Source organism: Cupressus sempervirens, chromosome 5 (genome assembly GCF_028749045.1).
Source record: "Cupressus sempervirens isolate cs-2001-9-10 chromosome 5, ASM2874904v1, whole genome shotgun sequence".
In the NCBI taxonomy this organism is placed as follows: Eukaryota; Viridiplantae; Streptophyta; class Pinopsida; order Cupressales; family Cupressaceae; genus Cupressus; species Cupressus sempervirens.
In genome coordinates, this window is record NC_143122.1 from 443,174,863 (window position 1) to 443,246,951 (window position 72,089).

The window sequence follows — 72,089 nt, forward strand, 5'->3', positions numbered from 1 at the left end:
CCTTCATAAATTTCAAGTGCCTCTCAACCATCCACATTGATCTAGCTTGCACAGGTCCACACAATTCATTCTCCTCAACTTGATGTATGAGGTAGTGTTCTTGAGAATTGAAAAATGTTGGAGGTAAACACTTTTGCATTTCACACATAAGTTGTGGAATTTTTCTCTTCCAATATTTTATATCTTTTTTATCAATTTCTTTAGATGATAACCACCTAAAAGAGATTCAACATGCAAAAACACATAAAAGAGATTTTAAATAAAATTATACAATAGATTTCAGATAAAAAGCTACAAATCTAAGAAAAAACACTTCTAACCTCATGTATTTTTCAAGATCATATATAACTTGTTTAATACTGTTGTGGAAGGGATAGAGGTAGGACGAACTGCAATTATTAAAAAATGATCATTTCAATATATTATTAAATAATGCAATTGGTACTACATTCAATCTTAAAAATATACTATAAATAGAGAACATGACTTACCTTGAGGAAGGTATGCCAATCATGTGTTTTCAACCCTTGCCCAAAATCATCTTTCTTTCGATAGAAGAGTGCTTATATTTGCAGCAAATCTTGTTGGAAATTTTTCTTTTTTTGACTTCTTTTAATGCATCACTTTGTTGCTCTACTCTATTAATAACCAAGGAAGGGCACTTGTATTTATGCAGTCTCCATTGCTATTTGATTCAATGAAAAATTTTAGTGCATGATTAGATTCATGAATGTCGGTACAAATTTTGGCAATTTGTTCTTTATCACGCCTTCCATCCAACATTTTCCATAGTGTCTCTGTTACATTCTTTCCAATATGCATAGCATCAAACAAATGCGCGATTGGGAGATCCTTGTAGTATGGTAACCTACTAAATTGAGTAGGATAACTTTTCATTCCTCTAGGAAGTTGGTCATTGATGCCTTGATGACCTTCACAAGCATCAATTATAGCATTAGTAAATATAAGACAATATCAAAATACAAATTTTAAACTTTGGACGACAAATTGGACATTACCTCGACGATTCAGTTGATCGTATTCCAACTTCCATAAATGAGGTGTCATTCTTTGTGGCCTTGATGATGTCTCTTCTTTCCTAATGAAAAGATGTTTTTTGGCAATTTGATACCTGTGATTATTGTGGAGAAAGTGTCTAAACTCATCAAACACCTGCTTTCCTAAACTTCTCAAATGACGACATTTCATCTTTGGACCACAAATTGGAAATGCAAATTTTTTCTTTGTGGGAAAACCTAAAAGATCATGTATAATTGGATCATGTACAATTATCATGTGCAACTTAAGCATTAAATAGTAATGTGTAAGCACTATAACAGGCCAAAAATATGTGATCTTAACAATATAACATACCGCAAAAATGAGTTAGCCCAGGGGCATCATGTATTGTCCATACAAGCATTGCATGTAATTGAAATTGTCGATGTCCTATCGGTCTAGAGATGTCATACATAGTGATGCCATTCCATAACTTCAACAACTCGTCAATTAGGGGCTCAATATACATGTTCATATCTTTAACTTGGTATTTACCTAGCAATTGAATGAACATAAACATTACATAATTATTATAAGCATTTTCATGCACTATTTATAAATTAATTTAGATAACTATAATATAAAATAAAAATACCTGGCACAATCATTGACAACATTATGTGCTCCCTCCTTATGGACATCCAAGGAGGAATGTTATTGTTAATAACAAAAATAGGCCACACTAAGTAAATAGATCTCATATCTCCATATGGATTGACACTGTCAGCCGCCAATGAAAGCTTCAGATTATGAGGTTCTTCTTTAAAGTGTGACCATGTTTTATCTATCTCTTTAAATGTAGAACCATCGGCAGGCATTCGCATAATGTCATCTTGACTTCTATTGTGTGCATGGTAATCCATAAATTGTGCCAAGCTAGCACACCTAAATAACCGTTGAAGACGTGGAATAATGGGAATGTACCGAAGAACCTTGTGAGGCACTTTTTGTTATTTGATCTAACCGATATCTACTAATATGACAATTAGGGCATTCTGTTGCAAATTCATGTTGTTTATGATATAGAAAGTGATCATTGGGACATGCATGTATTGTCTAATACCTCATTCCAATCTGATCCATAATGGTAGATAATTCTCGGTACAAATGAGGCAAAATGTTTGATGGTGGTAACAAAAACTCACTAATAAACCTATAATAACAAATATGCATTGTTAATATAATGAATAGTAATTGTATGCTAACACTAAAGATGAAAAAAATTACATACCTTAGCATACATGAAATTGCTACATTGGATATACCATTCATAACCTTTAAGTTCACCAACAACACTATAGTCGAGAGTAGAGTTGTTTGGAAGCCTTCGTATAAGGGCTCGTGTGCCTTCTCAAGTAAAGGTATATCAAGACCATCTTCATTGTCATTATCAGATTCGCTAGTACCATCATTGTGAGCCTCTTCATCACCTACCCCAATACCATCTTTTTCAATTGTGTCCTCTAGCACATTATCATCTTCTTCCATGGGAGTGTTATCCTCAGCTTGGATATTCACACCTCCATGTTCCTCCAGTAGGAAATCCACATTCAGTAATGGACGAAAATCATGGCCCCCTTCAACATGAACATATTGCCTACAATGACTCTGGGTTGTTATGATTAGAATTCTTCGATTCTTTAAGCCCTTACACTTTTTGCAAGGACAATAACATTTATTAGGTTTTCTTCGAAACTGAGCCCACAATGCAACCATTGTCTCATTATTTTGTTCTGGATTCATATTGTCAGGCATGGTCTTTCTTCACGAGAAAATATACCCGCAAATAAATTAGACATGTTGTAGTTAATGTTTATATCTGCACATATGGAAATTGTTGATTAATGTTTTCAAATGTGACTAAAATGATCCTATAATTTCTAAAAGGCCTAGATGTTTGCAAAATGTGGATTTATAGACAATGTATCTTAGTTATTTGCAAAATGCCTCAAAGAGATGTCACAAGGTGAAAGTTACTTAGGTGCTAATAGCAACATGCCATGACTAATCCTAATAGCAATGACTAATGTGATTAATGCATCAACTAATGAAGATGAATAAAAGATTGAAGCATATTAATGCAATCTTCAATCAAGAACATGTGAGCTCAAAACATGGGTAAATCTCAAAAACTCATGAGCCTAAGATCATTACAATTTCAGCCATGAAATAATTGCAATTGAAATTTGTTGAGAAATAGGCCTAAGTGGGTTGGCCTAAGGGTCAAAATAAGAAATAGGATTTCACTTAATTAAAATTCAATTAACTTATGCAAGTTTGGCCTCATGGTGGTTGTATAATTTAAAAAAACTTAATCCTTAGACCATTTGGGCCTAACATCAAGGGACATGAATTTAGGACTCAAACATCTATAAAGGTTGAATGTTGAAATTCTTTGGAACATCCAAAACAATTCCATAAGCATATAAGAAGAGCAGATTGGTGAGTTCCACCTTGGAGGATGATTTTGGAAAATAAATTAGAGATCAAGATATCTAAACTCAAATGGATTCAGTGTTTAACTTAGAGTTCATAAAGGAATATTATATTTGGAGGGTTCAAATGCTTGTAGATCTGAGTTTAGAAATGCAACATTTTGTTACAAGCAACAAGGTAAGTGTTGATAAATATTTTGTGGGAATCATAGGTCTAGAGTTTCCATCTGAAGGAGGATTATATTTTATGACAAGGAAGGTCATGTTAGGGCTATATGAAGGTGTTGGATCCATTGGAAGGATCAGGAAATGTTTGGAAAGGTGAGTTTGGTAAAACCCTTGGTTTAGGCACCTAAGAAGGAGGGTTTGTTGGTTGGGTGTGTAAAAATTGATAGAATCTCCTATGAATTTGAAAATCCTTTGTTTTGGATGACAAGACAACTCTGTTTGAGGTCATTTGGTTTGTGAGATGAGATATGTTAGTGGTTGCTTTGTAACAGAAGGGCTAAAAGAGGGTTAATTGTGGGGCAACAGTGTTGGTTTGGGAATTTGGTCCAAGGGAGTAGCATGAGCATTTGAAGTATGTTGTGTAGAATCCAAAATAGTATCTAGATATGGTCTTAGTTTTCTAAGAGTTTTGGGAAAAGTGAGAGAAAAGTGTGAAAAATCGATTAGGCAGGGCTAATTGGGAAATAGGCCTAGTGAAGGGCTTGTAGTGGGTTTTTGGTATCAGATAATTAGATGAGAATTTGGTAACCTTGGAAATAGGTTAGTTGAAGTTTTTTGAGATGTGTGAAGGTGACAAAAACACCTAGTTGAAGTGAAGACAAGATTGGAGCCTATTGAGGCATTGTGGGCATTTGATGGTTGTTGAACAAGATTGCTTGGTGAATCCATTTGAGGGACATGGGATGATTTCTAAGATGTAGAGCCTATGGTGGCACAAGAGAATGGTATGTGAACTTTGATAAGGTTTGGAGTTGATTGGATCAAGGAGAGTGATCCTATGAAGAAGCTTGATTGTGTTATGAGAACACTAGGAAAGTCCCTCTTATTGTGAATAATTGAAAGTCCACCCAGGTCTCTGCATCAATGTCGAGAGCTAAAGGTGGAATGATTTCAAGGAAGGAAAGCAGGCTCCAATAATTCCTCTTTAGAATTATAGCTAGAGTCCTAAGCATTCTAATCCAAATGATTGTGTATCAATAAGATTTAACACAAAATAATCCTAAGAACATTAAGTAAGTTAAGTTGAAACATATAAGAAAATGAATGAGAGAAATTTTGTTACCTGTTACATGAAAATAAAACCAGTTGAGGAGGCAAGGTGATGTAGGGGCATCATATGCTCATCATAAGTACCTTGAGGGTCTAGGTCATCACAGAGGACATGGAGAATCTCATGGTATCAATTGGTCCATTTTGCAATCGATCATGGCCTTTGAAAGCATAAAGAGTCATAATATTGTATAATGTCTTGAAAGACTTTCATATTGAAAAGTTGTAATTGGGCATGGAATAGGATCTAGAGGTTGTCTATGGTAGAGAAGTCATGTGATAGGATCTAGTATGATGTCATAATAATCTCAAGTCCTTAAATAAGTTAAAACATTCAATAAGTCCCTTAAAAACATAGTTTATTGCTTTAGAAAATTCAAACCTTGAATGTAACGGCTAGATGGGCATTTTGGAGGGAAACTCCATAGTTTAAATTTTATGAAGGAATACGAAGTGAAAGGAGTTGGAGTCAGTTAAAGGGGTTGTTAACTATCTCTTGAAACTATAAATATATGATTGTACGGACTGTCTCAGAAAAAAAATTAATAAAAGTGCTTGGTTTTAACATCAGGTTGCAAGATTTTCAAGTTTCTTGCACATCTTTTGAATTGGAATGCATTGTGTTATATTCTCAGACATTTCTTGATGTCTTAAACCAAGATTTGAATCCAAATTTGTAAGTCATTTGTTCAAATTCATAGATTTCTGGCTATAGCAAGTAGTTTGTTAACAATTTTAAAGTTTTTTTCAAATAATCAAGGTCATTCCATGAAATGTTGTCTGATTCTTCATGGAATGGTAGGTTTCTAACTTGTATGAATGCTTCTAACTCTGTAATGAACCACTAACTTAAGTATTTGGTGGCCACCATACACAAAATGGGTGAAAATAAGGGTTATTTGGAGGGGATAGTCATATGGAGAGAGATTTTCCTTAAGGAGGGTAGGGTTTGAGAGTTGATGCATGTTTATGGTGATAAAACATAGATTTATGTAGTTTGAATTAGTCCAAGAAACCTTGGCACGTGGGAGATTGGTGATACCCTAAAAATAAGGGTTTTGAATAGATGAATTGGGGCTTTTGGGGTTAGGAAAACCATAGAGTGGAATTGAGTATGGATTTGTATAATTAAAGACATTTTAGAAACATATGCAAGTTTTGAAGTCCATACATTGAGTACTTCTATAAGTTGCTTTGTAAATGCACTATTGCTTCATTGTTGAAACAAGGTCATTGTGAAGAATCTTTGATACTTGCCAAAGGAAGCCCATCCAAGCTTTACATATGTTTTGAATGAAGATAAAGGTTGTTTGAAACTATGTCATTTGTGAAAACCAAAAGATATCCACCATTTTGTCTTGCTGTTGTTACAGAAGTTGCAATTTTACATTGACAACATTTAGGTGAGTTATGCATTTTGGCTTGTAGGGTATGGAAACTGAAAGCTGTTGATGGGAACATGTTATATAAACTATAAAAACCCTGTTGAGACCCTAAAACATCCTAGATTTGACTGGTTGTGGAACTTGCCTATCAGGACCTAGAAGGGTCACTAGAACACTCCTACAATCTTGCTCATTTTGGGTTTTTACTTGGGTCCATCACCCTATCCTCTACATCACAAGGGTGCATGAGTTGTCAAAACTTCATGTGCTTCTCAATCAGTTTCTGTGGATAACAATCAAAGTCTTCATATACCCTCATACATTTTAATATTGAAACACAATCAATATTTTGTTAATAGGGAATGTTTAGTAAAATGAAGCAGAGAAAAAGAAACATAGTTGCAGTAGAAAAATAAGGTTAAATGTAGTAGTGATCATTGCAAAAATGCCAACAAGATCACCATGAACCATCTGAGAATCAAAAAGATCAGACATAGAGGCAGCCTAATGTGCCATCATGCTCTTACAATCTTATCTTGATTTTCTTCCTATATCTAGATAACCACATTTTCTCACTGCAATGCTGACATTCTAATCTGATACAAGCCACAAGAAATTGGAATTTTTTTAGTGTTTTCATTTGGGAATATTTTTAAGGTAGATATATGGTAAAGGTGATGATGAAGCTAGAATGATAAGAATTCCATTAGTTTCCTAATTTCCTTTCTTATTCATGTGCACTATGTTGTAATGTTATTATATTATCTAATCTACTATCCCCCAGTTCTTTATTGTATTCATCTCTAGCTGGTCAAATCTCTTGGACTGTTATATCCATTACATATTTCCCTCTTTAAATTTTAATAAACCTTCATCCTATATAAATGCAACTATATTTTCTAGGTTTTTGTCACAAAACATCCAGCTGCTCTGTGGTGATTTGCTAGTTTACAAAAATTGGTTTTGCCAGTATGGCAAAACAATCCCAAAATCAGTCTAGTTGGGTTCGTTGTACAATATAATATATAATTTGATATTCCTAAATATATTTATATATAACAATTTATATGTAAATACAATAATGAATAAACTAATAGGAAGATATATATTTCACATCCCTCTTGTATATCTTTATAGGATTACAAGAATATTGTATTAATTAATCAATTTACTGATTTATATATAAATTTGTTATATAACATGATTTTGGGTTGCACATATTACGCACATGTCATTGGCTATCCAACGGGGAGTGTAGATTATCCAAAACATCCAATGCTATTGCAGTCAACTCCATGAAAAATTCCTCTACTTCAGGTCTATCCTACCAAACTCTAGCCTACTTGAAGCATTCAAACATGGTTGTTAAGCCTTGGAGAACCTTCCATAAAATTTTAAACAATGGGCACTTAGAATTTTTTTATTAACAACATTTTGAGCTTCTAGACCTACAACATTTTCTCCTTCACACTCTCCATGCTTTCTTTTCTACAGATGCAAACAAATTTGTACTGGTCTTGCAACAACAACACCAAAAAAATCTCAAATGCTTCGAATGTATGAGGATCACACAGATGCAATGAGTGCTAGGTGGACTATTTGTAATCACAAGAGATGAGCTCTTGTAAACCACTACTCTTGCAATTGTTTCAAGATCGGTACTAATTAAACATCACATAATTTGACATGACGAAAAATACCACCTAGTTGTTAATGAAGGAACTAAGCAGATTTATGATCAATGGTTCATAGGGCACATAACTTGTTGAAGGTTTTGCAAATGGCATGGCAAGCTAAGAAGGCTTAATTTGTGTCAAATGCCAATGCCCTTTTTATGCCCAAAATATGGCTTTATGTAGTCTATAATTATTATCAAAAAATAATTTTTTTTTATTTTTCTATATTTCATGATGATGTATGTAGCCATGTGATCAAGAAATGTACAGATCTGATATCAAGGCTTTAAAAGGATTTAAATAGTTTTAAGATAGCAAAACCAACAAAATAGATGTTTCCTTCTTTGTTGTTTGCAATGTAGGTAAGGAGTAAATTATGTCCACAAAAGATGTTCTACAAAACTGCCAAAAATTAGAATTGATGCTTCTAGGAATGAAGTCCAAACCTGATATATAAAAGAGATTAATTTTAACTTTTGACATTGGGAAACTAGCATAGAAGAGAATGTTGTTCCAAGTCATGCAAAGTCCATTAAGGATTGTTCGGAGGGAGGCATATTCTCAAGCATGAAATATCATAGAATTTGTTGAGGAGAGGGCATCACCGGCCAAGCAATACCATACGAGAAAAGTGAAGAATGGGTCCCTTGCACTTGCTACCAAGTTCAAAAGATAAGAAAGAACAAGGGAAAAAAATGCCCATCAAAGAAAGAACAAGGAAAAAATGACCGTCAAACCGATGGAAGAGAATTGGATGTAATGATTCCTTGGATTGAAAAGAAGTAGCCATGTACAAGTTATACAATTGCATTGAATACAATCATGGAACAAATGATAATGAAGAGATGAAAGAATAAGAAATCACTTTTGGCAGATGTAAAGGCAACGAATCTAAAGAGAAAATAATTGAAACTCTACCTTATGCATTTGGCCTTGCTGTTTCCAAATCTAAACTTCCAAAAGACCGATCACCTCCTTTTCAAAATATCGAGTTTCCAACTCCAACCGTGAGCAAGCTAGGGCTGAACTAGGGCATCCATTTTTTGGTCTGGTGATGGCGCATCAAGTATCCAACTCTACCAAAACATCCCATGCACGCGAAAAACAATAAACAACAAAACATCCCATGCGCGCGAAAAACAACAAACATGAAATATTTTTATTTTTTACATCTAAGCCCCCCATTTCGACCAACACGGGGCTTAGTTTTTTAAAAAAACAAATTTTTGCCTTCTACATTCCGACCAAACTAAACTTTTTTAGTTGATGGTCAAAAATTTTGGTAGAAAAATGATGTCAAATGTAGTAGTGGCCCCAAGCTCCTAGTGTGCACTCTCGTAGGTGTGCACCTATAAAGTTGTGCACCCTTGGAGGGTGCACACATGAGTAGGTGTGCATGTGCACATCCCCAGTGTGGGTTGCAGTGCACACTTGCACAATGAGCGCACATGTGCAAGTGCACACTAACAACACATTAGGGCCCAAAACATGATTTTTTGATCTTCTCGATTACCCAAATCTTCCCAGTTTGAGACTGGGGTTTGACCCAAATCTAGGATAGGGTCCAAACTCACCAGGACTTTGGACTAGGAGCCTAGTAGAGAAAAAATTAACTAGGGGGTTCCCCATTTCTACTAGAAATGGGGTGTGCATTGTGAAACCACAAATGCACCTATGATGATATAGAGAATGGAATTTCATGAAATAAATTGATACATGGTTTCATTAAATCTAAATGTATACACAAAATCGAGAACATTATACTTCAAATTGCACCAGCACAAGGCAAGACTCCTTTAGGGGTAATCAAAGACAAGTATGTTGGAGAAATAAATTTTTCGATGTTATTCTTTGGTAACCCCTGAGAGATAGACATTACAAACAAGTTTTTGTATCAAAGAATTTTAAAATGAGACTTATTACATTTAAATAGAAAATTTGCTTACTACACCATGAATCTATTTTTCAAGATTATCAAAATAATCATAGAACAAGCCATTTCTATGATTTGGGTGAGGTTGCACAAAGGTCAGCTAAAAGGCATAAAGTTGCTTGTAAAGGATGTTAAGCACAAATTGACCTAGAGACACTACTCAAATTTGACATTGGCTATGTCAACTTCAAGAGGATAAGAATATCTCCAACTTACTGCATCTATTAAAAAATATCTCTGTAATGATATGACAACTTGGGCCACCTACTTTCTCTGTTACATTTACAAGCCCATAACACTATTGTGAATTTCTAACAATAACACTTCAATAGTTACATGAATCCTATAAAAAAACTACAATTGATCAATAATTCAACACTAGAAATACAAATAAAAAATGTATTTGATACAAAAAGATCTGGTAACATGTGCATATTATTATACGCATGGAATTAATGTAGTAAATAAATTGCCTCTAACAAATAATTTATTCTTAGGAGATATTTCAAACCACTTTTCCATTATTTAATTTCAAAATCATGGAAATGGACATGACCACATCTTCTTATGGATAAAAGATGCACTAGTATATGGAAGTGGAAGAAAAACAAGCATCAAACAATTTGTACACAAGTATATTACCCACAAAATATAACAATTACTACTAGAATTAGCTATGGTAAATAGACATCACCACACAAAACAATGTAGAAAATTAAGAAAGAAAAAAATTCAGCAAACTTTTCATTTCCACCATTGAAAAAAAAAATTCTCAAGCCTCCTAAAGACAATGATGACAATACAATTGTCATAGCAAAAAATATGCTTTTGACTTTATAGGAAAATAAATATGACAATGCATTCTTATTTGAAATGTTCCTAGAAGAAATGCACGTTATTGAAAATGAATACACCAATGCAATTATATACATAATCACTAGACCTACACGATTTTTGTGAAGGAAACCTTGCAATATTTGGAACAATAATTTTGGTATAACAATATTGGAAATATGGAAAGCAAACATAGATGCACAATTTGCTTTAAATGCATACACTAAAACAATGTATTGTAGCTCACACATGACAAAAGTGGATAGGTCAATGACATTTGTATTCATAATAATTCATAAAGACTATAAAACAAATATAATTGATGCAATAAAAATGATAACTAAACTTGGCAATTCACTTTTCAACCAACAACAAATATCCTCACAATAAGATACTCATATTTCTCTATCAATTTCATTAAATTGAAGCTCAAGGAAGTGTGTATTCATTGATACAAGAGTAGCTAAGATGATAGGACCTTTGTTTTGAAACCAAAAAAACTATTGGAAAAGGAAGTAGATGAATCAAAAAAGTAATTATGAAGGCGTTAATAGATTACTATCTACAAGACCAAGCATAATTTTTCGTATTTTTCTTGCACGATTCGCCTATGAACATAGAAAAGATGGTAAGTATTACATCCGTAGAAGTTTGGTGTTATATGCTTCATAAACTTCTACAAACATATAGAGTTAGAGAATCAATCTAGAGTATAATTTTTCCTCTACTACCTATTCACATTGAGTGAAAAAATGCTCCTCAATGATTTCAAAATATGGAATGATGCTTATTTACATCATGAAATAATAATTAAAATGCACCATAACAAATATAATTACAGTGTCAATCATTTGTGGGGAAGTCTAGATGATGCTATCAACAAACTTGAAACCAAAATAAATGAAATAGAGAATCAACACTCTATGCAAAATGGTGAGCACCCAAAAGCTCATTATAACTTGCAATCAAATACAATTGAAACAATCATGATAAACAAGAAGAAAATAACTACTCAAAATGTATTTGAAATTTTAAAACACCCTCACAATACTGATAATATAGAGTATTATGAGATGAGAACAATGTTAAACAAAGACCAATAAGTGATTGTAAAATATGTTGTGTTGGAGAAAAAAAGAAATCCAAGAGCACCATTGCACCTTTTCTTAATAGGAGGAGCTGAGAAAAGCAAACTGCTTACTGCAAAGATCATTTATGAAAATCTTATAAACAACTACAACAATTGATATTAATAACAATCCAAAAGAGCCAAAAGGCCTAATCCTTGCTTACATAGGGAAAATAATGAAATACAAGACATTAACTCTAAAATTTTAAATAGACATCAAACACACATTGACAACAAAATAGCATCTTGAAAAATATTGCAGGTTAAGGGAACTCTAAAGGGAACAAATGCATTGTCCAATCCCTTCCATGAATTCTATCCAAAATGAAACTACAAGTTTTACACTTATGGCACACTTGAGAGAAAAAATGCATTGTGCTAGATGTGAAGAAGAATTTGCTTATGTTGAATCCTCATAATTGAGAACTAATGCAAGAGCACCCTAGGAAAGTTCACAATCTTGTATACAAGGGCTTAAGCTCAGATTTGTGGAGTTATGGTTCACACAGTTGGGGATGTGTTCAAGGAATATTGGGAAACCTTGTCCTAAGTGTGCATGATGATTGGAGTTATTGTCTTAGAGTTAGAGTCATTTTGGTGACTATTGGTCATGTGTTCCTAATTTACTGGTAGACTTTGGAGATTATTTCTATGAGCTTTGATTTGAGGGAGTTGGCGTGTACACTCTTGGACTTGGACCGTTCGGTGGCACATGGACCTATGTCTAAATGAGTGTATTCTTATGTGGTCCTTGAGTTGGTAATGTATTGTAAACTTGGGGCATATCTTAAGTATTTAATTATTTCTTGTATTTAAAGTTTGTAGTCAAGCTGACTTGTGGCTTGAGGGTGTATTTAATATGAGTATTTATTTAATATTTATTATGCTAGGCTAACTTGTGGTTTGGTTTAGTATAAGTAGAGGGTCTTGTGGAGTTTAGAGGGGTCATTATTCAACATGGAAAAGATGAAGTAGCTGAGAAGAGAAAATTTTGAGTAGAGCTAGTAGCTAAGTGTGAGCTTGGGAAACAAGAAGGTTGCTTGGTGGCTTACAAGATCAAGTTGAGATTCTTCTTGAAGTTATCTACTAGATTGTGGATCTTGACTAGCTAGTGGTTGGATCACGTGAGGTATTGTAGAACTATTATTGTAATTGTTCATGTATTTGGTTGTAACCTAGAAGGCCTTACAACTAGGCATGTTGAATGAAAATCTTATGATTCTATTATGAGAATTGGCATTGTTGTGGATCTAAATCTATGTGTTATTATTTTATTCCACCATGTGATTATTTGTTGGGGGCTAGGACATATCCTTTGGGGATTCTCCTACCTTGCACTACATCAAGTGGTACCTGAGTGAAGGTTAGATCTAGTTAATCTTGTGGATTTGTTGCTTTGGGTTTGTGAAGATCTTGGAAGATACCTTTGAGAAGATTGAACCTTAGGACGATTGATGATATTTATGATATTGTGGAGACTAGGATTTCAAAGAAGGTTAAAGTAGATTTTAGATCCAAAATGGAGTTGATGAAGATTAAGATCATGAGAGCTATCATTGGTGTACCAAGAAATGTGGGTACTAAAGATGGTTATGAGGAAGCTTATGAATAGTTAGAATTTGTTGGATCTAGTGGTGAAGACATACCTATTTGAATGGAGAGACCTATGGAAGATAGGGTTGTTCAATTGGAAAGATCTTGATCTCAGTTTAAGTTAAAGCATAAGATGGATGTTTCTAATTTCTCAGGTACTTTGCATCTTGAAGACCTGATTGATTGGATTGGTTAATTAGAATACTACTTTTAGTTAAAGGATATTGGAGATTTGCTCAGAGTGAAGTTGGCACAGACTAAGTTGAAAGGACATGTTGCTTTATGGTGGACATACTTATAGAGAGATAGAGAAGAGGAAGGTCAAATGAAGATCACTAGGTGGAGATTAATGGTGACAAAATTGAAGGCTAAGTTCATTCCTATTGATTATGAACTTGAATTGTTTAAATGATTGTAAAATCTGAAACATAAGCATATGATTGTGAAGGATTATACTAAGGACTTCTATAAGTTGATTATTCAGTCTGGACATAGAGAGTTATCTAAGGAAAAGGTGATAAGATATATAAATAGCCTAGGATTTAATATTCATGATGATATTGGTATGTTGAATATTGCTTCAGTTGAGGATGCTTATCAGTATGCTCTAAGGGTAGAAGAGAAGACATCAAGGTAATTCTTGAGGGAAAGAGAAGAAGGAACATTCTAAGAAGAATAAACAAATTACTGAAGATGAACGAAAACTTGTTGAATAGAGGAAGAGAACAAACAAAGGTGCATTTAAGGGTACTTGTTACAAGATGTGGTGAAGGACACAAATAATTTGAATATTCACAAAAGGCTAGTGATAGAAGAACCATTGTGGTGAATGAGGTTGACCATTCAATGAATGATCCTAAGGTGGATGGGGATAGTTTGTTGATTCAAAGAGTGTTTCTTGGAAAGAAGATGTTGTAACATTGTCAAAGGAGGAATTTGGTCAAGACTCATTGTAAGTCTAGAGGTAAATGTTGGAATGTAATTGTTGATGGTGGTAGTACTCATAACCTAGTTGTTGAGGAGGTGGTTCAGAAACTTGGTTTGAAGAGAATGAGACATCCTTGTCCTTATAAGATCAGTTGGTTACAAGATGAGCATGCTTTGGAAGTAAGGGAGCAATGTCTTGTTAATTTTCAGTTGGGTAGTATGTTGATCAAGTGTTATGTGATATTGTGGACATGAGTTCTTGTCACATATTACTTGGTAGTATGATTGCAAGGTTGTGCATGATTGTGTCAAGAGTATGTTTATTGTTGAGAAGGGTGACATGAAGCATTCCCCAATTCCTTTGCATAATGCATAACTTGGTAGGAGGAACCTGAGTTTTTGTTGTTGAGTTGAGTTGCAAAGTACATTGATCGAAGATAGTTGTGAAGATGAGTGTTGGAGGAAAAGATTTGCAGAAATGGAACAAAGGCAAGAGTGTAAAAGTTGATATGGTAGAGGACATGTATGTGAAGAACCAATTCAAGGTTTATGTGTTGAACCTTGAAAGATGTTCTTCTAGCTATTGAGAACATCTTTCTTTTCACATGGGGTGTATGATGTAGGAGCATCCTAGAGAAGCATGCAATCCTATATGCAGGGGATTAGAGCTCAAATTTGTGGAGTTATGGTTTACACGATTGGAGATGTGTTCGAGGCATATTGGGCAACCTTTATCCTAAGTGTGCATAATAAATGGAGTTTTCATCTTGGAGTTAGAGCCATTTTGGTGATTGATAGTCATGTGTTCCTAATTTACTAATAAACTTTGGAGATTGTTTATGAGAGCTTCGATTTGAGGGAGTTGGCATACGCTCTTAGATTTGGATTGTTGGATGGGACGTAGACCTATGTCTAAATGCACATATCTTAATGTGGTCTTTTGAGTTAGTTATGCATTATAAACTTGGGGCCTGTCTTAAGTATTTAATTATTTCTTGTTTATAATGTTTCTAGCCAAGCCAACTTGTGGCTTGCATGTGTATTCAACATGAGTGTTTGTTTTAAGTCTATTATGCTAGGCCAACTTGTGGCTTAGTTTAATATAAGCATAGGGTCTTGTGGAGTCTAGAGGGGTCATAATTTGGCATAGAGAAGATGGAGTAATTGAGAGGAGCGAAGTTTGAGCAGAGCTAGTAGTTAAGTGTGAGCTTGGGAAACAAGAAGGTTGCTTGGTGCCTTGCGAGCCCAAGTTTAGATTCTTCTTGGAGTTCTCTACCATATTGTGGATCTGGACTAGCTAGTGGTTGGATATTGTGAGGTCTTGCAGAACAATTATTGTAATTGTTGATGTATTTGGTCATAACTCAAAAGGCCTTACAACAGGGCATGCTAAATAAAAATATTATGATTCTATTATGAGAATGGCATTGTTGTGGATCTAAATCTTTATGTTATTATTATATTCCACTGTGTGATTATTTACTGGGAGCTAGGACATCTCCTTTGGCGATTCTCTTGCCTTGCACCACGTCAAGAACCGTACTAGTAGCTAACAACAAACAAACCATACATTGTTCACTTAATACACCAATGATTCAGGTACTATTGCCTGATCCATATAATATTACATATGAGGACTATGTTGAAGTGCTTTACAATAAAACCAAACAATGTTGTTGTCACTATCATTCTGAATTAGCAATAACCATAAATTGATAAGTAGGAGATAATTTCCACAAGAAGTCAAATTGTGATATTGTTATCAAGATTTTAAATATGTGAGTTTGAGTCAAACTCATTGACCCATCTTTCATGAGTAGTGATTCAACATGAATCCATCTCTCATGAGAATAAATGGAACACTTAGCACTCATTGGATCTAGGTGATGCTCATAGGGGTGACCTCCCGAGAAGTCCTGATGCTTCACCCATGTGAGCATCACCTAGATCCAATGAGTGCTAAGTGTTCCATTTATTCTCATGAGAGGTGGATTCATGTTGAATCAGTACTCATGAAACATGGGTCAATGAATTTGACTCAAAATCACACAGTTAAAATCCTAATGGCAATATTACAATAACCATAGAATCAAGCAAGAAGGTATATGTTGATTTTTGTATAGCTCTAGATAATTGCTTAAATGTTTATGGTTCTTTTAGTTGTGAACAAATACCATTAATGCTAAATGAAAACTAATCAAGTATAAAATATGCAAGTTGCAAGAGGAGCATAAAAAACTATGGATCTTTGCAACCTCAATTAGTAGAATAACTACTTATATAACACAAGCATATTTTCTAATCATATCTTTTGACAAACTGCTAGGTGTGCATAGGTGCTACTATTATTCATGATAACTACTACAAACATATTAGATTTAGATACTGGTTTGCATATGTCAAATGTAATTATATTTCAATATACATAATTGTCATATGACTATGTACTTATGTAACATTAGCATGTCATAGCATTTGACAAAATGCTAGATGTGTACATTATGCTATTATTATTTATTGAAAACTAATGCAGACTTATTAGATTTAGATATTGAATTGTGTATGTCAAATTTAATTGTATTTCAATACACATAAAGATGCATCTGATTAAAACATTTCAACATAAGTGTTTATTATGTTATTATAATTAGACATTACTTAGATATCACAATAGACCATTGCATATGCTATAACAAAAGAAACAATCAATTACATTAGGAGCACAAACATGATGCATCTTAGTCATCTTGTTATATATACACAATTTTGTTAAAAATTTATAGATCAATCATTATAAACACAAAAATGTTAAAAATTATTATGCTAAGTCCGTTTGGTTGCTAGAATAGGAATATAAATTTTGGAATATGTTTTCTATTCTCCATTTGGTCCGTCAAATGGAATAGGGAATAGGAATTCATATTCCTATTTTACCTCAAAATGAGCTTATACCCATTCCAAAAAAATAAAAAATAAAAAAAGTTGTTATTGGAACAGTCATTCCTATTAACATTAGGGCCCATTTGCTTGCACGCATAGGAATGGAGAATAGAAATGCAATATTGGGAATATGAATGGTTATTCCAATATCAACTATTTTTTGGAATGGGTATAAGTTCTTTTTAGAGGCAAAATGGGAATACGTATTCCTATTCCCTATTCCAATTGACGAACCAAATGGAAAATAGAAAACGTATTCCAAATTTTCTATTCCTATCCAACAACCAAACGGACCCTTATTGCATCCCTATTCTCCATTCCTATGCCTGCAACCAAATGAGCCTTAAAGGATTAGGTAGTAAGATTCTGGTGTCCCTTAGAGCAAGGCCTCATGCAACTGCTAGGCTTAATTTGGCTAGTAGCCATTGCTTAGTATTTTTAGAAATATTTTGGGTAGTTTATGGTCCCATGCAGTCGCTAATATTGCTGATAATCATTTTAATATTAATTTTTAAAAAATAAAAATTGGATAAAAAATTTAGTGTTTAAAAAAGTAAAAATAAAATTTAGAAACAAAAAATGGAGGGAAGTAAATTTATCATGACAAATGAAGCTTTTTCAATAAGCATCCATGTTTATTTTAAGCTCCCCTTTTTCTGCCAATGGCTAACTAGCCGACCGAATGGTGTTTATTATATATATTTTTATTAAATAAAAAATCAGAAACAATTGTATAATCATATTAAAATTAATTATTAAATTATGAAAAATAAAATAATCGATAAATTTAGTCAGCTGCATAGACGCTGCCCCTTTTTCTTCATAGCTTATTGTCATTCTCTAAATAGTAGCTGCTCCATAAAAATAAAAAAAGTTTCAATATTATCCTTTTTCCACAATCTTAATTCTTCATAGGAACACTCTAATGCTTAAATTTAAGCCGAGTAAGCAGGACATAGTGTTACTATTGAAAATCCATTAATATCACCCAACAGGTCAGTCGCTAACAACCAGCAGACCCTAAAACATAAGAAAAATGATGTCGGTGCAATTTGCAGTGCCGAAATGATTCTCTGATAACAACACGGCAGCGCAAACAAGGACAAACAAGGAAGAGAGCACAGAGAGACAGAAAAGGTTAGGCGCAAGTTGGTTCGAGTCTTTTTTTTCTCCTCTGTTTCAATCTTTCGGTTTTTCATTGAAGCTATAACTAGGACATGTATCCAGGGATTTGAAACTTGAACGCGGACGCCATGAGGAAGCTTAAATTTCATGAGAAGAAGCTTCTGAAGAAGGTGAATTTTCTGGAATGGAAGAGAGAAGGAGGGCAAAGAGAGGCTAGTGTCATGCGCCGCTACCATGTCACAGGACGAGATGATTACAAGAAGTATGTTACAGTCTTGTCTCGATAAAAAAACCTTATAAAATCTTGCTTTCTCATGCAATATCACGGGCCAGGTTATGGGCTATCTAATGTGATATCGAGTAATTGGATTTCGTGTAACTGGTCATTTCATTTACATTCTTAAGATTGTAATCTTGGGTCACACTGAATGTCCTTATTAAATCTGTGTTAGGGTAATAATTCCGTTACCTTGCGACATGACTGCTGGGTTAGCACCATCTTTTGCAATGAGGACTTTGCCTTCATTTTCATTTTCGAGTCTTGGGAATGCTTATGTTTTTTGAAGTTCTTCAGCAACATGGTAAATTCGTCTTTCGTGTCATTTGGACGTACAATCTTTTGTGGTCGGAGGAATGGATGCTATTTCCCTAACAGGTTTCATGGAAACATTGTATGCTATTATAGAAAAATAATCTGTTGTAATAGTAAAATGCGTAGGTAAAGGGGAAATTGATATCTATCATATCGTTTGCATTTTTTCAAAAATGAATTGGATTCTGAAAGATTCATCAGGTAGCAGTTTGCTCCATTCACAATGTGTCTTATAACTCTTGCTGGTAAAAGCTTTAATCTCTTGTATGGCTGTGATGCAAAGACTTGCCAAATATAGATTCTATTGTATTCAAGGAGTTCATGATTTTTCCAGCAACATGCTCTTTTTTTGGTTCAATAATTACTCCTAAAGTTGCATGCTACTGGTATACTTGGTTCAAAACCTTGGATTCAGAATCGGCTCTGCAGCCCAAAATTTTGACTTTAACTTGGCACTTGTGAAAAAATTGGCATAGACTTGGGAAAAAGAAAATCATATTATCACACAATTTTCTTATTTAATGCATTTAGAGAACATAAAAGTCTATTTTGACTATCAATTAATCAGAATTGAAACTTGCTCATATCATATGACCCAAAAACTCTCATGAGTTGAAATTTCAGTCACTGTGTCTGTTATTCTCAGGCAGCAGAAGAGTTTGAGCTTAGGATTCGAGAGTCTGAGTCTAAGACTTGGGAGTCTAGGAGTAGGACTCGGCCATGTACTCTCCAAGACTTGGCTAGACTTGGCTCGGCCAATCTCAAAATTTGAGAATTCAGTCACTATGTTATGTTCGGGTGTTTGAAGAGTTCAAACTTAGGACTTGAGAGTCCAAGCCTAAAACTGGGGAGTCTTGGAGCAGGACTCAAAGTCTTGGGAGTTTGGTGAGTCTTGCAAAGTACTCACAGAGTCTTCAAATTACGTTGGTATCACTATCGTGGTGCCAGGTAGGTAGTAGTATAAGGCCTCGGCACATTGGTTTCCTGGTTTGCGGTCTAGTCTGCTTGTACAGATATAGTTGCATATTTTAGATTCAATAAAAATGATCTTACTATTTCTTTTCACTCAGTGAAAATATTATATGTTAATATTTTATTAGTGCTTATATAACTTGTAATAACATATTTATATTTACTGTGTATGTCAGCCTGCAGGCCACTTTCTCACCGTAGAACATACTTAAATTGGACTTTTATCATCTACACACCAAGACCATGCAGTATCCACCCTTCCCTTATATCCCATACAGCCCTGGAAAAAATGGCAGCTCTATACAGAATCAAACCAGAAAACCGTCTTTCCAACCCCTGCCTTATTAAAATTGGCTATTATCGGCCTTTTTTTACATACATTGATTTACAGAAACACCATGCAACTGGCTGAAATCCATCTTTTCCTACATATTAACACAAAAGTTTAATGAGAACTTTATAAAATAGGCATCCAGCCTAGTGAATAAATTTAACAAGAACTTTTCAAAATGGGCATTCAGCCCAGTGAATATGGTGTAATGTCCCCATCTTTCTAGCAACTTAGTGGAGTTCTTAGCCTTTACGTTCTCCAAAGGCTAAGTGGAGAAATAAGAAATTGATTAAATTTTTTCTTATAAAGTCATTAAATAAATTAAAATTAAAAGGTGACTTTATATTTAATTAATTAAATTAATTATTGTATTGCAAGGAGAAGCTTCTAGATAGTGCATTAATTATTGGAAAGGGGGAAGCCTCTAGTGATTTAATTTTCTAGAAGCACAATTAATTATTGTATTGCAAGGGAGGAGTTTCTAGAGAGTGCATTAATTATTGGAAGGGGGAAGCTTCTAGTAAATGCAATTAATTAATATTTTATTTCCTTATAGAAGGGTGAAGGAAAAGTATAAATAGAGGTGGGAACTTCATTGTTTAGCATCGGATTATTGTGAATTGCATTTGATAAGAGCTTGGAGGTGTGAGTTATAGATTTCTTCTTGGCATTAGAGGACGTCCATCCTCTCTTGTGACATTCTAGACATCATTTCCTTGGGATTTGGCCTTTGGAATTCATTGCTATGTAATTGATTTTATTAGTTTGAGAACTAATATTATTTCAACAGTGGTACAATCTTCAATTTGCATAAATTCCTTCTTGTTCATGTTATGTGGTTTTAAATCTATGCAAAGACATTAAAATCTATTTCAGTAGTTGGTTCAATTCTTGGGCATTTCTAGGGTGCCCATTACAGTGGTATTAGAGCTTGCTTGCAAAGTGTTTCACGAAGTTATTATCGGTAGGTGCCCATTATAGTGGTATCGGAGCCTATTCTAGTGGTATCAGAGCTATAAGTCCTGCCATCCTGTGGAGGTCTTATAGGGAATTTGGGACAGCCGGATAGAGAGAAAAGTGTTTGACAAAATGCTTAGACGGTTATTGGGTACATTAGAGGAGGGGCAGCGTATGCAACAGGAGCATAATAGGTGAATGGATATGATGTTGCAGCTTATGGCTAGACAGATGGGCATCAATATCAATCCAAATGATGCCAACAATGGAAACAATAACAATGGAGGAAACGACAACAATAGGGGCAATAATAATGGGACCGAGGCACATATAGAGCCACCCAACTATGATGTTGGTGATGTGAGTGTTTCAGCGGAGTCAGTAGATGTGGGTTTACGCTCTAGTATTATTGATTCACAATCTGGTGTTGAGTCATGTGTGGAGAGTCGGGAGTCCACATATGAGGCTTTGTCAGGGAATGGCAATGCAGCAATAGTGGGATTAGGAGAATGAGAGGATATTGTCATATCAGTAGCCACTTCTGTGTCAGTTGAACCATCCAACGAGGAGTTTAGCAGTATGCATGTAGTTGTTGATGTGTGTTCTAATAATGGTGCACATGTTGATGATTATGAGTTTTCATCAACTACAGATTTGGTTCAGTTTTTTGCTACGACAGTTAGTTTTGTTCCTGTGTCCATATATTTTGATGTGGCTACACCTATTGTTGATACAGTTGGCATGAGTGCATATGGTTCGCCTATAGCTACATGTTTTTCAATGCATGTTGGTGATGATCTAGATTGCAGTCCAATATCTATTATGTGGGTGGATACAGGGAAGAAGAGTTTTCATAGGTCTTCTACGGAGTTGCCTTCTGGTGACATTCTGACTTCTACATCATCAACACAAGTTTTGGGTGCTAGGCTGCAGGACATGTGGTTGGTTCTGATGATGCTGGTTTGCAGTTGGTTTAATGTCCACAGGGATGTCACATACTACTTCGTTTGGGATCCAGATGGAGATTGGAGTTCATTGTGTTGTTGGATTGCTTGAGGTCAAGCAATTTCAAGGAGGGTGGACAGTAACGCCCCCATCTTTCTAGCAACTTAGTGGAGTTCTCAGCCTTGACGTTCTCCAAAGGCTAAGTGGAGAAATAAGAAATTGATTATTCATTTCTTATAAAGTCATTAAATAAATTAAAATTAAAAGAGGATTTTATATTTAATTAATTCAATTAATTATTGTATTGCAAAGGGAAGCTTCTAGATAGTGCATTAATTATTGGAAAGGGGGAAGCCTCTAGTAATTTAATTTTCTAGAAGCACAATTAATTATTGTATTCTAAGGGAGGAGTTCTAGAGAGTGCATTAATTATTGGAAGGGGGAAGCTTCTAGTAAATGCAATTAATTAATATTTTATTTCCTTCTAGAAGGGTGAAGGAAAAGTATAAATAGAGGTGGGGCCTTCATTGTTTAGCATCGGATTATTGTGAATTGCATTTGATAAGAGCTTGGAGGTGTGAGTTATAGATTTGTTCTTGGCATTAGAGGACGTCTATCCTCTCTTGTGACATTCTAGACTTCATTTCCTTGGGATTTGGCCTTTGAAATTCATTGCTATGTAATTGATTTATTAGTTTGAGAACTAATATTATTTCAGCAGTGGTAGTACAATCTTCAGTTTGCATAAATTCCTTCTTGTTCATGTTATGTGGTTTTAAATCTACGCAAAGACATTAAAATCTATTTCAGCAGTTGGTTCAGCTCTTGGGCATTTCCAGGGTGCCCATTATAGTGGTATTAGAGCTTGCTTGCAAAGTGTTTCACGAAGTTATAATCGGTAGGTGCCCATTACATATGGCACCTTTCTTTTGCCATCCTCCACCTTTGCATGCACAGGGCTATTTACCTAGAGATCACTTGGCTCAAAGGTTGGAGTCGAAGACCCCATCCTCTTTTTGGCCTCCCTTTCTGCATGTGCCAGTGCTTCTCACTCCTGCTAATATCCCAGCAGGTTTTTACAGTCTACTCCACCTCCGATCTTCAATCATCTGGAGACCCTTTGTTACTCCATATGACGAAAGGCTTAAGCCCATCATCCCTAGTTTCATCATCCCTAGTTTTGACAGTACACCAGAAACTATTTTCATCTTTAATTCTTTTTCCTGGCACTACAGCGTCCAGTAACTTCCAAGCCAACTACCCATTCTTCTTCAATGCATTCACCCATATTTTCACCTCAGCCTTTTTCCCAAATTCCACTAAAGACATCCATGATATGGGAATTGATTCAATGCCTATGCTCTGACTTAAAAAATTCATCACTCAAGATGAAATCCAGAATCTGCAAGATTTTGGGCTCATGATTATTGAAAATGACCTTCAATCTTTTCTCTGAGATTTCTCCTGAAAAGGCAAACTGCTATATTTCTGTCTACTACAAAATTTGCCTCCACTATGCACCTATACCCTACTTTTACCACACCAACGCCAGAAACTATGAGGAAACAATGCCATTGGAAGAGAGAACTTTTGGAATATGAGTCCCACAATAAGTGTCCCCTAAGCAAATTGTCACATCTGCCTTCTTCGATACAAGGAAATCATGAGCGATCACGTAGGTGGCATACCGCAGCTAGTTTCCTCCCATGCCAAATCATCAAATTGATCCCAACTCAAATTTGCATTGTTACTGTATCCATAGATATGAGATATATTGAAATCTTCTAAGGACATTTCTAATGTATAATTAGCATGGATGAATTTATTAATGGTCCTTGTTAAAGCCTTACCTTGCTTGAGGGATTTACTATCACCAATGGCTACCTTCCAGGTTGATCCTTTTCACTCCCAGCTTCTTCTTCCAATACAACAGCTTCATATGCTGCCTGTTTCTCTGCCACATTGTGTAATGTCCCCAAGTAAGTCCATCTAATTAGGCATAAATGAATCTATGTTTACTGTATTTGAATAAACTTAATTTATACCATAAAGATAACGACTGTAGGTAAATTAGTAATAAGCTATCTTTGTAAATTGAGAAGACCATGCTATCATGGTTATTATTCCCGTTTATAAGAATGCTGAAATGCAATAGGTTTCATGGTTATTATTCCCGTTTATAAGAATGCTGAAATGCAATAGGTTTCTTAGACACCAAACTCAACGGGTTCCCTCAAGGTTTTATAGATAGAAGCCCTTAAGCCTTTCTTGGACATGTCCGCAAGGCGCTTAGGGTTGCTGATCTTTATCCTCTTGGGACTAATCGATTGGCTGGATTTACACAGGTTTCTTTCTTATTGTATTTATGATCTTCTTCTCAGACTTGGAAATAGTAACTAGACTTGAGCATGCATGTTTAAAATAGTGCTCTGATATTTCTTAATTTTTTTATTTAAATAGGTAAACTGTTCATTCCAGTCACATAGATGCATAAATCCCTGACTTATCAAACTCGAACCTTGTGACGGAGGCTATAATATGCACAATTGTAACATTCCCCTTATGCTTATTGGCGTCCATATGACTCTTGCGAAATTCAATTCAGGTTACACTAAATGTTTTTACAAATACTAAAAGTAAGGGCAAACAAAACACAAGAAGGGAAAAATGCACAAACATATGGCAAGTACCTGTAGTCCTTTTTTGTAGTCTATTTGGTCCAAACAATTTCTTGGGAATGTTTTTAGGAAAAGTTTCTTTTTAGTTTGGGAAGATGTCTCTAGGTTGCTGCTAAGTCAAAAAGCTCGAATTGGTCAAAATTCTGGGCACTAGAAAAGAAACGAAAAAGGGAAATATATTTCACTATCATGTTGAGTTTCCTTGCTTGACCCTTGTTTTACGTTTAGGAAGTTTAAGGTTTCTTTTCTGTGGTGTTGTATGGGATAGACCCTCCTTTGGTGGTGTAGGAGCAGCAACTGGTAGTTACAGGGAGCAACCATGGTGGAGGAGGAGGAGAAGTGTTGCTTGGGAATTGGAGAGGCTACAAACACCCATGACTGTCATCCATGTTGTTGACCATGTATGCTTCACATTGTTAAGCATTATGGGCCTTTTAAGGGGTATTCTTGTCATATTTGCATGACAAAAATACATAAATGGTCCCTAGCCTTCATGTTGTAACTTGTAAGGGTGAAAAGTTTATTGAAAAGAAGGGAGTTATTCATAAAGAAATGTCTAAGAATCAACTCTTAAAGTTACTAAGGATGCCTTTAGATGCTTAGAGGGGAAGGACGCTAATGATATCAGATTCATTGCTATTGCTACACCTTAAGAATCAAGAATACCACTAAGAGTCACATGCTCTTTTGCACGTAATGGTTAGCCGATAGGAGCTTTGCATGGCATTTCTGCAAATTTTTTGGAGCAATGATCAGTGTGTGATCACCTTTGTTGTGGAAATTTGTAAAAAGCTAGTAAGCAAAAATAACTTAATAAGTCATCAGCAAAAGCTTGCCTTTGTGGCTTTAGCATCGTTAAAAGGCTATCGCTTGTTCTTTGTTTCTGCCAAATATTTCATTCCTGCAAGAAGCAAACTTGTCTTTGTCACTTTCGAAATGTTCAAAGTAGGCGTAAGAAATGAAAGAATCTGAGTTCATTCCTACAATTTTCCCAAATAAACCAACAATGCCTCTATTGAATTATATAGCACAAGCCCTATTGAGGCATAGAAAACTTGGCCTTCATCATAGGCTATTCAATCATAAAATCAAATTTGTAGAAGTAGAGAGCGTACTGAATAAACCAACTCAGTTCCCCACATTAAAAAACTGGCAATCCAGGAAACTCCTATTGGTAAAATAATGAATGTGTTATTAAACAAAGATCACAGATGATGCATATATACAAGTATACATATACGCAAAAATGTTTCTATAATGAACAAAGAGAGAGAAATAGAAACATTGTGAAGAGAGAACGAGAAAGTTCTCTTATTTGAACAAAGAGAATATGGAAACATAGAAGAGTGAGAGAGGGAGTTTCCATATTAGAACAGAGAGAGAATATGGAAACATAGAAGAAGAGTGATCATTAGAAATATAAATAAATTTAGGAAAGAGAGAAACAAATAGAGAGATTTAACTTTGATACCCTTCCTTAATGGTCAATCTAACCTTAAAACAAAAAATTGCAAGGGAATCCTCAAAAGGCTTAGCCGGATAATTTTATCCGTTGAATCTTTGATTACCTTCCAACATTAAGTTGGTCAATGATGCCATCTTGCACATTTCCCAATGCATGGAAAATGAAAATCAAAGAAGAGGCGATAGCACAAAATTTGAAATACAAATCCCAATGCAGAAAACAAAGGCAAATTGTAGGTACAAACTCAAGAAAAATAATGAAGTATCATCGATACAAATTTCAAGAAATTTTTCCAGCTGAATTAGAAAACCAGGGGAAGATTTAAAAGAGATAAAAAAAAATCCCGATGGAATATGAAATCAAAATAATTTTCCAATGACACAAAGTTTGAGGCACAAAAAACAAGGTACCCAAAAAATTATGATGATTAGCCAGTTTAGATCTCAAAAATCCCACCAAGCACCTACAGTGAGTTTTTCAAAGTGGCACGGAAAAGATCTCAAAAACGAAAGAAAATTGTAGAGTTCATTGTAAAAAAATGGTGGAAAAGATCTGGCCGTAGATAAGAGAAAGATGGTTGTTTTTGAAACCCTAGATGGTGCCAAAAATGAGTTGGGACGCCCAAGAAAATCAAACCATGATGGTTGTACAAAATCCCTTCAAAAAAATCACCAAGCAATTCTTGCGAACAAATTTTCGAATAATTGCAAGCAAAAGATTTCAAAAATCTTATGAGTCTAAAAATATCATGAAGAAATTAAAGATTTTCAAAGCCAATTTCGGAAATTAACTTAGGAAATTTAATTAATGAAATTAGTTTAAAAAAAGAAGAAGCTTTGATACCATATTGTTGTAGTTGTATTAAACAAAGGAGATGAAAGCTCCTTATATAGATTTACAAAGGTGATGTTTCTAAAAGAAACAATTGTGAACTAAAGATGAAAAATAGAAACTACCTAATAAACTAGAGACTACCTAAGATGACCATCAAAGAAACATTATATTCTAATACCCTACCTAAATTGTCATTGTCTAATTGTTGTCTTTTGGTCACAAATTCTTAAAAACATTTTGTTGTTGTTGTGACCCTCCCTAGGTCTGCAAAATGTAAATGACCAAGAAGCCAAAGTCTGTCAATTAAAGAATAGAGAAGGGTGCTCCCTTCTTGAAAAAGCTTTGCAAAAAGAGAAGAGCCTAACACTAACTTTGCCACTGAGATGAGTTTGCCACTAACCCTCCTAGAATCAACAAAACACCTGATTGGAAATCATCACAGAGCATTCAACCTAATGTTGGATAATAGAGCTGCGTTCCTTGGAGACAAAGACAAACATTGAGAACATTTAGCACAATTTTGAGAAAAAATCGACAAACCCTCAAAACTTTGTAGATGAGCATGATGCCCCAAAACAAACTGCAAAAAACCTTGATTTATTTAGGAGAAAAATTAGACACAATTTTGGAGGTGAAAAATCGATCAAAACCAAACCATAGACTTCAAGACACAGATCAAAGAATACAAACCTTCATTTTTGAAGAAAAATGGTATAACCGAAAATATAATTTACAAGGAAAGAATTATAAACCCACCAGATAATTTTTGAGGAAAAAATTATAAACCTAACAAGTAATTTTCGAGGAAAAGATTATAAACCCAATAGATAATTTTTCAAGAAAAAATTATAAACCCACTAGAGAATCTTTGAAGAAAAATTTATAAACCCACCAAATTATTTTTGAGGAAAAAATTATAAACCCATGAGGTGATTTTTTAGGAAAGACTTAAAAACCCAACCATAATTTTTAAGGGGAAAAACATGAGAACCCATCAATTTTTTTTAAGGGTAAAAATTATGAAAACACATCAAATTTTTTTTAAGGAAAAAGATTATAAAAACACATAAAAAAATGTTGCAAGGAGGATCATAAAAAATATTCCAATCACTTTTAGGTTCTACATTTAATGAGAGAGAACAAAGGGAGAGATTTGGTGAGATCCGGTGTCACAAGGTTTGCAACGATTTCCTTGATGTTGCAAAGCATTTTTGGTGCATCGTCCTCTTTGAAACAAATGCTTGCAGAGAGGGTGTTGCATGCATAGTCTTTGACAACCATTTTGCACAAAAGGTTGTAGAGATTGTGAAGGTAACTTCAAAACTTGAAATCTTAATTATTCTTGATTCAAGTCTCTCATTATTAATTTGTAACCTCATTACTTATCTTTTTGTGATTTGTATTTTTCAATTGTAGGTGTATGAGCCCTAGGTTAGAGTTTTGTGCTTGGTAGATGAGGATCAAACTCCAATGGGGTATTTTATGAGGCTATGGATAGGGCCATGGCATGCCATGGTGTCATAAAAAATTACTACGAGGGCGATAGGCTCAAATTTGATCTGATCTAGGAAATTATTAATAGGAGGCGAAACAATCAGCTCCACCAACCCATTCATGTAGTAAGTTTCTTTCTCAATCCTCATTTGATGTCTGGGGATTCTTTCTCAGAGCTTAATGGATAGGTTGGGAAGGCCTCACTACATGCATTTAGAGGAAGAACTTCTCAAAACCTTGGTACAACATTTGCCATTAGGATTTTGGGGTCTAAAGTAATTGATAAATGGATAAAATATGATTTTTGTTTTATCTTTGCTTTCTAACATTTCAATATTTAATTTTTTAGAAGACTGGTAGCAAAGTTGGGGTGGAAATACCCTAAATCTCAAAAAATATGCCCTTAGAATCTTATGTCAGCCTTGTAGTTTATCTGATTGTGAGCACAATTGGAGCATGTGTGAGCCATCTGCATGAAGAAGAGCAACACCTCAATGATCTTGTCTTTGCGCAATAAGGAAGGCACAAGAAGTAGTAGCTGGTCCAATTGAAGTGGATGATATAGATCCTTATTGTGTTTGGACATCACGAGAGCAACCTCCATTATTTACAGAGGATGACATCAATGATTTGGAGAGATAAACAGTGGAGGAGGATGGGGTGGATTCATTTTTACACTAGATTATATTGAGGATGATGAGTCGGATTCGGGGTCATTACCAAAGCCAAGAAAAGCTAGAGGTAGAGCTGAATCCAGGATGAAGGATGAGCCACGACTGAGTAAGACATTGGGCCAGGAGGCACAATCATGCCTAATGCAAACTTCTAGGCCTAGACCCTCTATTTCTACCTCTGCCTTAGTTTTTACTAGAGCTGGGAAGAGGAAAATGTAATTGTAATGATGTATCTACTTTTAGTTGTACAAAAACTAATTACTATTTTGCTTCCAACCATCAACATTCTTCATGAGAATGCAATTTTGTACCCACTTTGCATTTAAATATATCTACACTTAGCCTGTTTCTTTTGTGTACTCATTTATTGACTCATTAGATATATCTTCTCATTGAATTTTGCAAAAGAAAAAAGCATTTGTAATTAAATTCAAGCAATTTTTTGAGTCTTGTGTTTATTGCCAAGAACAGGCTGAGTTTTTCCTGATTTCTTTTTTCAAGCCTTGGTGTGTTTTTGCTTTTGGCGATTAGTCCATCTATGGTCCAACTAAATTGTGCTCCCAGTGCTAGAATTAGATGTACGATGCTTATCTTTGTTATAGGAGCAAATATCATGTAATTAATTCATCATATGAAAAAACACCACAATGTCTGAAGAAAATAGTTGAAAAACTGTAGAAATTTTTTCAGAGCAGCTAGATTTTGGTCAGAGAAAGATATTGGATTTCAGTCAACAAGATATTGTTGGGAAGATAAAGATGAGTGCTTTCGATTAATGTAGACCTTTATCAGTTTTCTCATAATTCTTTTCAAATGTTGCATGTTGAAATTGGTGCTGAGTAGAGCTACATAGCTATTTTTTCTAGATATTGTGTTGCTTTTGTGCGCTTTAACACTGGGAAAGACTTTGTAATTGTCCTATGCTATAAAGTATTGACATTGTAATGTTTGGGGGGTTGGGGGAGGGGATTTCTGATACTAGTGAAAATCGTGAGAGTGCATTGGCAGTGTTCTTGTGTTTTCTTTCTTTCAGCTCTTTTACATTTCTATTAATGGGTCGAACCACAACTATTCCAACTCCTTACAACTATTTTGAGTGGAAGTCAGGGATGACAATATACTTAAGAAAATATGATTTGCATAGGATAAAAACTGAACCTACTGAAGATGTAGAAAAGCTCAAGTGGTTTAGCATATATGATGAAGCATTTGTAACATTGTGTTTGTCTGTTTCTCTTGGACTACTCTTTCATATTGACTTTTTGAATACTCCTTACAAAAATTGGACAAAGAGAGTGTGTTTGGAATTCAAGATATAGTGAGGTGTCACATGTTGGAAAATGAACTCATAAATCTTAATCTAGGCAATTTTTACACAATATAGGATTTCTTCACAAAATTGAAATGAGTAAGCATATAATTAAAGCAACGTGGAATTGTTAAGAAAGATTGACAACTGATTTTTGGTATTCTCTATAAGTAAGTTTTGAATATTCAATATTTGTTTCTACCTTCAATGCTATTAAGGTTGCACTTAGGTCTCAATTTCCCATGCCATCCTTGGATGATTTTGCTATTTCTCTCCCATGGGAGCAACATAAGCTAATCCAGATTGACATTGTAAAATCTAGAAGTCACATGCCCTAGTTACCAATCGAGGCACAAAAGAACATAACAGTCAAAATAGTAACAATAAGGATAAACCTAGTTGCCAATTCGAGTTCTAGGTCGGATTTGGGTTTCAGAATTTGATTCGTGGATTCATTATTTTTTTCCATTATGATTCATAAGGATTCATGAGTGTGTGTGTGTATATATATATGGGGATTCGTGTGTATGTATAGGTGGGGATGCGGGTCCTTGGGATTTGCACCAGATTCTCTCGGGTCTACATGGATTCCTATAGGTGTTGGATCTTTGGATTGCTGCAAATTTAGTTGCATTTCCTTTCTGGTATATGTTTTCCAATGGCAGCAATATTGCTCTTATTTATATTAAGGAAGAGACATGGAGAGACATGTCTCATTATGAGACATGTCTATCTAGTATTATCTAATTAATATAATAGCAAATGATTATTTAATTATATAACATCTCACACACACACACACACACACACACACACACACACATATGGACTTTAGTCTCATTGTTTATCCAATTGAAGCTACCAAACAACACTCCCTCGTAGCTAGGGAGGATAAACGCATGACCATATATTACCTCAATATGATATAAAGATATTGGGAGTAATGGCCTCTTGAATGTCAACTCATTTGACATTTACCATGTACTCTTTGAGCAATGGCCTCCTGAATGTTGAGTTGCAAGATATTCACCAAGTACTGTGAGTGATGGCCTCGTGAATGTTAACTCATTTGATATTCACCAAGTACTTTGTGTAATGGCCTCCTAAACATCAATTTGCATAACATTCACCATGTTCTCAAAATGTTCATAGCATATGTGCACACACATTCTCATAATACTTACCATATGAACATCCACCGTGCAAAGTATAATCTATCATGATCTGCATAGACATTGTAAAATATCCATCATAATAAAAAATTAAGCTATTGTAAGATCGTCACCTTTCAATAACTTCTGCAAATAGAAGTGATAATCATTTGGAAGTTGTCACTACCTCATGATATACATAGGGGTAGACCCATTTAAAACATAGTCACACACATGGACTTTCAAACTCCCTCTGAATATAAATCATCTGAGCTCCTCATTCAAAGTTGCCTTTAAAGAATTGCTGAAACTCCCTTTGAGTCTGAAATTGATCTTCCTTTCTTGCAATATCAAGGCAAATAGAGGAAAATATCAAGGCAAATAGCTCTTATAATATTAATTATTATTCTCAATAATAATATTATTATATTTTAATCATAAGAACATTAGTAATTTGATCGTATACACTCATGATGATTTAATTCTATTCAAATATAGTTAAATGATTACAAATATCATTAGTTGTAATATATCATAACTCTTACCTAAAGTGTGGGGCCATGCTTCTCCCTATCCCCTTAATACTGTTGCTCAATCCTTGTCCGTGTCACGGCTTCACTAACTACCTCCGTACTGTTTGGTTGTTGCTATGTTAATATCACTTAATACGTGGTGGCCTATGTTATGGTGGAGCTGCAAAGTATAACTTCACACCCATATTGATAGTACTCAAGAATTGGTGATCGCCAAAGTCCGAAACATAACTCTCTCCAACTCTATCACCATGGTGATATGGAATGCCACGTCATTGGATCAAGTACCATGTCAGGTATATTCCTTTCCTTTTATAAATATATCTTCACAAACTCCTCTCATTTCTCTTTTATGTGGTATAAGCTGGTGGGCCCCATCGTTGATCTTAGGTCTCCCCTCACTACCTTCGTATGGGCACACAACATAAGGTTTCCTGCTCTTACACTGGCCGTCATGGTTAACTATTGCCAAGGACAATTTGTGTTTGCTAGCAATGTCCCATCTTCCATTTTCTCAATCGTGCTACTTTAAATGCGATTGCTAGTTTATGTCATGCAAATTCTCACTTCGAAAGTTCTTGGCTTTGTTCTTGTTATATGATTTTCTCCCTGGTTTGAATTGTGTAGCTCCACCATATATATCTCCCAACGTTTTAACATTGAATGGAATTGTTAAGTGCCGGCTGTTATCAAATGAACCCATTAAAATGTACAAGTGTCTTGGTATTTTTGCAGAGTTCCTTTAAAGTCGATCCAGTACCTTGTTTGATCACATGCCACCTTTCTTCATGTCTTCTGTTAAATGCACTAATGGGTTGAGGCAATAAAGTTCCACCTTTTTGTTTGTTTGTTTTGCTTTATAGTCTGTGTATATGTTCAATGATGTCGATCAACCTTGATCGATCTTCCTGTGGGCAAGTGTGTTCGGTATGCACTCTGCAGTATGTATAATAACCTCTATAATATGTAGTATCCTTTGCGATATATACCCTTTAGTCTTCGAAGTGCAAATGTATTTCTATGATATGTGCCATGATAATTATGTTATCTTCTACATTTGTAGTTGGCTTCGACACCATGTTAGATCTTTGGATTGCTGCAAATGTAGTTGCATTGCATTTTTGGTATATGTTTTCCAATGGCAGCGATATCACTCTTATTTATATTAAGGAAGAGACATGTCTATCCATTATTATCTAATTAAATATAATAACAAATTATTATTTAATTATATAATATCTCATATATATATATATATATAGAGAGAGAGAGAGAGAGAGAGAGAGAGAGAGAGAGAGAGAGAGAGAGAGAGATTTCTGCTCTTTACTCTCATAGTTTATCCAACTGAAGCTACCAAAGATCAACAATAGGGTCCGGATTTGATCCTATTGATTTGTCTAGAATCATGGACCGTGAATCTAGACAAATCCATAGGATCAAATCTAGAGACCCTGCATGAGTCCAGTACGTAACGGTTCACGAATTTGGACTTAGTATGGACTTGGATCTGATTTGGGGCTCTAATGTGCAAATCTGGTAATAAGAAGGATAAGAACAAGCTACCCCAATAGGAACTAATGAGACCCAATCTTCTAATAGTGCCAAGCCTAAGAAATATAAGGTCAAAAAGAAATATAAGGTCAAATGAGCCTATTGTGAAAAACCCAATCATGATCCAGCATAAATGTTTGAAGAAATGAATTTGATCATTTGACAAACATTCTTCAAAAGACTAATGTCAATGTCTTTGAATCAGTAAAAGAGAGTTCAAATGAGGGGTCTAACAAGTCTAAAGAAAACAACAAGGGGAAAAAGAAAGGAAAGGCATTTGTAGTGTTTGCTTCTCCACCATCCCACTTGGGTTCTTGATAAAAGTGTCTTTCACCACATGACTTCATCAAAGAATGAACCTGCAATCTTGGATCTATGTTCTATTCCTTCTATTTTGATGGGTGATGGCACTCCTATTGAGATGTGTGGGAGAGGGTCTATTGATGTGGGGGATGGAACTTTTCATGTTGTCCTTTGTGTGTCTCCTATCAGTATATCAGATCACTTAGACATAATTTTAGGCAAGCAGGTTGAGGTCTCTCTTGATTCAATTGTAATTTGTGAGTTGCACAATGATTTTAGAATCATAGTTGGGAGAGTAGATCTATTTGTTTTCTCATTTCTTGATCCTCCTATTGCATTTTTCTCATTCTAATGAAATGGGTACCTTGTGACATCAATTGCTTGGTCACTTAAAGTATTACTAGGTGCAACAACCCAGTCAATATAACATGGTTATATGATTGCCTCCGGTTCGCTTTTCTAATGGTGTTTGTTAGGGATGCATTCTTGGCAAGCATCTAGAAGAGAAATTTGACAAAAGCAAAGTTTGGAGAGCTTCACATTTTGGAGTTGGTACATAGTGATTTGTTGCTATTGAACCCATGTCCATTTTTTAGTAGAGTCTGATTTGTTTTGACCTTTTGTTGATGATTTTTCCAAATACATTTTTATATATTTTCTCAAACAAAATTTTGAAGTCTTTGATTTATTCTTGAACTTCAAAGCATTTGTAGAGAAAGAATATGTGAAATCTTTGAAGTTCAACTTACAGACAACGGGTGGGGGGAATATGTCAAGAAAAAGTTTGAGCAATTTTGTATTTCAAAGGGTGTTAACTTATAGCATACAATTCCCTACAAACCTCAGTAGAATGGAGTTGTAGAACGAAAGTATCGGTCCTTGAAAGAAATTAACAATTGTAGGATACACTCCAAATCTTTTGCACCACCATGATTGACAAAAGCCATAAACTATGCCGTGTTATATTCAGATATGAGTTCCTCTCAAAGATGTGAAGTGAGTTGCTCTCTTTGAAGGTTGGATTGGTTGGAAACCCTTAACAAAGCACTTTCGAGTATTTGGTTCTCATGCATGGGCTTACATTCCCATTTTGAAACACAAGGCCTGATAGAATAGTCAGGATTGCCCTTGCACCAATAGATCGCCCTGTCAATGCATGATACAATCAATAGTCTTATACAACCATGAGAGGAGGTTAAGCCATGTTGCGAATCCTGCAAGGTACATTGGCACACTACTAACAATCCCCTACCCATTGTGTCTCGTTGCGACGTGCGTGATTCAGACCTATGACCAAGCTCTGAAACCACTTATTAGATTGGTCAAGGTTGTGTTGCACCAAAAGATTGACTTATACAACCAATAATCTTATACAACCACAAGAGGCAGTTAAGCCATGTTTTGAACCCCGCGAGAGATGTTGACATATTGCCAACAAGGCCATGGATCCACAAAGAAAACCTCACATATTTATTGGATACCTAGATGATGTCAAAGGTAATAGGCCTTTGAATCCTACCACTCATGAGTTGATGATTGAGATGAGTGTTCCTTTTGAGGGGGGTCCTGCTAGCGCTTCTTCAAGCACTTCTCCATCGATTGTCACTTAGGAGCCATTTCATCATGACAATTGTTCTTTTTAGGATTTAAATCCTCTTGCTTCAGATGGGTTGTCTTTCTTCGATGTAAGTGGATCTAACAGATAAATTTTTTTTCAGATGGGCTGATTGATAAAAATAAGGCTTGCTTGGTTGTCAAATGTTTCTCCCAAGTTCCTAGGATTGACTACTTTGAGACTTTTGCATTAGTTGTCAAAATAAATTTCGACTTGTCCTTGCTATTGGTGCAGCTCATCGATGTTGTTTGCTGTATTTATAAGTCTCCTATGGGTAGTAGGATGATACTCTCACTTTTTTTGTTTTCTATGTTGATGACTTGTTGATCATAGAGAATTAGTCATCCCACCATTCACGCAATTAAAACTGCCCTTTATGTTTGGTTTTTTATGCCAGACTTGGACCTTCTGCCCTGATTCTTGGGGGTTAAGATCATTGAGTCTTCTTTCGAGATATTTGTTGCACAACCAAAGTATGCTCTTGATATACTCTTTAAATTTTGCATGGCTAATTAAAAGCTTCATTGGCTTCTTCAACTTCGGTGGATGGAAATTAGTATCCACAACTATTTGGTAATCTCGTATAGTTGACACACACAAGACATGGCATTCCATATGCTATAAGCATGGTTTCTTGATTCACACGAGCCTCAGAAAAAAGCACTGGAAAGCAATTAGGAGGATTCTTAATTACATTTTGGGTACCTAGAACTATGGGATTCATCATCCACCGGGCATGGATTTTGACTTTGTGGGAGACACAAATTTAGATTGGGTAGGTAATTCTCAAGAGCAAAAGTCTACTTTCGATTATTGCTTCTCTCTTGGTTCCAATCTAGTTTGTTGGTTGAGCAAGTAATAATCTACAATGGCTCTTTAATCTACGGGACCTTCTGCACTGGTTCTTGGTGTTTGAGATCACTGAGTCTTCTTTAGGGATATTTGTTGCACAACCTAACTATGGTCTTGATATGCTCGTTAAATTTTGCATGGCTAACTAAAAGCTTGCATTGACTCCTTTTTTATTTGAGGTCAAACTTGAGGCTAAGTGTTCTTCAACTTCGGTGGATGGAAATTAGTATCCACAACTTTTTGGTTATCTCATATAGTTGACACACACAAGACATGACATTCCATATGCTATAGGCATGGTTTCTCGATTCATGCAAGAGCCTCAGAAAAAACACTGGAAAGCAATTAGGAGGATTCTTCACTACATTTTGGGTACTCACAACTCTGGGATTCACCATCCACCGGGCATGGATTTTGACTTGGTGGGTGACACAAAGTTGGATTGGGTAGGTAATTCTCAAGAGCAGAAGTCTACTTTTGGAGATTGCTTCTCTCTTGGTTGCAATCTTGTTTGTTGGTCATACAAGAAATAATCTACAATGGCTCTTTAATCTATGGAGGCTGAGTATCAAGGAGCAATTATTGTTGCTGCTCAAGATTATATGGCTTCTAAATATTCACACTAAAACTGACATAACTTTTTGGAAGCCTACAGTCATCTTTTGTGACAACTAGAGTGACTAGGTCTAGTTATTAGGACCCATCTTTAGTGTGAATGGGTTTTTAGTTATCCAGGTCTTTATTAGCTAAGGGGGGTGTTAGTGTGAATTGGTTTCTTGAGTTATCTAGCTCTTTATTAGCTAGCTCCATTATAGCTCTCTTCACATGTAGACTTTTTCACTTCATCCCACATTGGCTGTGTTTTTTAGTCTCTTGGGTGGTAAGTGCTTTATATACTCACCTATTACTCTCATATGAGTATCTTGTTCTATTACATTGCAATTACATTCTGCAGGTTTTGCTCTTTCATTCTTCTATGCTATTTTTTCTTCTTTTAACATTTTGCAGTTATCTCATGGAGACTGTTGTTATTTTGATCTTGTATCATTTACATTCGCAATCTACACCGTTTTTTCTGGATTATTCATCATTTCAGATTCTAACATATGCATGTATATTTATATATGTAGTATGAAATACATAAAATATTAATATAAAATGTATAATTTATAAATTTTATATATGAAATATAGAAAATATTAATAAAAATACTATAGAAATATTAGACAGTGAGCAATGATGGGTGACATGTTAACGTTCCTTAGAATGTGGAAAAGGTTAAGCATGGCCTAAAATATATTATGAAATGCAAATATTATTATTATATTGATGTAAATATCATAGCAAGGAAAAACAATAAATTCAACCATAAGAAATTGAAGAATAGAGGTTAGGAGAAATGTGGGAGCAAGTGGAATTTCATGACACCTTTCACTGTTTTGAGATTTGTTTCACCATCATTTAGGAAGATACTGGTATTCATGGAATGTCCAAAAGCCAAAGCAGACTGGTTATGAATGTGGACCAGGTACAAATTGGACTGAAACCCAATGGGTCAGGAGGAGGGTATCGATAATTTAGTGATTTTTTAAATTTTTATCTGAAATTGCAGAGAGTTGAATACTTGATACTAGGGATATGGCTGTGTTTTCTAGTACTTTGTATGATTCTCCTCTCTAGCATATTGTATCATTTTGATTTTTAGGCTTCAACCTTCCAAATTTTCTTGTTTCCAATTTGTACTTGAATTTTGATGTCAATAAAGAGATTCATAGAACTTAAAATTACTTTGAAGGAAATTGGACTGTTCCTGTGTGTAGAAGACACATGAGGTTCTTAAACCATGTTGTGAATCTAGTGAGGGATGCTGGCCCACTGCCAACAATCCCCCTCTCAGCATAACCCTTTGTTGGCTGCAAGGAGTCAAACTTGTGACCAAGCTCTTATATCACTTGTTGCTAACTAGGGTTGCCGCTACACCAAAATATCTATCTGTCAATGTTCTGATACCAATTATTAAGAATGTAAAGTCCACAAACTAGAATTGGTTTGGGGGTGGGGGGGGCGGGGGGGGGGGGGGGGGGTTGAATAAGTTGTGAGCACCAACAATTAAAACAATAGAGCACAACAATAAGAAACCATTCACCATAACACAATGATTTTGTTGAATAGGGAAACCCTTGATTAGAGGGAAAACTCCGGTGGGGATGGCACCCACAAGATAATGTATTAATATATAGGTTCTTTGTGAAAGGATGTGACCATGTACAATTCATTTAGTACAACAATCCTTGTTAAAGGACAAATCCATGTTAAGAGACCTTGAATCCTTGTTAGAAGGTTATAGGTTGATGAGAACAAGTAGACCTACAAATGCTCTGACAAAATTGAAAGATAGATTTTTTAGGATAACATATCCAATAAGCTTTAACTGACTAAATTACAACTTACTTGCCTAAACAGTTCCTTTGAAGTCCACTAGGAATGATAGATTCCACTCATACCTCTTCACAAGGATCCAAACAATTTCGCTGCTCTGCTCTGAAAATCCAGCATTAAGGCTTGTATCTATATTTATCATTCCATATAGTTCATACAGTCCAAACAAGGAAAATAACTTTCCTTCATACCCATTACAAATAATTTATTAGGTCGACCTATTAGTGCTTTCCCAATGTACAGTTAATTACATAGGACCATGAGGCATATATGCCTTCATAAGCATTGTACTAATATTACATAGTTTTCTACACAATACAATAAGAATATACCATTTGCCAATGATATTTCACACGCTACAATCACTTAGTCGACTGGTAGTAAAATGCATCGCATGTTACACATCAATGACTCTTCCAGAGTAAGCCAAATGAATCACAAATCTGAACATTTTCTCACAAACAAGTCTTCTATCATTCTGCATGCTCGCCAATATTAATTCCCACCCTCCATGAAGATATAGCAAACTCTGGTAGTAAAATGCATCGCATGTTACACATCAATGACTTTTCCAAACTAAGTCAAATGACTCACAAATCTTAACATTTTCGCACGAACAAGTCTTCTATCATTCTGCATGCTCGCCAACATTTAATTCCCACCCACCATGAAGATATAGAAAACATACTGTAACTGACTCTTATGATTTCCTGCGCATTGGTCTCTTACTAATCTTCACAAACCAATCTGTAACTAATCCAGAACATTGCATAAAGTACAGTGAACATAGATGTGTTGTCTACACTCATTCTTCTACACAAATATAAGCTCACATGCCCAAATTTGTCGACCACTCTCTATGCTGAACTGATAAGTAGCCTGCGATATACAAAATCTGAGTTTGTCATAAACCAAAGAACACATGTTGACATCAATGACAAAACCTGTCATCAATACATCTCTGCAACACTCCCTGGTGCCAACAATATCTACTATTCCCAACTTTTTCCCCCTTTGACATTGATGACAACATATGGTGAAAAACCATTAATCCAAAAGTGATCATTAGGATACAATTTTATGAATATCCTCAACATACAGTCTTCAAACCTCTTGTACGTATACCTTTCCAAAAGAAAGGTTTTTTATAGAATCATTTTTTATTGTAATGTTGGATTTTTTGACATGTTAATTGTACTTGTATTATCACAATGCATGATGATAGGTTCAAGGAAGGTTATACCAATATCCTTCAATGTCTATTTCATCCACATCAACTAATTAGAATTATTTGCTGCTGCTACATATTTTTCTTCTGTAATAGATTGTGATATGCAATCTTGTTTCTTACTTAACCATGAGACCAATCTTCCTCCAAGAAAAAATGCACCTCAACTAGTACTTTTCCTGTCATCAACAACATTTCCTGCCCAATCAATATAAGCAAATAATGTGAAGACATTTGATCTATCATGCCATAAACAAATTCCTAAGTTCCCTTCAAATATCTGAAAATTCTTTTTACTGCTGCCAAGTGTGATTCGTTAGGTTCTACTTGATATCTTGCCACAATACCATCTGCACTAGCTATGTTAGGTCGAGTATGAGTTAAGTATTGTATACCACCAATCATAGATCTGTACCTTGTCTGGATAGTGCTAGGAGAGTCATCAGTAGCAGTCAATTTACAATCTGTAACCATAGGTGTTCCAACTGATTTGCAATTTTATATGTAAATTTCACTAATAGTTCTTTTAAGTTTAAGATACTTAGTTTGAGATATAAAGATACCATCTTCAGTCTGTGTTATTTGCCAAGAAAGTATTTCATCTGTCCTATCATAGACATTTCAAATTCTCCTTCCATTTCATCATAAAATTTGTTACTTACCTCATCATTTCCTCCAAAAATAATGTCATTTCACAAAAACTTCAATGATCAACAATCTATCTGAATTAATTTTGAGATACAAATTATTGTTTGCACTTCCTTTCTTGAATACCAAATGTAATAAGTGTTTAATCTAACCTCGCATACCAAGCTCTTGGAGCTTGCTTCAATCCATAAAGGGCTTTCTTAAGCTTACATACCATGTTTTGTTGCTCGATCAATGGAAATCTTTCTGGCTACTCAATGTATACTTCTTCCTCCAATTCTCCTTTCAAAAAAGCTGATTTAACTTCCATTTGATGTGCTTTGAATTTCTTGTTAGCTGCATATGCTAAAAATAGTTTATCTGCTTATAATCTTGCCATAGGAGCAAAGATTTCTTCAAAATCAATCTCCTTTGTTGTGAATAGCCTTTACACACCAGTTTTGCTTTGTTTCTTAGCACTTCTCCTTGCTCATTCATCTTGTTTTTGAATACCCACATAGTTCCTACAACATTCTTGTCTTTAAGCCTAGGAACCGATTCCTATGTGTTCTTCTTCTCAATCTTCTCCAATTCTTCCTTCATAGCATTAATCCATGATACAACTTTCCATGCTTCATCAGTATTTTCAGGTTCAAATTGTGAAATCAAACATATCTCAGTTCTTGTTCAACCTTTTGTCATTACTCCACTACTGCTTTCCCAATAATCTCTTCGTTATGATGATTTAATTTAACATACCTTGGTATTCTCTGTTCTTCTCTAGGTTCTTCAATCTGATCACGAATTCCATTGTCAATCTCAAAGAATAGTTCTTGTTCTGCATTATGATTTTGTACTGGTCTCTGACTTGTGCTCGCCTGATTAGTATCCTCATTTGAATCATACTCAAAATTTCTTTCTTACACCTGAATTTTTCATCAATTCTTACATTTATACTTTTAACAATTTTTCTAGCCTTAAGTTATAACATCTGTAAGCCATACTCTTAGTAGAATAACCAAGAAATATGCCTTGACCACCTCTAGGATCATTCTAAAGTATTTACTATTTTACTGTAGGTGTATGACCAAACCAAAGTTCATTAGGTTGTTTCTTCCCAATTTTACTCTTTCCAGTTTGTACTTGAATTTTGATGCAAATAATGGGATTCATATAACTTAGCTCCAAATGTAAGTGGGAACAAAAATGGCAAACGACACTCAAAAAGATTGAAAGTGTGATCTGGTGTGAATAATGATCATGAAATGGGTCATCTTGGTAGGAGTACAACAATATTTAAATGTATGTATTATAGACCGGACTAAGGCTATAGTGCAGATACGCTTTCAGGATTATGTGCTTCAGAATTTCCAATTTGCAGGATATGGTTCAATGCATATCCTGAAGTTTATGTGAGACATTTCAGAGTCGAAATTATATCAACCTTTTATTTTGAGTTATCTCCATTAGTATTGTCTTTTCTTTTTTTATATGAATGAGGTAGTTGATATCTTGTATCAAATCATGATTTGTAGAATCCAAGAATTGTCATGTTATTTGGACCATCTGGTGAATTAAGCGGCATCAAGTGCAGAAAGAAGGGTTTAACCCGTTTGTGCAAATATAATATGGTATTCTACAAAATGCTAATGTTTTTAAAAATGGAGCACTATATGTTGATTTATACAGCCAAAACCATTTACTGCAGGATCTTCAAATGTTTCATATCTCTTTTTCTAATAATTAATTGGTTACTTTTAGAGTCTTACATAGAGAAAAGTGATTTATCATTGAAATATATTGTGGTTTATCTTCATGCTTATTTGTGATTCACTGCATATGATTCTGAAAATATCAATAGAGAAAAAAGCTATACATCATATTCCTAACTTAATTCAGGACTTAGTTCATGCACAGAGACTTAATTCAGTACTTGGTTCATGCACAGAGAGCTATTTGCAATTTTTGAATGTTTTGTGTTTTTCAAAGCGATTATTATTCATGCTGATTTAGGGAGTAGATGATATTTAGACTAAAATAAATTCTTGTACAAGTTTGCTATTTACTTTGATAAAGAGCTTTTCTTTTTGCCGTTTCAGATACAATAGACTGTGTGGAATGGCTACCAAGCTTGTACAGATATTGAAGCAAATCGATCCCAAAGACCCTTTTCGAATTGAGATGACTGATCGCCTTCTAGAAAAACTGTGAGGACTCATTTTAAACTCTTACTTGATTTGTTCATATTTTATATATGGGGTTCTGTTTCTTAATATGTATCATGCTACATTAATTTAAATGAAGAAATTGTTGTGAGCAAGAAAGGGCCCATTGTAATCAGACCATCTTTTTCTGGCTATTGTTCATGCATCCACATGCCTGACACCATATGTAATGCATCTAACCTAGGGTATTTATTTAACATTTTAATATTTTATCATCACCTGGAATTTGTTATTACTCAATGCATGGCTAATATTAGACTATCAAGAGTGATCCTTGTGTGTTAAATGGAGCAATCCATACTCAAGCGTTGATAACAATAATAGAATCACAACCATTCAATGCGAATGCTGAACATTTAACATGAGTAAGCGAGTTCTTCATAAATATATATTGGATCTATGTATTAGTAGCCTTGGATACATAGTTTGCAGACTTGGACTCGGAGAGTACTTGGCAAGCCCAAAATTTTCAACTCGGAAAAAACTTGGCATATACTCAACAAAAACTCGGCGAAATCTCGGCAACTCAGAAAGTACTAAAATTTAAAATCTCTTAAATAAACATATATGTTTTTGTAGAATACAATTACAAAATGTATTAAATTAGTAATTGACATTTCAATAGAGAAAATGTGTAGTTTTATAGCACTAAAATGATGTGAAAAATGCATTTAATCCAATGTTTTCCCTGTATCAACATTTTTACCTACATTTTTTTACATCTATAAATACATGAGAGTTGAACTTGAGAGTACTCGGAAACTCTGAGAGTACTTGGAGAGTTTGCAAACTATGCTTGGATATACCAGTTTATGATGTAGGGTCTTCTCTAACCTAGCACTTCTATATTGTGATAGAGTTGAACTTGAGAGTACTCGGAAACTCTGAGAGTACTTGGAGAGTTTGCAAACTATGCTTGGATATACCAGTTTATGATGTAGGGTCTTCTCTAACCTAGCACTTCTATATTGTGATAGAATGTACTTGTTTAGTCCTATTGACCTATTTTTGGTGATTTAAGGACAGTTTCTTTTTCCTTAATGCTAACCTATCTCTAAACCCTCGTCTACATCACAATATGAAAACTTCAATATCTGGAATACAGTCTCTTATTGAAAATGCTGAATCAGTTTATTATCACAGATGTCCCTTTTGAATAGTTTAGAATCTCTTAAACCCTTGAAAAATTAATCCTGTTGCTGAATGCAGCAAGTATCATGGTCTAATACTTCCTCTTTGATTAACAATACGGATACTTGTAGATAGTAGTTTTCCACAATCCATTAGAATTCTTAGCTGTGTTTTCTGGGTAGATTGTGTTACAATTTTTGCATCTACCCAGAAAAACACAGCTAAGAATACGGATACTGCTTTTTGTGCTTTTTAAATGATTAAATGTTTAAATATAGGAAATGGAACAGTTATGGAAGTTATCCTTTACAAGGCCATGTTTTTTAACATCAAGGGCCTATTGGTTTCTTAGGTTTTTGAGGAATTTACGCTTGCAGTTTTGATGTCGGAATATTTGTATTAATTCTTCAGATATAACATTGGAGTGATTCCAACAAAGAAGAGCTTGGCTTTGTGTGAGAAGTTGTCAGTTTCTTCCTTCTGCAGGTATAATTGGTAAAACTAGTTCCTTTATAGGGTGTTGGTAATATAACTGTAAAACGTTGAGTTTGCTGGACAAAATTATCTTGCTTTATAGAGCATACGAGCAAGCTTCAAGGTGAAATTTTTTGAATGGGATTTTTTTTTCAGGCGTCGACTGGCTACCGTTCTTGTAAGGTTACATTTTTGCGAAAGCCTCAAGGAAGCTGTGACATTCATTGAACAAGGCCGTATCCTTCCTCCTATCTAACTCTTATCTATATGTGCATTTGTAATGTATAATATATGTTACCAATTACCATTAGCATTGCAAAATACAAAGTCGTTGTACCTTTGTAATGTATAATATGTAGTATCAACAACCAGTAACATTGTATATGTGTTTCTCAACCTTCTGCTTCCCCACTTCCGTTTTGTGTTTCATCCTATTATCCTGCATTTTATTCAGCATTTTCTGTTGTTCCTTAATTCTCCTTCTTGATCTGCCTCAACTCTACTATTCTTTCATTTTTTTTCCTGCATCATCTCAATTTCTTGTTTTTTTCTACTTCGGTTATATATTTTTGCTTTATTCCCAGCCCGTCTCGCTCTCTGTCCCACTTCCTTTTTTGTACATCTGTGCTTGTACTTTTTCTTTTTCTTTCTATCAAATTTTTATATATTTTTTTCCTGATATATTGTTATTGTTTTTAAATCTGATAGTTGATCCAATTTCAACTTTCCTACCCTGGGTATTCATTCTGAGTGTAAGGCTTCTCCACTACTGTCTCCTCCTTTTTCAACCTTTCCCTGCATCTCCCAAGGCAACCTGTTTTCCTGGCATCTTGACCTTCGTTCAAGAGTCTAGCTTTTTGATTCTTCACAGTTTATTGCTAATGTCGGATCGTGGAGTATGATCCATGATGATTCAAAAATTGTTCTCCAGTTTTCTCCAGCAAAATCTGTAGACTAATATGCACTGTTGTGAAAATCTCTTACCTTGCTAAAAGCATTTTTTCCTGATATAGAAGATGCCCTTTAGGATGTCACATCTTAAATCTGGTTGAGGAAATCAAGATAAAAATTATGTGATCATAGATATGTTTAGTCATGAAGTTGCCTCATAATAAGTTTACATTAGCATAAAATGGCAATTTTACAAAGTTTTCTTTAGCTGTTCTTCAGATATCCGTGTTGGTCCAGATACTGTTACAGATCCAGCATTTTTGGTGACAAGGACAATAGAAGACTTTGTTACATGGGTTGACACATCAAAGATCAGAAAGAAAGTGTTGCAATACAATGAGCGTTTAGATGACTACGATCTTCTTAATTAAGGTCGAACTGAATTATTTGATCTTTGATAGGATGATAAAATCACGTTTTGCAGTCATTATTTGATTTATAGTAACAGCATGCATCTTTTACTCTTTTGATATGGAAATCCTTGGCAACCATACACACATTGAATAATTGAGATAGGATTCTCCTTTCTTTCGAAGCTTTATTTTTTTTTTGCTCTTCTATATGGTTCAGGCTATACTCATTGAAATTGAAATCGAAATCAGTAATGGAGGTGGCGCCTTACTACCCATTTTTGATAGTTCTGCTGGATGTCATAAAACAGGAGCATGCTCACCCAAATTAAAACTTGAAATGAATGCTCCAACTTGCCCCTAGACTTTCACTCGATATAAACAATGCACTTCATTGGATAGTGGAGGATCTTTTCATTTTCTAAGGAAATAAGCATGAAGAATTACAAATGTGTCTATACGAAAATTTGTTATGCTTGACAGGAGATAACTGAGGGTAAAGTAGCAAATAGCTAATGGAATTCACTAAGGCTCTTCATGGAGAAAGTGTCCACAATTAAGTTGAATGTTGAAGAATAAAAATACGATTTTTTAAAGCTGAAAGTTAGGGAATATGACAAAGATTAACTTCCTAAGATTGATGTGTTTAAATAAATCCAAGCTTGAAACAAAAGGCATCGGGTATTTAACATTTTGAAATATTTTGCTTCAGTAATTAGAAGTCTATAGAATTGACCTTTAATGTGAATTTATATGGGGCCCATTTTTTAGCCCATCAATTACCTCTGTTCTAGATATTTTGCAACTAAGGAAAACAGTAAATCCTGTTGGTGATTCTTCGGTTATATATTAGTCACTTGAAGCTGTTGTTGTAGTCCACGACGAGTAAATTAATATATCCAAAAGGCTCCTCTTGATTATCAACACAATTTCTTTTCAACTGAGTTTGACACAAAACAATAGCAAATAAAGAAGTGTTAGTTCCTATACAATTTTTAGGAAGCAAGATCAAACAGCAATTCGGCCAGATATCAGCTAGAGATATTATTGGAATTAAAAAGAATACTAGTAGCATTGTTAACACATCTTAATTTTTTTTTTTCCCTCGATTCTATATTTAGATGCTTTAATATAAACTTCCATCGTAAGAGTTTAACTACCGCATTTTTAACACGTCTTTAATTTTTTTCCATCTCCAATCATTTGATTCTATATTTTAGAAGCTTGAATATAAATTTCTATCACAAGAGTCTGCCTTTTGTTACTTGATTTCTCATGGCACAACTTTTTAAATTATCTGCACATTATTACTTTTTAATTCTGTCAGATAAATTATATATATGAGATGTATAAATAATATCTAGCAATGATTATATATGGAATTATTAACTTATGTTGTGAGTATATATATATATATATATATATATATAATCTTGTTATATAATCATTTGAGAGTATATTACTTGTAATATAACTATAACTAATGTAAGTTAATATATTAAAGATACATGTCTCTTCAATAGACATGCCTCTTTATATCTTATATATATGCATTCATGTAGTTACTTGAAAATGCACATAAAATATCCACAAGTACTATTATAAGTTACAACAATGAAAAATCGATCTACTTTAACATGGTATCGGAGCAGTTTGATCTTCCGGCCAGTTTGCTAAAAACATGAGTCCTATTTTATCTGGAGACTCATTGGCAGAGTATAGCATTTGGACAGAGGAGGTATGGACTGCCAAATTAAATATTTCAATTGAAGTCACTATGGTCTTTAAGTGGAGTTGCCATCAGACTCAAAACAATTAGGGACGCATTGTCTTGTTTCAAAACCAATGCCTAACTCCAGTTGGGAGATACAATTATCAGACTCCATCATATTTCTGAAATTTCATTAGTCCATATTTATCTTGCGGATGAATGAATGGAAACAATATATCGAAGGCATTATAGCATATGGAGTTGAGTAGCTCATATTGGGACAAAAGTATTCTGTGATTATATTATTGCACAGGTTCAAATATAAGTATGTAAATTGAAAGAAGGTAAGGAAGCATGCATTTGTTTTAGCAAAGACTACATGAGCCTATGTGGAGCTGAATTACAAATATTAATGGGAAAGTGCCACATTTTACCACATTACAGATGCAGTTGGGATCCAGTGTGATGCAACAAAGATTGGAGATGATCATCATTTGCTACTCAATCACAAGAGGGATATGTCGGTCCCAAAAGGTATGATCGTTAGGTATGAATGATATAAAGTAGGATATTGAGTCGCTCCGAAAAAGGCTTCACAACATCAAATCAAAACTATCGAGGGTAGGCAAAAATGAATATAGTCAACACCCATTACAAATGGCTAGAAGGAGTTGACAGTTGAGTGATAGAGGAGATGGTGAAATCAATATAACCATATGGATATGATGGAGATATCAGCTGACTTAGCTTAAACTCTTCGTTGGTAAAGAAATATATGATCATCAACATAGAGATGGAAAACTTGACCATCAAGATACTTTTTCTAATACATTTAAATATCATGGATTAGTTCCATCCTCAAAAGAAGCATATACAGGGATGTTCATTATAGAAGATTACATTCAGAGCTACCTAATCCACTATGGATTAACCATACTCCTAGCAACAATCCGGATGGATATACATGCATAATAGATTGAGTATGGAACGATAATGTCCAAAGAAATAATAGGAAGAATATGATACATATTGAGGCCAAAATACAAGGCAATTGAAATTAATAATGATATTTATACATTAAATTTATGCAAGTTTGATTACGAAGGGTAAGAAGCAAGACTTTGGGGTAGACAGAATTTGACAACAGTAATAAGAGAGTCCCAGTCGTTGTTTAGGTTCTCGAGTCATTGGTGGTCCATAAGGAATAAATAACAAATGTTGTGTACATTTCAAACTAGTATTGCGAAGTCACTTCAGACGATCTAGTTTATTCTCAAGATTGCCTCCAAGTTGGTTGTTGGAATTTTTGCACTTTCGAAAGAATGAATTACTTGACTACTGTGATCATATCAGATCAATATTGGACTCTCATACTCGAAACTGATGGAATGGTTAGATGAGAGTTGTGTGATATCATTGAGGTTCTATTGTCTTCTTGCTACACCTAGCCTCCTTTCATCGATAAGCACAAAACACATATTATCAAAGCATTCAATCATTTTTGGAGAATCTGCATATATACTTGATTGAACGATATACACGTCAGACTCATCACAACACAGATAAGAGAATATCATATTTATAGAGCATATTGTGTTTGAAATGGGCAAGATTGAAACTAGGAATGGTAATAGATACGTATGAGCCAAATGTGAACAGGTGCTAAAAGCAGCGAGGAAGAAAATCTTCATCAACCCATAATACATTTGGTGATTAGATTCAATGACGCAACAAGCATAGACTTGCAAGAGATATGAAGAAATGGATATTTCAATTCTCGACTTTTAGATTCCTTATAAATGAAAAGGATATGTTACTGGCAACTTGCTTGAATGATAATGAAAATGTATAGATATTCTTGAATAGACCAAAGAGCTTGATCAACGGATGATAGGCATAATCATCTGCAAATTCTACGATAATCACTAACTTCTTACCTAATAAGAAATCAGTACTTGGTTGTGCATTTATGGAATTGAGGTTGGACCCATGGCTGATATGATTTGGAACTTGCATCTAGTCTAAATGGTAGGACAATATATAATTCGTGCTTCCACGGTTTTGCAAATGACGAACATGCTCAACATGGAGTGCAGTATATTCCATCGAAGGTCTATGCAAATATGAATTATGGATGAATATATAAAAATACAAGCGATCTATGTGAAATCCATGCGGTACATAATATGACATACACGCGGGTCACAAAAGAGCGAAGGGCACTATCAATTCTGTAAGCACAAGTGTTTTATCAATACAAATATGACATTTGTTAATAATCGCTTGAGGCACAAAGAAGGGAATGCAATTAGATTAAAAGAGGAACAAAAAGAGGCTTGTCATATTTAATGTGATGAAACATTGTTTGATGATATTAGAGTGGGCATTTTACACTGCGGGGGAAATAATAAACAGTGTTTCATTCCCATTTGAATTATGCTTAGAGGGGAGATATCAAAGAAGAGGCACCATCACGATGTGCAAGGATGTTCTTCCATGAAAAAAAAAATAGGTACATTAGGCATGTTACCAAATTATTGTGCATGACTCAATCTTATGATAGTAGTTCCAAAGAAGTTTTGATCTAGGGTGCATTAGTTATATGATGATCACGGAGCTCTTTAAGCAAAATATACTTGGACAAAGAGGAACGATGATCATGAGGCTCTTGAAGCAAGATATCTTTGTTTATTGAGATTATGAGTATCCTTTTATATCAAGAGGGCATTTGACAATTCTATAGAGACAACCTTGGACAAAGAGGGTGAGTAGATAGAAGATATGCTTTAGTTAAACTTTTGATGATCTTTATCGTATTGACCAGAGGGAGTAGACCATGTCAAGATGGATTTTCCAGTGATTAGAAACTAGAGCAGTTAAACGACTATGATTCATGGGACAAACTTTCATGTATCTTATCTGGAAGGCCTTATGCTATCAAGATACTTATTGCACTAGGGAAGCATGACATGACTTGTTGCTAGGAGGTTAGAAGGATGATAACAAATTCAAAGGGAGTTTGTCACTTCATTGGAGAGAACCTTGTACTAAGAGGTCATAAAAGTTGATATCAAACTCAGAGGGAGTGTTTTGACTCTTTATTAGTTACCTTAACAAGGAGGTCAAAAGGTTAGTGTTTCTTCATGAAGAAGAATTTTCAAGCACAATCTTTTGTAATACATTCTTGTCTATGAGAGATAAGTTTGAGGTTAAAACCTTACCCACTGATATGTTTTATGGTGGATATCATAACCACCACATGATAGGATCCATGGTGACTTCATGTGAACTTTTGATGTCATGCATGTATAAGCTTGCCCCCTATGTACATCAAGAGGAAGTGACGACTTCCAATTGATTATCACTTCTATTTGGAGAAGTTATTGAAAGGTGACGACCTTACAATAACTTGTATCATGATATACATTTTGTGTAAATGTTGAATTAAATCATGAAAATGCTTTATCTTATAAATCAACAACTAAGGTGTTAGATGTCATAAATTTGATTATCTACAGGTTGTTTGTATAGATATATTTTAGCTACTTAGTGAATCTCTTGCCTTGATATTCTGATAGGCCATTACCACATTGAGTACTTGGTGAATATCATTTAGTTGATGTTCTGATAGGCCATTACTCATAGTACTTGGTGAATATCATATACTAGAAATCTTCTCATTGAATTATTCTTGAAATATTGCCTATGGTGTAATATCTGTATTATATCCTTCTTCATTAAGAGCGAGTGTTAATGTTATAATTATGTTGGATAAAATATATATATGAGATATATAAAAAATATATGACAATTATTATATATGGAATTATTAACTTATGTTAAGAGTGTGTGTGTATATATATATATATATATATATATAAAATCTTGTTATATAATCATTTGAGAATATATTACTTGTAATATAACTATAACTAATGTAACTTTTTATATTAAAGAGACATGTTTCTTCAAGAGACATGCCTCTTTATATCTTATATATATGCATTCATGTCGTAACTTCAACATACACATAAAATATCCACAAGTGCTATTACAAGTTACAACAATGAAAAATCGATCGACTTTAACAAACACTTTCTATAGAATTGGGTATATGTATCTTATAATATCTCCTTACAGTATTCTTAGACTAAAATTGTTGATCTATTCATACCACTTGTGGCAATTTGGGCCTACTTTAGCTTCCACTGCTTCCCTTTCCATCTCCATCATGAATTCAATAATAATGTAGTCTTGCTTAGACAAAATGAGAAAGGGTGAATTGATGTAATAAATTACATTTGAACATATAATCACAATAACATCAACTATACTATCATTCACATAAAATGTAACAATTACGAAACACAAGAGTACAAGGCTTATTGCTTTTTATAAAACTTACAATGTGTGTAGCCATCAAGTCACATGAGACACAATCCCTTCAATTCATAGACACCAATCTGTTGGAGATACCAATCTCAATAATTTGTAGGCACCAACCCCACAATGCTAAGCACCAACTTGACAAGAGACATTTGTCTCGTCTTTAGAAAATGCCAACCTTGTTAAGGTTACATCTAATCCCTCCATAAGGTTCTCAACATATTTGTGCATTGTCCTCAAGTCTCCGAATGTTCTCAATAGTGCACGCTTCATTAGATTAGCCTTTTTTTTACCATTTGTCAAGTTTTTCAAGTTTTACCAATTTGTCCTATATATATATAACCTAACATTCATAATGCAATTCATAAGACCACTAAATCCATAATTTTTTAACTTAAAGTTTTAAGCATTATACTCAACTACAAAATTCATGCAACCATCTACTTTAAAATAATCCTAAAATCCTTATAGTAGCACACATTAAATAACCTTCTATTTGGAAAATACTAAATTTTATTGAATCATATATAACAATACAATGCAAAGGGTAAACAAGCCTAGAAAGATCAACAAAAAACAACAATGGTAGGGTGACCCTTAATATGTCACAACTAATTCATCTTATCCTCCCTCCCTAATAATCCCCTCAAACACTAATATTTTGTTTGGCATACTCAAGGGGTTGCTGGCCCCACTATCAAATATCCTGCATATCCAATCATTCAAAGGTCCACTTAGCTACATAGTGAATTGTTGTATTCCACTCATGAGGAACATAGCAAAAGGAAATTAAATCAACATATTCCCTCAAACTAAGTTTTTTCTCCCCACCAAGGCCAAATGTCACCCCACATCCTTCACCTTCTGCTTACTCGATATATTCACTAGTAGTTGAGAAACAAACTCACAATTGATCTTGCTTTATCCAAGGAAACAACCTCTTTCCAAAGCCAAGAGAACAACAAGGGCCTCCATAAGATTATTAGTTTGTTTCTTTGTGTATACAAAAAAGAGGGAAATGACTTTTTCCTTACATTCACTACAAACTCCTCTGAATCCCACATGTCCATGATTTCCTCTAGCTGATCCATTTGTGTTGATCCTAAGAACTTCTAGATGCAAGGGAGACCACTTACCATCCCATTGAGGCTTCTTTCTAACATGATGACTCTTAGCATGTGTTCTTTAAATAAATCTAGAATACTCTTTCTAGATCTATTCAAGTTTTGAACAATATGCAAATAATTAGGAACCACATCCACAGATAGATCATACTTTGCCATCAATGTCTTGAACTATGCAAATAACTTGCATCTACACTTGTTGCACAAACAATTTCTTATCTTGAAAAATCTTGTGGTTTCTTTCTAACCATAATTAGCAAATAATAAAACCTAGTACAATATTCCTATCTCAGACATACAGAATCCATTTTTAAAAAATGAGATAGCGTTGAAAAGATGGTTCTGAGCCCATCACATTGGTACAATTAGTTTTTAGTTTTGATGTTTTTTTATGGATTTTTCTGCTGTCAAAGTCAGGGGTACAATTTTGCACTCTGGGAGACATATCTTGAGCATCTAATCTTTGATTTGGGAATTCTTTATATCGTTGGAAAAGTCTTTTTGAGCTCTTTCTAGTGATGCTGGTTATTATTTCAGATTTTGCTTTAGGCACATTCTATTCAGTCTTTTTCATTTTTGCATTCTGGTGGATATCTTGGTTGTTTCAGGCCCAAGGATCGACTTCCTTGCTTCAAATAATTCGTAATGACTTATACTATCTATTTTTTGGTTAATAGGTTGTTCCTCTTGCTAACTTGGCTTTACCTTGACTCTAGATGTCCAAAATGTGAGGAAACAAAAGGATGTTACCAACAAATGGGTCAGTGTATGTGTTATATCACTGCCTTCTGAATTGTAAGGTACAACTCCCTTATATGCAATATATGCAATGAATTGTGTTTTTAATAGATCATTGGAATATGGGGTATGTTCGGATTAAACCATGGAAAAAAATAACAATTACATGCAAATATAAACAATATCAGAAAATAATAGATCCCACATAAAAAACACAAGAGACCAAGATTTAACATGGTTCACCCAATCCTTGGGCTACGTTCACCAAACAATAAGTCTGCTATTGTTACGATCCAGTGATTATAACCTGATTACAATCCGTAATCCCTTACAACTCAATACTGCCGCAAGAACCAATTTTTGCATCACAACTATGAAACAATTCCTAACCGTAAGACCTTTTATACAAGTATTTAAACCACTTTAGGGTTATAATTAATAATTATATGTCGGCCCAAAATTTTGATAAAATAGGGCCCAAAGAATGTAGGAAGTATGCATAGTACTTTCTTGATCAATCACCACAAACTTATAGGGTATGCTCTTGACCTGAGAGCAAAAAAGGATAAACACGGATGTTCATAACTACAAACACCCCAAGCAGAAATAGATTTGGGCAACTTATAACACCCAATGGAATGGATTTCACAAGCTACCTTGAAGTTCTTCTAACATCTACTCCTACTTCTAAGTGTAGATTTACCATCTAAATGCAAAAAAAGAATGAAGAGATAAGTACATGAGGGCAAATGGAATTGCTTTTACTATCAGCCTTGAATGAAATGGAATCCAATCAATAAGTAATAGATTCATATACATCTATCTTTCATTTCCCAATGAAACTATCTAACATGATATGAAATGAACAAGAGAGGAAGTAGAATCATATATGAGGAAAGTAAATGGAATCACTTTCACTGTAGACATCAAAATGAAATGGAATCCACTTGATTGTCACATGTTCACATAGAATTGTCCTTCAACTCTTTATGCAAAACTAATCTACGAATGGGCAACAAAACATGACCAGTAAACAAAAAGTAAATGGAATTACAGACTCATTCACCATCAAGTTTGCTGACCTTTGTATTATCAAATGGGGTTACATTTATAGTGAGTTGTTATCATTTCTAAGTTCTAACAAAGCAACAGTCATATAATAAAGAATAAAATATGCAAATATCCAATTTATATCTCGATATGAGCACATGCTATCTCTTCTACTGATGATTCTAAATTAGAGATATTCTTGAAAACACTCCATGACTTTTCATCTTCTTGCAATCTTTAGAAAACCCTGTGATAACACTGTTTTCTTCATCTTCTGTTGTTTCGCGCCAAATACGTATATTTCATATTACAATGGTCACTACATTTTCAAATTCTGGGCGTTGATCTTCTCAATCTGACGGTCATGATTAAATCATTTTAAACCTTTATTGTCGCTGTTGTATTTCCTTCCGTGGGTCCCTCTTGTCGGTATGTCGCATAGAATAATGATCGAGCAACTTCCTATAGCGACACAACGAGCTCTGTAGATCTTTGATTTGATAGTGATAACAAAATGATGCCAGTCTCTTTATTTTACGACATGGTCCACTTTCCCGAGCTAGGCGTATCTTGGCTGATAGGTGACGTCATTTTATTGCATGAAGGATCCGACATGGAATTGTTTTGGTTTGCGACTGAGTTCTGACTGTACCTTATGAAAGGCGATGACCCACTAGACACGTGTTGATCCATCACTATGCCACTATGAATAATAGTCAAGCAACTCTACATAGCGAGATAACAACGAACATAGATTCATCTTGATCTGACGGTGATTAATTTCCCTTTGCATCATGGGTCCACCTTCCAGTTATATACCTTGTGGCATACATGTGGCCGTACTTTATTGTCCGACGCTGGACTGTTTTGCCTCATTGGCACCTCATGACTAGACTCTGACTATGTTTCATCGAGTATGATGGCCCACCGGACACGTGCCTTCACGTTGCTATGTCACATGAATTAACGAATGTGCATCTTCTTGTAACGACATAACGACCTTCATAGATCTTCTTTGATTGGATGGCTGATAATGTACATGACTTGCAATCTTTCTTTAAACTATTTGACTTGTCAACTAGCCAATGACGTGCAATCTTTTATTAATTTGACTTTTCAACTTTGGTTATGTGGATGATTAGACGTGTTTTGATTCATTGATTCAATTTCAACTCAGGTCTTCACCACCTTTGACCGTGTTTCTTTGCAATTTCTGCATTTATTTGGTTCTCCTGCATGCAAATTCAACTGATCTTCTTGTAGTTCATTCTCATGATCTATACATTATCTTCAAGTTCGGTCTTCAATGTTCCTCTACTGTATTTGCTTTGTATATGCTCATGATTTCTCCATTATACCTGCATTATGTCTTTAATGGAACACTTGATCACAAAATTAGGGTTTCTTAGAGATTTGTAGGAATGCTTTCATGAAGAAATGCTTTTCAACATGAATCTTTGCCTTCAACGTCATTAGGAACAAGAAAATATGAATTAGCAGAATAACCAAACCTTCTCATCAAGGAAATGGATAACAAACCCTCCAAACCCTAATCACCTCACTTTGAACTTATGCATTGCTCCTCTGATTTCTCGCATTAGGTTAGCTCAAAGGAATGATGAGAAGAAAGATCGTCCTATAGGCAATCTAGACTTAGACTTGACATCACATTGAATCAACCCTATTCCTAAAAGTTTGAAAAATATAGGAGATTGAAAACATGTTGACACTATTGTATTAGTCTTATGTCTCTTATGGTCTATTTAGACATCATTTGTATGCACTCTTGCAAACACACTGAGATAAAGTGCCATATTGCATCTATATTTTCGTTTCAGTTGTTTTTTCTTGTTTTGCCTTTTGATTCGAGCAATGTCATCTGAGGACACTCGTACATATTATTGTATTCTTGGGATTCACCATATCTTGTGCCTTATTGTACATACACCACTCTGATTAAAGTGCCATGGGGGGTTGATGTTTTTCCTTTTTTTGCCATCTTCCGTTGTCCACTAAGTGTCCCTTCTGTGACATTAGCCTCATGGCGTGTCTGAGATTGATCACCTCAGTACAAACATATGCACTCTTTTGTGCATCTTCATCGTGATTCCTTGACATGCAATTCGTTTGGCACACTTTTCCAATTACCTGTCACCTCACCCTTGTCTGCATTAGGGGGGTTCTATTATTTCTCATGCTTCCTTGGTTCAATTGAGTGAGCTATGTATTCAATATTTGCTCCTATGTACTAGGTGGATGTAGTGGCCAAGTATCTATGCATTTCAGTGAGATGGATCATCTACCATATAGACACTCTTCTTTTTGTTCCTACTTTGGTTGCAACCTTCCATGTTCGATTGATCAACTCTTCATGCTTTGGTGTTTTATGCCATCTATATCTTCAAGTTTAGTTGTTTGTCTTTGTGTGCCTCCTGATTTGGTGCAGATTATAGTTTTCTCTACTTGGTCAGGTTCTATTTCAATGGAGGTTCTTCAGATTAGTAGTTACTTTTGACAGAGCTATGCAACTTCTACATACTTTAGTGATGGAACATCTTTTGTTCTTATCTTCTGGGACATTCCCTAGTTTGGAGGCTTCTCCAATCCTTCACTAGTCCCTTTCAACATGTTTTCCATCTCTTTTTGGAGTAGGGTTTTTCCAATGTGGTTTTCTCTATTTCTCCTCTTTCTAGAGATTTGGTTGTGCTTTGGGTACCTCATCAGACTTTGTTGCTGGGACCTAATTCTACTTTTAGTAGTAGTTTCTAGGTCTTTAGCTACTCCCTAAGTTTATCTTAGGGGGGTTATTAGGGTAATTAGATATTTTGTAATTAACTCTAGTCTACTTAAGCTAAACTTTAAGTATCTAATAATTAATTATTATGATGCAACCTAGGTTAGACCTTTTTTAGGTTTCAATATCCTTTATAAGGATAATCTCTCTATGTAATTATTAACCAATTCATTTTTGAATACAACAATTTCTCTTTTTGCTCATCAAGAATGTCTCATCTATGGATCTGACAATTCTAGCCTCCATAGCTTTTGCTTCTCTTTCTGTGATAGGTGTTTGTATGCAGGTGATTCTTGGGAGTTGTGGGGTTGAACTATCATCAACTCTAGAAACATGAACACAAGCATGCCTCTGCACTTCCAACTTGCAATGCTAAATTTCCCTAGCAAAAGTACACTAGATGAAAAGACGGGAGGTACTCTCTTTCTGTAATCACACAAAACACAAATAAAAGGTCCATGCAAACCCCTCTTTTGAAGATTCTCACAAGACATTGTTTTTGAACTACTAACCACAAGAAAAAATACATAGACCAAGACGTTTTGTTCCAAACTTGCTTCTACCATAGAATGTACATCTTCTCAAAGGTCAACCTATCCAACTCCATATACTTGAAGCAACAAAATATTTCCCTTTGAGTTAGGATCCAAGCAATAATATCTCAATCTTTTAGGGAATTGCACTTTCTTCTTGTAAAAATTCTAGCAAGAACCTCCTTATGTATTGTTGTTCCTCGAGGAGGCCACTCATGTAGTTCATTTCATCTAGCCACTTCTCTTTTACTAAATTAAGCAACCTCAAAGTCCTCAAATCTATTTCATCTAGCTTTGATAAAACTATTACAAAGAGATTGGAAATGCAAAAAAATATAATCAATAGGAGGGAATCCATCCCAAGATGCTTAACTAATTGTGCTCATTGCTAAATATATTTCAAATCATGGACCATTGACTACCAAATTATATAGGGGAACATCCTTTCCATCCATTCCTCCAAGGTCCTTTGCATGAAGAATTTTAACCCATCCTTTATCTTGATTGACACACCATCTCCAAAAATGCTTAGCAACCATACACGACCATTCATGCTTGCTAGACGTAATCCTAAACCACCATCCCACACAAGCCTACACAAATAATCCCATTTGACGAGACTCCATTTATATAGAGTAGATTACATATTCACAAGAATGCCTTAAAGTGAACATCCAATTCCTCAATAAAGCTTGCTGGGGCCATCTATACAAAACATATCTAAAAAGGAACAACTTGAGCTCCAACCTTTAGAAGTGTCACTTTTCCTATGATTGAGAACCATCGATTAGTCATTCGAGATAAACAACATGAAGAAACCTAATTTGAAATCCTAAAACCCTGACAATCCTAACCTGAATGAGAGATGAAAAATAAAAGATTTTTTCTTTGTTAATCTTTTATCTTGAAGCTCTCAAATAATTATCCAAGGAAAATTTGAAGTTGCCAACCATATTAATTCTAGAAACAACCATCCAAGTAGTATCATCCATAAATTGAAGATGATAACAAGGAGGAATGCCATGACCCACGTAACATAAGGCTTGATAAATCTTCCCAAACCTTTTACCATTAACATGAAAAAATACAAGGAAATGGGATACCTTGTCAAAATCCTCTAGAAGTCAATGGGTACATTTATTTGAAAATGTCAAATACTTGAGATGGGGGTGAATCAGTTATTCCCAAACTTATTAAAATTTTTGTTCTATCCATTAACAATAAAAAATCACCACCTAAAATCTATCAGTTAAAACACAATAAATCACAAATGCAAAGATACGAATGAATGCACAGAAACACCAATACAATCAACACCAAGATTTACATGGAAAACCCAAACTAGGAAAAATCACAAAGAAGCTAATTCTCATGAAATGAAAAACACTAATGAAGATGACATGTGTTAAGGTCATTTTATACAATAATGCTGATTGCCTGAAATGTTGACCAAAAAATAAAAGGGTTCCATTGATAGACTAATTCCCAATATGGCCACACCCCAGAAATACAAAAAGAGTCATTGCTAGTACTTGAAAGATGAAGTATGAAATGCCACATAACAAATTTCTCAAGCCTCTACAATTCCAACCTACAACTATCTGCACCTCCAAGAATCAAGTAATTGAGTAAGGCCACACTACAATCACATGTAGCTCTCATATATACAATAAGATCACACAAAAACAATATTGGATTCATCAACATACACACATCCCTCTTGAAATGATCTTCTATATATACTAGATGCACACCACAAATTCGTCAGTTAAAAGATATTTGAGATAGGATATGCTGCCTCGAGAAATGCAATGATCCTCAAGCATAAAAAAATGCCGCAATGATGGGTGGTACCAACAATTATGATTGGACACACTAAGAATAACTACTAGGACCAAAATCAAACCATACACACTACAAAGGATCAATTCAAAAATACAATCCACGAGAGTGATGCAAACCATCATTGGTACATGAAATCATAAAATAATAAATGTTCAATCAATGATAACATACATTACTCGATAGAGCTAATCGGTGAAGGAAGTTATCAAATATGAAACCAACTGATACACTACATAAGCACCAAGCTACTGGTACACAACCACCAACACACTAAAGGTTGAAATAAGGATGATAATATTAATGAGAACCATCAAACCTACATTCTAATAATCTCCCCCTTTGTCATTGATGACAACAATGATCAATAACAAAGCATAGAAAGAAGATCACAAAAAATCTCCAAAAATTATCCCTCTTGGACAACAATAACAAAGGGCTAGGAGGAAAAAAAAGAGATGCTCTTCTTGTTGAATACACTCCACTCCTCTTGAGAGGAAGCATACCAACACTAATCTAGAAAAATATAGATTTGCAAAACTACTAGACGAATGTAGACATCGATGCACACTATGAGCACCAAGATGGGGCAAAATGCTCAACTTTTTTTTATTGATACTTGAAGGTATCCCAAGACAAAGGTTTTGTGAATATGTATGTGATCTTTACCATTTTCAATACATGCTCCAACTTAACTTCTCCAACCTCAAATTTCTCTCTAATAAAGGGATATTTGATATCAATGTATTTTTTTGGGAATGCATTATTGGATTCTTTGACATATAGATAGCACGAGTATTTTAACACAATATAGGAATCAATTTAGAAAAGATGATTCCTATATTCTTCAAAGAATAATTAATGAATTGTTGGCAATGGTCCAACATCCCTCATAAGGTTTGCGACATGGCTTAACTACCTCCTATGGTTCTATAAGACTATTGGTTGTATTGGGCATTAATAGGTTGATGTTTTGGTGCAACGACAACCCTAACCTTTCTAACAATTGATATCGGAGCTTGGTCATAGGTTCAAATCCTGTAAGCCATGATGAGTGATGTTGGGAGATGGATTGTTGGAAGTGGTCCAACATCCCTCATATGGTTCACAACATGGCTTAACTACTTCCTGTGGTTCTATAAGACTATTGGTTGTATTGGGCATTAACAGGTCGATCTTTTGGTGCAACAGAAACCCTAACCCTTCTAACATGCATATCCCTTTCTATTGTGCACTATTTCTTTCAACTGTTGAGTCAAAATATGTTGCAACATCACCATGTTCTACTCAAGTATTATGGATGAAGGATTCTAATTGAGAGCCAAGAAAGAAGGCTCCCCCACTAGTACTCTTCCAATCATCTAAAGATTCTTTCCAATCAACATTTGTGTATATTGTCAAAGTGAAATCTAATCCTTTGGGATACTATAAAGTGCAATTTTAGTCCATTTCAATTATCTAAAGATCATTGTCACTTCCTTCACATGAGATTCTTTACATTCTTATTATAATCTGGCTACCAAACATACTGCATACATGATCTCTGGTCTAAACGTAGTCAACCACAAAAAACTCTAACCATCAACCTATACTTATTCCGATATGATTTTGGTGAGCCATCATCCTTAATAGAATTTTAACAATGAGAGCACTTATTCACTGAGTTTTTTAAGCCAATTTTCTTCAACAATTCCTTCACATACTTCGATTGATAAAAAAAAAATTCTATTCTAGCTCACTTTCAATCCAATGAATAAATCCATATCACCAATAATAGAAATCTTAGACTCCTTTGTCACATCTTGAACAAACTTCTTTCTTTGTTCATCTTTGCCACCAAAGATAATATCATCCACATAAACTACAATTATAATTCTATCGATATCTATTGTGAAGTAAACATTGTTGTTTGTCCAACCTTTTTGAATACCTCGATTGATCAAATATTTATCCAACTTACCATACTAAGCTCTAGGTGCCTATTTCAATTCATAAATTACCTTCAACTTGCAAAACACGTCTAGATTTTTCTTTGGCCGAAAACCTTCTAGTTGCTCAATATAGACTCTTCTTTATTTAGTTCATCATTTAGAAATGTTGACTTGACATTCATATGATAAAACTAAAATTTCCTATAAGATGAAAATGCCAAGAACATTCTAATGGCCTCCATTCAAGAAATAGGTGCAGAAGTCTCATCAAAGTCAACTCCTTCAATTTGAGAGTACCCTTTGCAGATAGGTTACCTTATTTCCCACAGCTTTATGATTCTTATCAAACTTGTTCTTGAAAACCCATTTAGCTCCAATCACATTCTTTATTTCTAGTATGGGAACAAGCTCCTAGTTTTGATTCTTCTCAATGCGATTTAGCTCTTCTTCCATTTATTTTTATCAACCTCTAATTGTTACAAGCTTTTGTCATGAGGTTAGGCTCAAAATTTGAAAGTAGACACTATAAATATTTTTTTCTCACTGCATTGCTTTTAGTAACAATTTTTTTGTTGGTATCTGTTTTGGGGTAAAATGGAATCAACCACCTTAACACATTTAGAAAGGGGAATACCAAGATCCACCCCTTGGATTAGGTTAGATTGATACAAAAGGAAGTATCAATGCAAAACCTAATGAAAATGGACGAATAAATTAGATTTATTTCCCTCTCACTACCTTAAGAGGGTTTAAGAAAGAAGATATGCAATATAGAGCTGAGTTATAAAGACATGACAAGATGATAAACTATATAGAAATAAAAGAGAGGAAGATGAAATGCCTTGTGAAATATGAACCTGAAAAACATGTGGTCAAATGATCTTCAAAAGGGTTGATACATAACACCTAGATTGAAAACTGCACTATAGACAAAACATAGAAAATCATTCAGTGATTTGTCAAGGGCGACATGGGCAATTAGAGGTGAAATAGAGCATCAAGGGTGCACTATGGCCTTGATGAAATGTGTACAAAACTAATTCTGATTTTGAAACTACGAAGAAAGCCAAAAGGGTACTCCAATCTAAGATCCAAAACCTACAAAATAACAGATTTGTTTGTTTGTTGTTGTTGGGGGGGGGGGGGGAGGGTGTTTTTTCTTAATCAAACTCCTATTTAGAAATTAACCTTGAATTGAAATAAAGATAGAATGCTTGCAAGTAGTAGTGATAAGTATATGAATATGCTCTTGAATTTGGAATGTCATCAAGTATGTATATGTAATGGATTTAACTCAGCTTCACAACCCTAGAAAGGAAATCAAAGTGATATCAAAACCTTCATGAATGAATGTGCTTGAAATCTACCTTAGGAATGCATGTAGATGAATACATATCTTGAGAGGATGAAACAAAGTATCTTGAATGTATGAAGGGAGATCTTGAATGTTGGAATGTGCTAGATCTAACATAAACTCCTTCAATAGGTTGAATACACGAATCCTTGATCTTCAATGGAAAGATTGCTTGAATGCCTTGAATGCTTAAAGAATGATTGAGAACTTGAGAGCTTGAGTGCTAGTGCTTGAGAGATGATATTATGGATGAGAAATAGAGAAAATGGAAGTTCTTATATAGAGCTCAAAATAAACCAAGTCTTGCAGGTTGACATGCCTAGGAATTAACACCCTGAAGGTATTTGAACATGGGCCCGAAGATGAGACCCATAATAGGTCCCAATCAAGGGTGCACCGTGGCCCTAATTGGCTTATCAAGGGTATAATGCGTTCCTAATTGGTTAAGGGTGCATGTACCCTTGACAAACAAGTCCTAGAATCTTCGGGATCCCTTCAAGGTCCTAAACTAGGTCTTCGATCTCCAAAATCAGGTACAAAATCTGAGATATAACTATTGGGGTGCAAAGAGTAAATTCTAAGTGGATAGACAAAGGAAAGGGATGACCTAGGAGTATGGATCCCACCTTGAGCTTAATGCCATGAAAATAAGAGATTTAAAGAGGATCTATTAGGTTTTGCCCCAATTCCACCAAGGAGAAAGGACATGTAAGGGAAGAGAGGAAGGATAAGTGTAAGGAGATTCATGATTTCACATTAAATAGGTGCTAAACCTTCATCAAATTAGAGTGCATCCAATTTAAGACGATACAATATCATCAATAATTTGTTTCTTTGAATGATGCTTCTAAATATACCTTTGGATTTTTATAGTAGATGAAGGTTTTAGTCTTGATTCAACTTCTTCCTCATTATTTTATTTCTTCTCATTAGTACTAGACTCATATTTAACAATCTTCTTTGATTTCTTCTAAAAATCTTCATCAACTCTCACATTCACATATTCTACAACTTTATTTATTTGTTTATTGAAACATGGTACACTTTCTACTCGAGTATCCTAGAATTATTCCTTCATTAGATTTGTTGTCAAACTTTATCAACTTGCTTCCATCTCTATGGATATAACACCTATTTCCAAGGATTTTGAAATATTGAACAACAGGTGTGCTTCCATGTCAAAGCTTATAAGAAGTCTTATAGTATCTTTTTCAACATAGAGAGTTATTCGAAGTGTACAAAGTAGTCTACTCCAATAAAATTTTGGTAGATTTTATTCTATGATTATTGTCATTGCTACCTCCTAAAATTTGCATTCATTCTTTCCAAAAACCTATTCTGTTATGGGGTTTTGACTCTAAAAGTCTTTTGTTTATTCTATGTTTTCACAACACCTTTCAAATTCATTAGAAGTAAACTTAGCACTTGTGTTATATCTTTAAACAATCATTTTTTATTCCACATTCATTCTCAACTCTATTGAATATCTTAAAATTCTCAAATGCTTTAGATTTTTCTCTTAGAAATGCAAGCCATGCATATATAGTTAGATCATCATTGAATAACAAGTACCTTTCATCTATTACACCTTTTCTTGTAGGACCACAAATATTGGTATGCACAAGATCCAATATATCGACAAATGGGTGGTCTTTAGCTTTGAACATTTATCTCCTTTGGTTCCCTTCTTGACATCTTTTGCAGACTACATTGTCTAGGTTTCTCAGCTTCAATAAGTCTCTAACAACTTCACTCGTACTCATCCATACCAAGTTATCAAAATTTATGTGACACATTTTTCAGTGCCAAAGCCAACTGTCATCAACTCGAGATATCAAGCAACCTTCTATAGCTCCTTCCAATTGACACATGTTTCTACTGGTTCTCTTTCCAACCACAACTAATGCTCTTGATCTCTTCCTAATTTCACAAACTTCATTCTTGAAAATAAGATCATATCCATTTCTACACATATGTCCAACACTATATATTATGATACAAGCCCTTCACGTAATAGACATCGATAGCATAGTCCTTTCCAACATATTCTTCATTGTCATCATCAAATCTAACATGACTGCCACCATACTTGTTGAGTGAAACAAATTTACTTTTATCCCCAGTCATATGATGAGAATAACCACTATCTATAAATCATGCATTTTTTCCCTTAAAATGTAGAAAATAGTTTCAATATCATTAATCTTAGCATACATGTCAGATATATCAATTTAATATTTCTTGACCTCTTCTTCATCTTCTTCAACATAAAATAAACAATCTTCACCTTCTGACTTATCATTAGAAATACTACCATCTTTATTCACATAATAATCCTATTTATACTTGTGAATATTTTTCTTCAATCTTCTAACAAAGTTAGCTTCCATCTCTTCTTCATTATCACCATTAGGTTCTTCTTCAACTTTTCTTTTGCTTTGAAAGTTGTTTCAAACTTGCTCTTTTCATTGCTAAAATTTCTTAGCTCAAACACTATCAAAGTTCCAAAAAATTGCTCCTTGGTAAATCTCTTTGGATCATAAACTTCTTCAATAACCAAGACTTTATGATCAATTTGTATCAATCCAAATATACAATCCATTAGAACGATGCAAACCATCATCAAGGCATGAACACATAAAACAATTAATTTTCTCAACCAATAGTAACACATATCATCCAATACTGCTAATTAGTGAAGGAAGATATCCAATATGAAACCAACCGATACACTACATAAGCACTAGTACACAACTACTGACACATTGGAGGTTGCAATTAGGATGTTGACATTAACAAAAAACCATCATAATTCACATTCCAACACATTGTTGATGAGAATCACCAATGAAGAGGAAGTGACACAACTCAACACTAGATCCACTCAATTCCAAATCCAAAGGCTACAACTACTTTGTGGAGGAAACTCTATTTGACTATATTATATACTTTGGCCATATCCAACATTATGAACATGGCATTCTCTATAGAGTCTTCCATAAAATGAATATCTTCAAGCTATAATGACCTCTTTCAAGATTTTTCTTTAGCAAAAAATCCACCTTGCTCATCATATATTAGTTTATTAACCCATGGTTTTGGTATTTTCATAGTAATCTTTGTGATAATTTAATAAATCATATAACACAAAGCTCTAGGAAAAAAGGAGCGAAGATAATTATCTCCTTCCTTTTTGGGTATGAGAGAAAGAAATGTAATATTTACAATCCTAAGCATATTGTTGTTTCTATAAGACTTGTGCACTATTTCCAAGAGACCCAACTCAATTATTTCCCAAAAGTCTTGATATAGTTCTATAGGAATCATTTTGAACAAAAACTTTTACCCTTCTTGATGTGAAACACCACCTTGCCAATCTGTAATGCCCCGCTTGGAGATCCTTGGAACAAAGGGATAAAACATACACTGAATAATTTTTTTCTTAAGATAAGTTACTTAACAAAAACAAAAGTAACCAAGTGCAATAATGAAACACCAAGACAAGGTGATGAGAATAGGGAAAATGACAAGACTCACATGTTCAGCTACACCAATGAAAGTCTTATAACTACTTGTAAAGATCTCTAAGCTCAAAACAAAAACTCACAAACCAAGACCACATGAATCATGAGAACATAACATGGGGTAATTCTCGTTCAATCCCAAGTTAAAAGCTCCTAGCATATTTAGACATATAAGTCCATATCTACAAATCAAATCATAATCATGATTCGTAAGTAGAGACCAACAACGGTCAAGCAGAAGACGAGGGCTCAAAATTGTTGGAATACTTTAGAATAACTAAAAGGGGGGTGAATCAATTATCCAAGGTCCACATGTATAAATAAAACTTTTCACGATTTAGTAAATCCATAAAACATTTATACTCATGCATGCATCCATAAGATTATGCAATCACTAAAAACTTGTAGGTTACTATCAAATCAACTTGTAGAAATGTAAAGCATGAAACATAATAGATTCATCAACACACTTGACACAATGATTTACATGGAAACCCAATTTGAGAAAAATCACTGGTAACATGCTACTCTTTTTCACTTTTTTGAAGTGATGCCCTGTGAAAGGCCAACCCTGTTAAACGTTACAATACACACAGTTAAATGTGACCCGGTTAAATGATTTCAATCACCTTTTTAGAAGTGAGCCTTGTTAGAGGACTTTAGGCCATTCACTTGAAATACCACCCAGTTAAAGGATTTACAAATGACTGTTATGTCAACCTTAATCCAAAGGATTTACTCTAGAGTGATATAATTGTTAGATAGTAATAGTAGAGTGTTGATCTGATATGTAATTTACAACTTCTCCTACAGATTATAGATCTCTATTCAGTCCTCAATTCTGCTTGGCTTTCATACTTTGCATCTCTAATAGCTTGTTCACCCTTCAAGAATTCATCTCCTTAAGCCTTCTTGCTTAACATGCCATTGCAGACTCTTCTCTTAGGTCACTTGATGAAGCAAAACCTTGACTCCTTGTCTCCCTTAGGTTCTCAAACATAACAATTTGCTTCATGACTAGATATTCCTATAAGTAGGAAATTAAGATATTTTCCCACTCATTTTCCATTGTCCAATTTAGGGTTCAAATAGATTAGGTAGGATACAATGTTGAAGGATTTGATCAACACAAATCCACAAAGCCTTCAAATTTTTGCATGCAAAAACTTGTCACAAAAGAAAAAGACAAGAGGAGGCAAAGGGTTTTTCTATGAAAAATATGCTAATCTATTTTCAGAAATGGAAAAGATAACCAAATACAAAAGAGATCAATCCTTATAAAATGAGATCAAAACCCAAAAAAGGGTAACCTAAAAGGAAAAACTATTTAATAATTACTAATTAATTATTAAATAGAGATGCAAAAAAGATGCATAAAGAAAAATCTTAAGAAGGGAATAAATCGATTTTAATAAATGAAATTAAATCAACGCTTTACTCTAACACCCCCCTTTAACATGAGCAACAATGCAACTACAAACAATGCAATGCTGAAAGTAAACTTGGGTCCTGACAACAAGGCCTGATAAGGTACCCAATCACAATAAAATCTCTGTAAAACAAAGAAATAGAGAAAACCCAGTGGGAAAAACTCTACACCAAAAAGAGATAGCAATAAAAGAAGGAAGGAAGGACTCATTACTGAGATCCCCCAAGGACAACTTCCTTCACCCCAAGCATAGAATGCAACTAAAGATATCGCAGGGATGCAAAAGGTTTAGTGAAGATGTTTGCAACCTGCTCAGTAGTAGGAATGTACTCCAAGCTCAAGGCACCATCTTGAATGAGATTCCGAATGAAGTGCATGTGAAGCTCAATGTGCTTGGTCCACTGATGCTCAACTGGGTTGCATGAATTGTGTATAGCACTCTGATTGTCGCACCATAGAAAGGTGAGACTATCAGGAGGAAATCCAAACTCTGTCATCAACTGTCGAAGCCACAAAACCTCTTGACTAGCCAATACAACTGCCCTATATTCTGCCTTAGTAGATGATAATGCAGGAGCATATTGTTTTTTGCAAGACCATGTGATAGGACTAGAACCAAGACAAAATACAAAACCAGAAGTAGACTTGCGATCATCAATATCACCAGCCCAATTTGAATCTGTGAAACCAACAATGTGAGGATCTCCTGATGTGTAGTGAATGCCATAACATGTTGTACCTCTATTATACCTCAAGATATGTTTGGATGCTTTCCAATGACTCTCATGAGGATCATGGGAGAATCGAGAGACAAGTCCAACCGCAAAGGAAATATCAGGACGTGTGTGTGTCAAGTACAACAAACTACCCACAAGCTATCTGTATAGAGTGCAAGTCACTGTAGGAGTAGAGCAAGTGGTAGATAAAACAACACCTGACTAAAAAGGTGTGGGGGTAAGCTTGCAATCAAGCATGCTGAATCTCTGAAGCATATCATGAGCATACTTTTGCTGGAGTATGGCTATCCCATCTGAAGACTAAACAACCTGTAGGCCCAAAAAGTAGTGTAGAAGTCCAAGATATGTCATCTTAAACTGCTCTCTCAATGCTTGCTGAACACCCTGTATCATGGAGACTGAGCTTCCTGTGATGATGAGGTTGTCAACATAAAGCACAAGAATTAATAAGTCAGCCCCATGACGTTGAATGTAAATTGTAGGATCTAAATGACACCATGTGAACTAGGAAGCAAGCAAGAAGGAATCCATCTTTTCATACCAAGCCCTAAGGGCCTGTTTGAGACCATATAAAGACCTTCAAAGCCAGCACACCAATGAAGAGTCCTACACAAAACCATGAGGCTGCTCCATATAGATATCATCATGAAGGTCTCCATGAAAAAAGGCACTCTTCACATCCATCTGAAAAATTGTCAATTCCTGTGAAGCTGCTAGATAGAGTACAAGGCAAATGCTGTTCATCTTGGCAATAGGGGAAAAGGTCTCAGAGTAATCAATACCCTCAATCTGTGTGAAACCCTTTGCAATAAGATGTGCCTTGTACCTATCAATAGAACCATCTACAACATATTTGGTATGGTACACCCAACGACACCAAACCAACTTTCTTCCTTTTAGAAGAGTACACAGATCCCATATATGATTCTTCATCAAAGAAGAATACTCCTCATCCATAGCCCTATCCCACTTTGAGTGTCTTGTCGCCTATGAATTTTTTTGAGGATCATCGAAAATAACATGACTCAAAAGGCCACTTCCTGTAGTCTAAGAACGAGTATGATGAACATCTGTAGGATCACCTGCCAGAAGTCTAGCTGCATCAACAGTGTCACAAGCCCACTTGGGTACTCACAAAACATTTGGCGAAGGAGGCAAAGGGGGATCAATCTCAAGTTCTTCCTTAGAGGAGGCATAATCTTGTAGAGGAGTAGATGAAGTACTAGGTAGTGAAGAAGAAGCTGAAGATGGAGGATCCATAGAAGGATAATGCTCGTCAAACTGAACATCCCACCGAAACAAGACATCACTGGAATCAAGATCAAACAACTTGTATGCCTTCACATCATCATAGTAGCCAACAAAAATGAGTGGTTGACTCTTCTTCTCCATGGCTTTCCACCGAGCATATGGAATAAATGCCCAAGCCTCACTACCAAAAATGCGGAAAGTAGAAACATCAGGCTTGACATGAGTCTAAGCCTCCTTAGGAGCCATGTGTCACAATGCCTTATGAGGCATCTGATTCTAAATATAGTTGGCACAATTGATAGCCTTAGCCCAAAATGAAGAACTCATAGCATGAGACTGTATCATACAATTGACCATCTCTTGTAATGTTTTGTTCTTTCTCTCAGCAACCCCATTCTGCTAAGGTGTATAGGGAACAGAGAATTGATGCTGTAAACCATGCTCAATGCAAAAATATTTGAAAGATTGATTCACATATTCCCCCCCATCGTCAGTGTCGATACACCTGATTGAAAGACCAGATCGCTTCTCCACAAGAGTCTTAAAGATTCAAAATGAATCAAAGACATCATACTTGTACTTCAAAAAGTACACCCATGTGCGTCTGGAGAAATCATTAATGAAGGTGAGCACATATCGGGCACCTAGAAAAGATGGAATGGGAAATGACATAAGATCATTGTGTATCAACTCCAATGGTGCCTTAACACATGTGGATCGACTTGCTGGAAAAGGATCTGTGTGATGTTTGCCAAGTGCACAACCTTGACACACACCGTCAATACAAGAGATCTGAGGTAATGCAATCACTAGCTCCTGTGTACTTATCTGCTGTAAATATCTATAGTTGACATGGCCAAAATGCTCATGCCATAGTTTTCTCACTGTTTCTGCATGAGCAATGAGAGAAACACCTATAGAATCAAAGCTCTCAAAGCCATCAAACTGATATAAGTGAGACTGAAGATCAACATTCCCTATAGCAATAACCAAATCAGGATCATGGAGGTCTCGAATAACCACATTATGTGGTGAGAGCTCAATTGTCTTTCCAGAGCTTCAATGACAAATCTGAAAGATAGACAGGAGGTTCATAGAAATGGCTGGAACCAAGAGAACATTCTGTAGTGAACCACCCTCTAAAGAGATAGTTCTTGAACCTGTCATTGAAAGCTAAGAAGAATCACCAACTGCAATCTGTGTAGTAACACTCTGAGTAAGTGAGGTAACCAAATCAGGTGAGAGTGTCATATGATGGGAAGCTCCAGAATCAAGAATCCAAGGAGCTGGAGAAGACAATGCACGTGCAGAAAGAGCATGTCCTTTCCCTGTAGGTGGAGGTGGAGGTTTCGAAGAAGCAATAATGGACTGCTACATGGCCTCCTCTAATGCCTCAAGATGTTTCCAACACCTGGAAATTGGATGTCCTTCCTTGCCACAAAAATTGCAAGGTTCACCTGTATACTTCTTAGTCTTGGAGGAAGACTCACTAGACTTAGAAGTATTACCCTTTTGAGAGGGTTTTCGAGCATCTGATTTGGGAGGAGGCTTGCAGGAACTTTCATTGCCTGCTGAATCTATCTTATGCTTTAGTTTTGGCTTCGACTTTCTTGTAGATGTCTGAGCTAGCAATGCCTTTGTCTTAGAACTTGTCATAGTATCCAACTGTGTGAGTTTTGACTACTCTCTA

General features: G+C 34.9%; 1 protein-coding gene across 1 annotated transcript; it reads left to right on the forward strand.

Annotated features, from left to right (window-relative positions):
- Positions 1 to 18,197: 18,197 nt before the first annotated feature.
- Positions 18,198 to 46,186, forward strand: LOC149556694 (Alpha-L RNA-binding motif/Ribosomal protein S4 family protein). The gene is made up of 6 exons (XM_089831143.1): positions 18,198 to 18,326; positions 18,417 to 18,576; positions 42,964 to 43,071; positions 44,632 to 44,706; positions 44,851 to 44,930; positions 45,865 to 46,186. Exons 2-6 carry the CDS (start codon positions 18,443 to 18,445, stop codon positions 46,014 to 46,016), a joined length of 549 nt encoding a protein of 182 aa, XP_089687269.1. The 5' UTR covers positions 18,198 to 18,326; positions 18,417 to 18,442; the 3' UTR covers positions 46,017 to 46,186.
- Positions 46,187 to 72,089: the final 25,903 nt, after the last annotated feature.

Bases quoted from the DNA above. Each gene is read 5' to 3' on its own strand.
- LOC149556694 (XM_089831143.1), top strand. From the start codon at position 18,443: ATGAGGAAGCTTAAATTTCATGAGAAGAAGCTTCTGAAGAAGGTGAAT. The intron at 18,577-42,963 runs GTATGTTACAGT...TTGCCGTTTCAG, and splicing joins GGACGAGATGATTACAAGAA to ATACAATAGACTGTGTGGAA. The intron at 44,707-44,850 runs GTATAATTGGTA...TTTTTTTTTCAG, and splicing joins TCAGTTTCTTCCTTCTGCAG to GCGTCGACTGGCTACCGTTC.